This window comes from Rattus norvegicus, chromosome 4 (assembly GCF_036323735.1).
Source record: "Rattus norvegicus strain BN/NHsdMcwi chromosome 4, GRCr8, whole genome shotgun sequence".
NCBI classification, from domain to species: Eukaryota; Metazoa; Chordata; class Mammalia; order Rodentia; family Muridae; genus Rattus; species Rattus norvegicus.
The window spans coordinates 137,286,018-137,358,106 of NC_086022.1; the positions used below are offsets into that span (position 1 = coordinate 137,286,018).

The 72,089-nt window shown below is 38.4% G+C and overlaps 1 long non-coding RNA gene across 2 annotated transcripts; it reads left to right on the top strand.

The window, feature by feature from the left end:
• The first annotated feature begins 6,849 nt into the window (after positions 1–6,849).
• LOC120102178 (uncharacterized) lies at positions 6,850–36,085 on the top strand. Of its 2 annotated transcripts, XR_010066020.1 has the most exons (5): positions 6,850–6,921; positions 18,598–18,683; positions 30,679–30,866; positions 35,370–35,445; positions 35,959–36,085. It is a non-coding gene; the product is annotated as an uncharacterized LOC120102178 (long non-coding RNA). The 2 variants fall into 2 exon arrangements; XR_005503343.2 differs by lacking the exons at positions 6,850–6,921; positions 18,598–18,683; positions 30,679–30,866 and adding an exon at positions 33,955–34,103.
• The last annotated feature ends 36,004 nt before the right edge of the window (positions 36,086–72,089 follow it).

Genomic DNA, 72,089 nt, shown 5'->3' on the forward strand with positions numbered 1-72,089 from the left:
AATGATATCAAACAGGTCTATGAAAAATCCTTCAATATAAACACTGAGACTAGAAAGAAACATGAATGAACCAGAGTAGGAATTTTTATAAGAATATGAAATTGCAAAGTCAGCATCCTATTGTATGAAACAGTAAAACCCAGCAACTATTTGGCCTCCAGTAAACTCTGAGACATTGTTTAATGTTCCTTTAAATGACAATATGCCAGACCTATGCCTTTTTCAGTAATTCTCTAAGGTAAAGAAATTGTTCTCCATATACAGACACTCATAGGACTGAAGGGTGTTGACATCCAAGACTACTTTGTTTTTATTGGTTATTTTATTTATTTACATTTCAAATGCTTTTCCCCTCCCAAGTATCTTTTTCTTAAACCCCCACTCCACCCCTTCCACCCTGCTTCTATGAATGGAACACTCATCCACCCACCCACCCACTCCTGCCTCACCTCCCTAGCATTCACTTAAGCTGGAGCATCAAGCCTTCACAGGACCAGGGACTTCCCCTCCCTTTGATGCAGATAAGGCCATCCTCTGCTCCATATGCAGTTAGAGTCATTGGTCTTCCATGTGTACTCTTTGGTTGGTGGTTTAGTCCCTGGGAGTTCTGGGGCATCTGTTTGTTTGATATTGTTGTTTGCAAACTCTTTCAGCTCCTTCAGTTCTTCCCCTAACTCCACCTAGGGGTCGCCCTGCTCATTCTGATGGTTGGGTGCAAGCATCCTGAGCATCCACATCTGTATTCCTCAGAGTCTTGCAGAGACTTTCAGGGGTCAGCAATACCAAAGCTCCTGTCAGCAAGTGCTTCTTGGCATCAGCAATAGTGGCTGAGTTTTGTGTCTGCAGATAAGATGAATCCTTAGGTGGGGCACTGTTTACTATTTATGAACTATAGATTTACCATGCTCAATGTACTCAGCCTGACAAGATTGATAGCAAGATACATTTTTTATTTCTTCATGATTAACTTGAATATCATCACAGTTAATATTCCTTACAGCAATTTTAAATTTAGCGAGATTGATTATATATTTTTGTGAAGAAGACAAATGATTACTACTAACTTGCTATTGTTTTATTTACTTCATTAACTTGTTCTTTGGTAATTATTGAAACAATAGGAGAAAGTACCCATCTCTCCTGGAAACACAGGCAGTAAATCCTTGGCCATTCCTATCCAGAGCAGCTTTTTTAGATGTTGGCTTACACAACTTAGTGAAAAAAAGAAAAAAAATTACTAGATAAATTGTTGTATATGTGAAATTATGTTAGGAAATCACACTTAGAATCATAGTACATGGAAATTTAAATACATCAAAAAAGATTTTCAATTTGCATGTTTATGATGCCAGAAAGAAGTTCTCTCTCTCTCTCTCTCTCTCTCTCTCTCTCTCTATATATATATATATATATATATGTGTGTGTGTGTGTGTGTGTGTGTGTGTGTGTGTGTGTATTTTAGAATTCTCAAATTGTTTGAAAAATGTTAAAACTCTGTAAGACAGGAGGTACAAGTAGGGCTGCCTCTGTGTATTTGAATGCAGGAGTTAGAAAAAAGGTCAAATCCAGTATATAGGTATGTGTACTATATGCATGCAATGCCCAGAGATGCCAGAAGAGTGTAGTGGGTCACTTGGAACTGGAGTCACAAGGTGATGTCTGTCTCATTTGGGTTCTGGGACAGAACTCTGGTCATCTGCAAGAATAACACATGCTCTTAACACTTAAGCCATCTTTTTACTCCCTATTTCTGACACTATTTTGAAGACATAATGTGTTGCTATCTATGTATGCTGAAAACACACTTAAAACATTCATTCCATAACAGAGAAAAGCAATAAAACATGGTTTCTAGCTATAATTAAAACATATTGAGGTTCACCTGAGAAAAAACGAAGTCTGTGTCATCATTCAGAAACTTAGACATATAACATATAGTTTTCTACTTCATTCTTCATGTATAGGTGTTGACTTTTTTTTCTTCAAATCATACTGGAAAATAAATGTCACTTTTTGATTCAACACTTCTTTGTAAAACTAGGGTTTCATTCTGAATATTTTCTCGCATTGCCAAATATGGCTGCATACCATGCTATGTGGTATGTCTCCATTGTTTTCTCAGAGTCAGTATTTACAAGCTCCATAAGCATTTCCATAATGACCCCAGTTTCCTAAATTATGAATGCAATGCCCACAGAGGGAAAAGCAAAGTTGTTCAATGTGCAACTGTTGAATGTCAGACCCTCTGTTTGAAATCTAACACATCAATTCTAAACCATACATTCTCTGCTATTCAGTGGAATGAATATCCAAAGTCTATAATCCTTTTAAGTCATTTCTTAATGAAATAATTAGCTTTGCTGTTTTAGTTTTTATTCTGGCCTAACAAAAACAAATAGGAAGTACCAACTTCACAAAACAACAACAAATACAATACTTTCTCAAAAATCAAACAAGTAAGTAATAAATAATTTTCTGTAGCGTAGAGGAAGTGAAGTTTTAGTGCAGCTTACACTACAGAGTATAAGCCAGTCATGGCAAGAGTGAAGTGGCTGAGCACATGGATCTGTCTCAGAAAGCAGAGGGAGGTAGATGGTAATTGCTCCATTAAAATTTCTCTTTTCATTCAGTGCTGGACCACATTCCATGGAATTGAGCCACCTACATTCAAGATGTGTCTTCCCTTTTTATTTCTTCCTTTAAATATGAAATGCCTGCACAGTCCACTGTGAGCTTTTAATGGTGATTCTAAACATGAACAAGTCGACTAAAGATGAGCCATTACAGATTATCAAATGATCCAATAAATAAAATTATCTCTGATTGCAATTATCAGATATACTAATGAAAACTCTCACAGAAATCATCAGGTAGAATAAGAAGAAAGATTTAACAAACAAATTGTTAATTAAAGTATGAATCCAAACCCACTGTAAAGTGGCACATGTTTTCAATCCCAACATTTATGAGGTCTAAGTAGGTTAGTAGAACTTTGAGGTCATCCTCTGCTTTAGAACAAGTTTGAGGCCAGCTTGGGCTAAAAGAAACCCTGTCTCTAAACAGGCAAATAAATATCCAATAAAACAAAAAATAATTATTCTGGGATTATATTGATTGGAATATAAAATTCTTGATGTGTCAAGAAAAGCAGCTTTGAAAATAGTTTGGAAGCAGAATATGAAATACCATATGTGAAGATTTGAGTCTCTAGAGGGAGCAGAGAGCAGGTAGAAGGTAAGGAGGTACAGAAGGTTAATTAAAATGTCAAAGAAGAGGGGATTTCAAGTTGATATGACCCATTCTATTTCTTTCCTGCCACACTGGTAAGCACTTTTGCTTAAACAGATTTTTTGTGACCTTTTAAAGGCTCAAAATGAAGATGTAGAAGAAGGGAAGATTTAATAAACTTGCAGAGGACACTCTTGAGACGGTAACTGGAGTGAAGAGACTTGAAATGACATGAAGTTTGCTTAGACTTTACTGTGTGCAGGTGGAGTTTACTAGCCTCACTGTGTGAAGATATTGAAGAATTCTTCGTCAAGCCCATTTTTCATTCAGAAATGAGAATAATGACATAGCAGTGTTTCAGATATGCAAGTAACTAAACTCGCAATATTATCAGATATCATTTGTGCGTTTCAGCAAGAGAAATAATTAACTAAAAAATACAGAAATTGTTGGGATCAAAAAAATCTCAGAAAGTGGCTAGGGGTAGTTTTCACAAAGAAATTGGTACTTTGATATCGAACTTGGAAATCATTAACAGCACAATTAATGATTAGTTTAATTTCAAATGCTGAATTAGTTGAACTCAAACCTACTGCCATTAAAAATTGTACTTTAAGGTTCACAAATTCTTCATGTCCTCAGTAGACAAATAAAAAATATTGTGATAAAACCAACCAATGGAAAATTAATTTGTTTTAAATACAAATGATTTATCAATCCATAAAGAGACATAGAGGACACTGCCCATTGCTAATTGAAAGAAGCCAGTGAAAGTAGCTGTTATACGTTTCGGAAGCATACTGCTGAATAAGCTCACTCTTTCTAGTTCTTTCTGAATTCTGTTTGGGTAGTTCAACTTAGATATTCCGATTCAAAATCCTGCTCTCAGCTAATGATTCAATTGAATCAGCTTCTGACTGAATTGCTCTGCCTAATCTCATACTAACTATAGCAATATGTTCTAATATTTTGGTTTCTTCTCCATCTTCTGCTTGTTCTGTCTTTGACTGTGTCTACCTTGTTCTCTTCACGCATATACACTACCTATCATACTTTCTGCACCTTTTTTCTCATCCTGTTTTTAAGTAGCCACTCTTTCCTGTCTCTTCTGAGAGTTGGGAGTATCCTATCTCGAACTCATTCTGTAAAATCCTGCTCTGATTCATCACTTGGTCTGCCTCTCAATTACATATCACATTGAATCAGGGCTTCATCCTTCCACAAACTAAGTTTACCTTCATTGTTTGGAATTAAAGGCGTGTACTAGGGGGTGTGTCTATATTCCAGCCAGAGGCATTAAAGGAGTCCTATACAGAAACTGGCAACAAAGTCTACATGTTATATTAGTTCACCTATGTGACATTCTGTAAAAGTCAAAACTAAGTTCACAGTAAAACTCCCAAGCTTAGGGGAAGTTGGAAGAGGAGAGAGGGAAAGAGGAAGAGAAGGAGTTGGGGATGATGAGAGGGAGAAAGAAGAGGAAAGAGGGCGGAAGGGTGGTTCAGACACAGCACAAAACGTTTCCAAATGAGCTACCCTCAATAATGTTATAATAGTATTTATTCATACATTTCAGTATAAATTTGACCTAACCCACATAAATAAAAACATCAAAAAATGAACTTTGATATACACTGTGACTTGGATCGAAATGGTGTGTGAATGTAGGCTCATGAATTGTAACAGATGTATGACTGGTGTGTAAAGGTGATAAGTGGAGAAGCATCTGTTTGCATGGAGGAAAGGAACATATTTGATTCCTCTGTATCTTTTTTTACTCAATTTTGCTGTAAATAAAATCATTTCTGAAATAAAGATGATCCCAAATCAATACAAATGTCAAGTAAACAAAAGAGAAAAAATTGTTGATCTTGTCCCCTAACTGGCTGTGTGTTGGGTACTATTTTCCAAACTCAAATGAACACTTTTAACATTCCTTAAGGCTAGATGAGCCCAAATGCTCGAATTATCCTAAATGCACAGAACACATGAATTTCAAGAAGGATGACCAAATGCGGATGCTTCACTCCTTCCTTAAAAGGGGAACAAGAATACCCTTGGGAGGGGATAGGGAGGCAAAGATTAGAACAGAGACTGAAGGGTTGCCCATTCAGAGCCTGCCCCACATGTGGCCCATACATACACAGCCACCAAACTAAATTAGATGGATGAAGCAAAGAAGTGCAGGCTGACAGGAACCGGATGTAGATCTCTCCTGAGAGACACAGCCAGAATATGGCAAATATATAGGTGAATGACAGCAGCAAACCACTGAACTGAGAACAGGACTCCTGTTGAAGCAATCAGACAAAGGACTGAAAGAGCTGAAGGGACTTGAGACCCCATATGAACAACGATGCCAACCAACCAGATCTTCTAGGGACTAAGCCACTACCCAAAGTCTATACATGGACTAAGGCTGCATTCCAATTGCATAGATAGCAATGAATAGCCTAGTAAGGGCAGCAATGGAAGGTGAAGCCCTTGGCCCTGCCAAGGCTGGACCCCCAGTGAACGGGATTCTTTGGGGGATGCCAACAATGAGGGGAGGATAGGTAGGGGAACACCCATATACAAGAGGAGGGGGAGGAGTTAGGGGGATGTTGGCATGGAAACTGGGAAAGGGAATAACATTTGAAATGTAAATAAGTACCCAATTTAATAAAGATGGAAAGAAAAAAAGGATAGATGGTATGAAAATAATGATAAATATAAAAGCTAAGAGATACAATGTAAAATGAAGCCATACTGGAGACAATGACAAACGAAGTAGTGACTCCAAGGATATAGTATCTGGGTTGATAAAATTAAAAATTACATTTTGCATACATTACTTGGAAAAAATGATGCTATAAATATTTTGAAAACAAAGATGGAGATGGTATTAGATAATGAAAGGTAAAGTTTTAACTTCCGTAGAAATGTTGTCTGTCTGTGACAGTATATACGTATATGCATCAGTAGGTATAATTTTGTGAGCATGCAAATTAGAAGTCTGCAGGCAATCATGGGAAAAGTCTAAGACAAAAAACAAAATTTAAAAAAAACTTCGAAGTGCACCTGACTTCAAAAGTAGCATACTCTAGGAGGGGACGATGATGGCAGGGGAGCCATTTGTTTTCATTGTATGGTCCAATGCAATGTTAGAATTATTTATCTACACACATTTTAGAACTTTGTGAGAAATAACAATAAAGGGACCAGCATCTCAGAGATAAAAAGAGTCTCCCTGCTTTCATAGATTTCAGATGAAAAATAAATGAAACCATGACTAATTTTATCTCAAAGGTTATTCATAACAAACCAACTTTAGTGAGATGTACTGTATGTCATTTGTGTATGAATATAATCATATTTCCAGAAAGTGTTTCTGCTTCTTAAATCCAAAAAAAATTCTTGTTGGGACTGAGGTTAGTGTGGTTGTAAGGTACAATATTTTTATATTGCCTTTGTCTCTTGGTTTACTTTAAAGTGAGCAATTCAATATATTACAGATGGGCTGAGATGCTGTACAAAATGAGGCCATTTATTTTCTCCAGAATGTACAGGGTTTATATTGTGACATCATTATGGCAATAAAAGAGATAAAATATTCCAGGTACTATGTTCTAAGTGCTATCTGGATATTGTCATAAGGCAAAAATGAGGATGAAGTAGGAGAAAGAAATGGAAGAGAGACATCAGTATGAGACTGTGAGTGGATAACTGCAGTTGCTAATGGGTGTTGTCCCAGTTCTATAATAATGATAGCATGAAGATGAAAATAATATAAGATAGCCAGGGTTGATCAATGCTGCTATTTCCTTAACATTGTGTGCCTGTTTGTATTTGTGTGTGTGTGTGTGTGTGTGTGTGTGTGTGTGTTCATTTATTTGGGTATATTTATGTGTATATGCATGTTAATATCAAAGAAGGTCCTCAGATATTATTCCTCCAATACTACCATTTATCCATCCATTTATCTATCTATCTATCTATCTATCTATCTATCTATCTATCTATCATCTATCAATCTATCTATCTATCCACCTACATTCCTATAATCTCTCTCTCTCTCTCTCTCTCTCTCTCTCTCTCTCTCTCTCTGTGTGTGTGTGTGTGTGTGTGTGTGTGTGTGTGTGTGTGTCTCCCTCCCTTCCTCTCTTTCTCTCTCTATTTATTGAAGGGTACAACCTCACTAACTCACCTGCATGGCCAACAGTTTCTGTAGATCTGCCTGTATCTGCTGTATCTGAATTCTCAACACAAAAACTATAAATTATAGTACATACTTCCCGCCAGGCTTTTTCAGAGCTCTGAGCACTGAAATCAGGTATTCTGCTTACAAGCAAGCCCTTTACCAAGTTAGTTATCATCCCAGCTCCTCTTTTTCCCTCTTTAATATTGTAAAGAATAAACAAATAACTGTGTCTTTCTAATAACAGTTAGTGACTGAGAGCAAGCACTCTCAGCAAAGATACAGTAGAAAACATTGACACATTCCCAAGGAGTGTTTAGGTTTTAGCCCTGTGGGTTTTACAGTGAATGGCACATTTGATGCATAGGGGTGAGTGAGATGGTCTCTGCAGCACTAATGATGACTTAGAATTGTACATGGCAACCAATTTGCTAAACTATATACTTTTGTTCTTTGGAATAGCTTATATTTGCCACATTTGGGGAAAAATGTGCTTCATATGGTACTGATTAATGTATGTGTGCCTTGAGAAATTATAAAACATTATTAAATATTGACAGTGCAACTATATTACTTTTCTTGGTGTTTATTAATTCTAAGGGATGAATGTAACAAGTATATGGACCCACAGAAAGAGAATATTAAATATTTCAATCTGTGTTCTAAATTTTGTACAATTATTTATTAATGCTTCTTCTTATGATAATTTCTTAATGTTACAGATTAGCCATAATTTTTTTTAAAATAGATATTTTCTCATATAACATTTCCAGATTGCAGTTTGCATGCCCTCTTCCCAGGTCCTCCCAACCTACCATTTTCTTCTGGATTTAGTCCTTTTCTGTTTCTCATTAGAAAAGACGAGGCATCCAAGAGATAACAAACAAATATGAAAAAATAAGATAAAACAAAACCAAAACGATCACACTGAGGCTGAAGAAGGCAACCCCAAGAACATGCACAAGAATCAAAGACCCATTTATTCATACACTCAGGAGTCCCATAAACACACTGAGCTGAAAACTCAAACATATACACAAAGGAACTGGTGCTGACCTATATCAACCATGTGTTTGCTGCTTTCTGGAAGTTCATGTGAGCCTCGATTAATTGATTCAGAGGACTATGTTCTCCTAGTGTGCTCATTCCCTCTGTGTCTTACCTTCTTTCTCCCTTCTTTTTCTGAGGGTTATGATAGTTCCAATGGGGAAGGAAGTATCCCATTTAGAACTGTGTTTAAACTCTCCCTCCCTTCCTCCCTCCCTCCCTCCCTCCCTTCCTCCCTCCCTCCCTCCCTCCCTTCCTCCCTCCCCCCTACTCTCTCTCTGTCTCTGTCTCTCTCTATCCCTCCCTCCCCTTCCCTCCCTTCCTCCTTCTGCCCCCTCTCTCCATGATGTCTCTCTGTGGGTCTCTATGTTTGTTCCCATCTGCTGCAGGAGGAGACTTCTCTAATGGTGACCGAATAACGTACTGGTTTGTGAGTATAACAGAATGTCATTAGGAGTCGTTTTGTTGATTCTTTTAAACCAGTAGTGTTTCTAGGGTTTCCCTAAAATCTCTGGAAATCCTGATCTCTAGTTCTTGATCACTCAACAAGCAATGGTGTGGGGTCCATCTCATGGAGCCTCTGAAGGTTACTTTGGCCCATCCACAGGTTAGGACATAATCCCATTTTGGGTGCCTTCGGGATTGCCCACACACCTGCCCTCACTCTGCAGGTTGCAGGTGTTGGTGCAGCCCAATGTAGTCAAACCTTTTTATAATTTTAAAAACACTGAAAAAGTACTTAGATCTCACTGAAAAACACTGCATCCAAATTTGATGCTTAATTTAGTGTGATTTATAATTTGGCAGAAAACAGGCTTTTTGGAAAGATTTATTTTAAAAGGAAAATGCATAGATGGGCTAAAAGTAGATCATGCTAAAACTATGTTAATCTAATATTTAAAGAATAAAGACTCTCTACAGGTCTTCCTGGTTGCTGCCACTGCAGAGAGCCCGTGGGCAGCACCCCACGAGCGAACATGAGCCTCGGGACCACAGGTAAGACCAACTTTTCTGCTGCAAGAAAGCTGCCTGGTGAGCTTGGAACACACGGAAGCAGAATTCCTCTAGGACCAGGCACGTTCTGTGTTTACCGGAAGTCCCACACCCACGGATCCCGGCCCGCAGCAGCTCTCTGCTCCCAGACACCGTGAGAGAGAGACCCAACCACCTGGTCAGGTGAGCACTCCTGAGGCTGCAGAGCGGAAGAGACCACCAACACTGCTCACCCCTGCCCACATCCCTGGCTCAAGAGGAAACTGTATAAGGCCTCTGGGCTCCCGTGGGGGAGGGCCCAGGAGCGGCAGGACCCCTGCCTGAGACACGGCCGGAACCTGAAGGAAACAGACCGGATAAACAGTTCTCTGCACCCAAATCCCGTGGGAGGGAGAGCTAAACCTTCAGAGAGGCAGACAAGCCTGGGAAACCAGAAGAGACTGCTCTCTGCACACACATCTCGGACGCCAGAGGAAAAAGCCAAAGACCATCTGGAACCCTGGTGCACTGAAGCTCCCGGAAGGGGCGGCACAGGTCTTCCTGGTTGCTGCCGCTGCAGAGAGCCCGTGGGCAGCACCCCACGAGCGAACTTGAGCCTCGGGACCACAGGTAAGACCAAATTTTCTGCTGCAAGAAAGCTGCCTGGTGAACTCAAGACACAGGCCCACAGGAACAGCTGAAGACCTGTAGAGAGGAAAAACTACACGCCCGAAAGCAGAACACTCTGTCCCCATAACTGACTGAAAGAGAGGAAAACAGGTCTACAGCACTCCTGACACACAGGCTTATAGGACAGTCTAGCCACTGTCAGAAATAGCAGAACAAAGTAACACTAGAGATAATCTGATGGCGAGAGGCAAGCGCAGGAACCCAAGCAACAGAAACCAAGACTACATGGCACCATCTGAGTACAATTCTCCCATCAAAACAAACATGGAATATCCAAACACACCAGAAAAGCAAGATATAGTTTCAAAATCATTTTTGATCATGATGCTGGAGGACTTCAAGAAAGACGTGAAGAACTCCCTTAGAGAAGAAGTAGAAGCCTACAGAGAGGAATCGCAAAAATGCCTGAAAGAATTCCAGGAAAACATAAATAAACAAGTAGAAGCCCATAGAGAGGAGACACAAAAATCGCTGAAAGAATTCCAGGAAAACACAATCAAACAGTTAAAGGAATTAAAAATGGAAATAGAAGCAATCAAGAAAGAACACATGGAAACAACCCTGGATATAGAAAACCAAAAGAAGTGACAAGGAGCTGTAGATACAAGCTTCACCAACAGAATACAAGAGATGGAAGAGAGAATCTCAGGAGCAGAAGATTCCATAGAAATCATTGACTCAACTGTCAAAGATAATGTAAAGCAGAAAAAGCTACTGGTCCAAAACATACAGGAAATCCAGGACTCAATGAGAAGATCAAACCTAAGGATAATAGGTATAGAAGAGAGTGAAGACTCCCAGCTCAAAGGACCAGTAAATATCTTCAACAAAATCATAGAAGAAAACTTCCCTAACCTAAAAAAAGAGATACCCATAGACATACAAGAAGCCTACAGAACTCCAAATAGATTGGACCAGAAAAGAAACACCTCCCGTCACATAATTGTCAAAACACCAAACGCACAAAATAAAGAAAGAATATTAAAAGCAGTAAGGGAAAAAGGTCAAGTAACATATAAAGGCAGACCTATCAGAATCACACCAGACTTCTCGCCAGAAACTATGAAGGCCAGAAGATCCTGGACTAATGTCATACAGACCCTAAGAGAGCACAAATGCCAGCCCAGGTTACTGTATCCAGCAAAACTCTCAATTAACATTGATTGAGAAACCAAGATATTCCAAGACAAAACCAAATTCACACAATATCTTTCTACAAATCCAGCACTACAAAGGATAATAAATGGTAAAGCCCAACATAAGGAGGCAAGCTATACCCTAGAAGAAGCAAGAAACTAATCGTCTTGGCAACAAAACAAAGAGAATGAAAGCACACAAACATAACCTCACATCCAAATATGAATATAACGGGAAGCAATAATCACTATTCCTTAATATCTCTCAATATCAATGGCCTCAACTCCCCAATAAAAAGACATAGGTTAACAAACTGGATACGCAATGAGGACCCTGCATTCTGCTGACTACAGGAAACACACCTCAGAGACAAAGACAGACACTACCTCAGAGTGAAAGGCTGGAAAACAACTTTCCAAGCAAATGGTCAGAAGAAGCAAGCTGGAGTAGCCATTCTAATATCAAATAAAATCAATTTCCAACTAAAAGTCATCAAAAAAGATAAGGAAGGACACTTCATATTCATCAAAGGAAAAATCCACCAAGATGAACTCTCAATCCTAAATATCTATGCCCCAAATACAAGGGCAATACATACGTAAAAGAAACCTTACTAAAGCTCAAAACACACATTGCACCTCACACAATAATAGTGGGAGATTTCAACACCCCACTCTCATCAATGGACAGATCATGGAAACAGAAATTAAACAGAGACATAGACAGACTAAGAGAAGTCATGAGCCAAATGGACTTAACGGATATTTATAGAACATTCTATCCTAAAGCAAAAGGATATACCTTCTTCTCAGCTCCTCATGGTACTTTTTCCAAAATTGACCATATAATTGGTCAAAAAACGGGCCTCAACAGGTACAGAAAGATAGAAATAAGCCCATGCGTGCTATCGGACCACCACGGCCTAAAACTGGTCTTCAATAACAATAAGGGAAGAATGCCCACATATACGTGGAAATTGAACAATGCTCTACTCAATGATAACCTGGTCAAGGAAGAAATAAAGAAAGAAATTAAAAACTTTTTAGAATTTAATGAAAATGAAGGTACAACATACCCAAACTTATGGGACACAATGAAAGCTGTGCTAAGAGGAAAACTCATAGCGCTTGAGTGCTTGCAGAAAGAAACAGGAAAGAGCATATGTCAGCAGCTTGACAGCACACCTAAAAGCTCTAGAACAAAAAGAAGCAAATACACCCAGGAGGAGTAGAAGGCAGGAAATAATCAAACTCAGAGCGGAAATCAACCAAGTAGAAACAAAAAGGACCATAGAAAGAATCAACAGAACCAAAAGTTGGTTCTTTGAGAAAATCAACAAGATAGATAAACCCTTAGCCAGACTAACGAGAGGACACAGAGAGTGCGTCCAAATTAACAAAATCAGAAATGAAAAGGGAGACGTAACTACAGATTCAGAGGAAATTCAAAAAATCATCAGATCTTACTATAAAAACCTATATTCAACAAAACTTGAAAATCTTCAGGAAATGGACAATTTCCTAGACAGATACCAGATATCGAAGTTAAATCAGGAACAGATAAACTAGTTAAACAACCCCATAACTCCTAAGGAAATAGAAGCAGTCATTAAAGGTCTCCCAACCAAAAAGAGCCCAGGTCCAGACGGGTTTAGTGCAGAATTCTATCAAACCTTCATAGAAGACCTCATACCAATATTATCCAAACTATTACACAAAATTGAAACAGATGGAGCCCTATCGAATTCCTTCTACGAAGCCACAATTACTCTTATACCTAAACCACAGAAAGACACAACAAAAAAGAGAACTTCAGACCAATTTCCCTTATGAATATCGACGCAAAAATACTCAATAAAATTCTGGCAAACCGAATTCAAGAGCACATCAAAACAATCATCCACCATGATCAAGTAGGCTTCATCCCAGGCATGCAGGGATGGTTTAATATACGGAAAACCATCAACGTGATCCATCATATAAAAAAACTGAAAGAACAGAACCACATGATCATTTCATTAGATGCTGAGAAAGCATTTGACAAAATTCAACACCCCTTCATGATAAAAGTCCTGGAAAGAATAGGAATTCAAGGCCCATACCTAAACATAGTAAAAGCCATATACAGCAAACCAGTTGCTAACGTTAAACTAAATGGAGAGAAACTTGAAGCAATCCCACTAAAATCAGGGATTAGACAAGGCTGCCAACTCTCTGCCTACTTATTCAATATAGTTCTTGAAGTTCTAGCCAGAGCAATCAGACAACAAAAGGAGATCAAGGGGATACAGATCGGAAAAGAAGAGGTCAAAATATCACTATTTGCAGATGACATTATAGTATATTTAAGTGATCCCAAAAGTTCCACCAGAGAACTACTAAAGCTGATAAACAACTTCAGCAAAGTGGCTGGGTATAAAATTATCTCAAATAAATCAGTTGCCTTCCTCTATATAAAAGAGAAACAAGCCGAGAAAGAAATTAGGGAAACGACACCCTTCATAATAGACCCAAATAATATAAAGTACCTCGATGTGACTTTAACCAAGCAAGTAGAGATCTGTACAATAAGAATTTCCAGACACTGAGGAAAGAAATTGAAGAAGACCTCAGAAGATGGAAAGATCTCCCATGCTCATGGCTTGGCAGGATTAATATAGTAAAAATGGCCATTTTACCAAAAGCAATCTACAGATTCAATGCAATCCCCATCAAAATACCAATCCAATTCTTCAAAGAGTTAGACAGAACAATTTGCAAATTCATCTGGAATAACAAAAAACCCAGGATAGCTAAAGCTATCCTCAACAATAAAAGGACTTCAGGGGGAATCACTATCCCTGAACTCAAGCAGTATTACAGAGCAATAGTGATAAAAACTGCATGGTATTGGTACAGAGACAGACAGATAGACCAATGGAATAGAATTGAAGACCCAGAAATGAACCCACACACCTATGGTCACTTGATTTTTGACAAAGGAGTCAAAACCATCCAATGGAAAAAAGATAGCATTTTCAGCAAATGGTGCTGGTTCAACTGGAGGGCAACATGTAGAAGAATGCAGATCGATCCATCCTTATCACCCTGTACAAAGCTTAAGTCCAAGTGGATCAAGGACCTCCACATCAAACCAGACACACTCAAACTAATAGAAGAAAAACTAGGGAAGCATCTGGAACACATGGGCACTGGAAAAAATTTCCTGAACAAAACACCAATGGCTTATGCTCTAAGATCAAGAATCGACAAATGGGATCTCATAAAACTGCAAAGCTTCTGTAAGGCAAAGGACACTGTGGTTAGGACAAAACGGCAACCAACAGATTGGGAAAAGATCTTTACCAATCCTACAAGAGATAGAGGCCTTATATCCAAAATATACAAAGAACTCAAGAAGTTAGACCGCAGGGAAACAAATAACCCTATTAAAAAATGGGGTTCAGAGCTAATCAAAGAATTCACAGCTGAGGAATGCCGAATGGCTGAGAAACACCTAAAGAAATGGTCATCATCTTTAGTCATAAGGGAAATGCAAATCAAAACAACCCTGAGATTTCACCTCACACCAGTGAGAATGGCTAAGATCAAAAACTCAGGTGACAGCAGATGCTGGCGAGGATGTGGAGAAAGAGGAACACTCCTCCATTGTTGGTGGGATTGTAGACTGGTAAAACCATTCTGGAAATCAGTCTGGAGGTTCCTCAGAAAATTGGACATTGAACTGCCTGAGGATCCAGCTATACCTCTCTTGGGCATATACCCAAAAGTTGCCTCAACATATAAAAGAGACACGTGCTCCACTATGTTCATCGCAGCCTTATTTATAATAGCCAGAAACTGGAAAGAACCCTGATGCCCTTCAACAGAGGAATGGATACAGACAATGTGGTACATCTACACAATGGAATATTACTCAGCTATCAAAAACGAGTTTATGAAATTCATAGGCAAATGGTTGGAACTGGAAAATATCATCCTGAGTGAGCTAACCCAATCACAGAAAGACATACATGGTATGCACTCATTGATAAGTGGCTATTAGCCCAAATGCTTGAATTACCCTAGATCCCTAGAACAAACGAAACTCAAGACGGATGATCAAAATGTGAATGCTTCACTCCTTCTTTAAATGAGGAAAAAGAATACCCTTGGCACGGAAGGGAGAGGCAAAGATTAAAACAGAGACTGAAGGAACACCCATTCAGAGCCTGCCCCACATGTGGCCCATACATATACAGCCACCCAATTAGACAAGATGGATGAAGCAAAGAAGTGCAGACCTACAGGAGCCGGATGTAGATCGCTCCTGAGAGATACAGCCAGAATACAGCAAATACAGAGGTGAATGCCAGCAGCAAACCACTGAACTGAGAATAGGTCCCCCGTTGAAGGAATCAGAGAAAGAACTGGAAGAGCTTGTAGGGGCTCGAGACCCCAAAAGTACAACAATGTCAAGCAACCAGAGCTTCCAGGGACTAAGCCACTACCTAAAGACTATACATGGAGTGACCCTGGACTCTGACCCAATAGGTATCAATGAACATCCTAGTAAGAGCACCAGTGGAAGGGGAAGCCCTGGGTCCTGCTAAGACTGAACCCCCAGTGAACTAGACTATGGGGGGAGGGCGGCAATGGGGGGAGGGTTGGGAGGGGAACACCCATAAGGAAGGGGAGTGGGGAGAGGGATGTTTGCCCGGAAACCGGGAAAGGGAATAACACTCGAAATGTATATAAGAAATACTCAAGTTAATAAAAAAAAAAGAATAAAGACTCTCAAGAGGATAATTGAACAGGATATGAAATTAATCAGGATAAAACATAATTACAAAGGATGTTGGACATCGTTGCTTTTGTTTTTAAATTCCTCTAGTTATCTTTGGTTACTTCTATATACACTACATACATTCTAGTAAGTACTCCTTCCACTAAAGGTGATTGTTAAGAGCCAATCCCATTAAGTATATGAAAACCTAAAGGGATTGTTTGATGTTAATTTAGAAATAAGTCCCTAAAATATACTTACTGTCAACCAGGTGAACCAGGTTATAATGCACACATATGTATAGAGAATGTGCTTTCTTATTTATTTTTGGGAAAATATCCCACTGGTTTGTTTCATCCAGAGGCCTCTGCTTGGTTTCATTGGTACTAAATAGACCTTGTAATGACCCTCAGAATTCATGCGTAAGCAAATGCATGTATGTGACTAAAACCAACCTGGTAAGATTCATTCTTCATGGTTAAAAGAAACTGGCAATTTGGTTGAAATGATGAATAAAAATAAAAGTTTAAAGGTGCTCTGTGCCCACACTTTGAAGACAAAAACCAAACCAAAATTAGGGACAGCTTTGGTAACATTATGTAGCTACTTCCTAAAGATAGCAAGATTTTTCCAGTCTTCACTTAGTGACATTGAATTCCCTTTTCACTTTTGCCAATGCAAACAAGACATGAGTCTGAGCCTTCCTAAAGCTCACAGTTTGATAAAAGGAAGGAGGTCGAAGCATGCAGCTAAAGAGCAAGAACATACATTGTATAAAAAGCTTTGGTGTCATATTCATTTCATTTTATATAAAAATTTTTGAGGTTCAGAATTTTTTAAGGAGCAATAAGAAGTGTTGGAAATTTACGTTATTTTATGGTTTCTAGGCTATCCTTTCTGTCCCCTCAAAAAAAAAAAATCAAACAAGCAACAATATGAATGGAAAAGGGATATCCTCAGCCTAAGTCATTGGTGAAATCTAATCTTTTTTGTGGTTCTAGAAATATTAGTCAATTTCAGTCTCTTTCAATTTTCATCAATATCAAAATTCAACAGACTAAAAGAAAGATAGCCTGCTGTCTTTTGGGGTCTTGAGAAATGATGCAGGGTAGGAGAGAACTAATCACTAGAAATTAGAAACTCTGGTGTTTTGAGTTGCATTGTGATTTTCTCTACCAAGTACAATTTAAATCTTACTGGTGTTCTGAAATTGGCCTGCACAATTACCCATGTTCTGATTTCAATGTTAATTTTTAGTCGCTGTTCCATAAAAGTCAAATCATTCATTCATTCAGCATTCTTTCACTTACCAGATGTAAATGAGTATTATATTTTGCAAAACATAGGAAGGCATTTAGTTTATCGATGGTATACAGTTACTACAATGGGGTAACCATGGCAGAAGCAGAACATTAGTTATATAGGAAATCATATGAATTTAGGTTGGTAATGGCTTGATGAAAGACCGTTCAGCACCACCCTCAGCTAGACGTTTCCCATGTTCTTCTCTAGAGTAATAATGGCATAGAAATCACACTTAATTCTTTTTGGTAGATGTACTACACGTATATGGTGAATAAATGTTGGGAACTCAAAACTCAAAATGAAGAAGATATATCCACTGTTGGCCAATATAAAACAGTTTCTTACAGAATACATTTTGTGCCTCTCTCCTCAAAACAGACCCTAATATGATATGATATTTGAGGTTATGAGATTAAAGAGGTGACTTAAAATATAGCATTTAGGAAAGGAGCACAAGGAAATCAGCTGGTTGTTTCCTTGTTTATTCTTCTTCTATCCATGCTATTCTGATTATGTTTCCCCTCTTTGTCTTCTCCTTACTCCCTGTCACCAAACCCTCCTCTCCTCCAGATCCACTCATCCTCCAATTGCCTTCAGAACAGCAAGCCTCCAATGGATGTCAACCAAGCATGTCATAATAAGTTAGCATTAGACTAGGCGCATATCCTCATATGAAGGCTGGTTGAGCCAACCCAGTAAAAGGAAAAGGGTCTTAAAAGCTAACAAAGGAGTCAGAGACAGGTCCCTGCTTTAGCTAGGTCCTCTATGTTACAGTTGTGTAGCATGGTGTTATTGTGGACTACTAACTGTGGCAGTCTTTTAATAAGATGAGAAAGAGACAAGAATTAATCTGATCACTATGTAAGGGCTCAGGGGTAAATTACAAAGAAGGCTTTCATCAGGAGCCAAGTATGCAGGAACCTTGATACTAGATTCTCAGACCCCTAGAACTATGAAAAATGAAGGTTGTTTCACCCCCAAATATTGGCATTTTGTATTAGCAATGTGACAAGGAAAAATGTCATTGCAATGGAGTAAGCTTCTATATCCATGTTTCCTAGAGTCACTAATATAACCATCATTAAAATTGGATGCCTTTGACTTCTACATCCAATGATTCATTATTCTTTGTATTATTCAAATCAAAAGTACCATTACTGTTCACTGGACACTTAAGTATATCTGTTGCATTTGTTAATCAATAAATTGATCCTGTCATAGGAAGGAAGGTATGACTATATTTACAGAAATCTCTACACATCTTTTGTTTCTTACAGAAATCATCTCCTTCATTTCTACCATATTTCATGCTGGTATCCAGAACATAATGTTGATTAGAAAAGGAAATCAAAGACCTCTAATGGTAAGACTGATCCAAATATCCTCTTTGAGACAGTTTCCTTGATTCTTTAGAACCAGAAAATCCCCAACTCTACAGACTCTGTCTAGTGCTCATTTTCAGTATAAGTTTAAAACAAGCAAACAACAACTTATTTCTCCTCTCATTCAGAATAAACACACACATGCACACACACACACACACACACACACACACACACACACACAACACCACACAAATTAGGTAAAGTGCCTATTAGATTGTTTAAGATGTGTGAAAGCCTGGGATTCACTTTGCTTCCACCAGATAATGCTATTCTATTTAGACATAAAATATAGGCCATGAAAAAGCATTGTGTTAAAATACAGACATTAAAACAATTTGGGGGAAATGTGTGTCTATTCTGTATTGCATACACATCTCTTCAATATTGGCTTTGCGTGAGAACCAAGATCAATAAGGAAAAGACAGGTTTCTATGCAAAGGGACCAGGCTAATATGTATTTAAAGTATTTAGAATAATAACAGGTTCCTTGGGGCATGGATTCTGTGTACGTTTTGCTTTCTAGATCTGCATGGGGGTGGGCACATCAGTCTTTTCCCTGAAAAGGTAGGTGTATTTTCAGAAATTTCTTTATATTGAGCTGTCATTTACCTCACACAGCTTCCACCTCTGGGTCTCAGTTCAGTTGTCTGGAAGCACTCAAAATACATCGCAGCACTCATGCATGCCGTGTCTGTGCATTTGAAGACAGCTATCATTCTCAGAAGCAACTCAAGTGCCTCCTGGGGTCATCTGCAGAGAATCATTTTCAGAATGTTTAGAAAGATGGCAAACTCTTAGTTCTGTGGTGTATTTTGTTCATGTCAACAACTCAGTGCTTTCCAAATAAATGTTAGCTGAAACTTAATGAAAGAAGAATTTTTCTTAGCATTTCTTTTTGAAGGTGTTCTAAACATCTGAGTAATGTTGGCAGTTAGTATTCCTAAGGGCAAAAGGTGGGCATGAGAGTGTCACTTATGTATCTTACAACACTCAAAAGTAGATCGTATCACCTCCCGAGTTGCAGTTAAGCTATTTGGGCAAGAGACAAATAATTCGCAGTGGTTGTGCAGCAGAGAAAGGATCTGAATTTAGATCTGTGGAATCAAACTCTATAGCTCCAAGCAGTGAAACAGATCTCTTGCCTCGTGTGGACTGTAAAGCCCTCGGTTTTCCTATAGTGGTCTTAGAATCCCACTCACCATTAGCATGTACATTGCAGTGATCTGATATTAGGTAAAGAAATGGATTAGATGATGACTGGGAGTTTAGAGGCTGCACTGCTTTGTATCTGTAGCAACCAAAGGCTCTAGAAAAGGCCAGTAGCTGATGGAATTAGGCATATGGTCTTTTCCAATGGTTCTAAAACAGGATAGTAGGCACATAACTGGGTTTTCCTCTCACTGATACTGAAACCCAAGAATAAAGAAAAGTCTCTTGGAAAGATTTCTTGGTTCTTTATTTGTCTTTATGTGAAATTAAATATATTTGAGTGTTGTCTCATAAGTTTCAGTAGTTTGAATTTTTTATTATTTTGTTTTATGTATATGGGTGCTTTACCTGCATATATTTCTGTATAACATGTGTGGGTCTGATGACTGCAGAGGGAAGAAGAAGGTATTGTATCACCTAAAACTTTAGTTCTGAGCAGTCATGTGTATGCGAGGAATCAAATTCAGTTTTTCTGGAAGAGCAGTCTCAGTGATCATAGCCACTGACCTACCTTTACAGTCTTGAGTTACCATATTTTTACTTAAGTCAATGTCTGGCAATAAAAATTTCTCGTAGAGCAGAAATTTTTCAATCCAAAAACATAAAGCTATTGCTTCATATCAAAACATGTACTTTTCAATATTTCAACTGCAAAATAAATTAAAAAGTACCATGGCAGATAGTATCACAACAGATCAAAAGAAATGGTGATATATTAGCAAGTATTCACATTCATTTATTGGTTATACAAGTCTGATGGGGCTGTGGGATTTAATTTGTACTCAGAGAGAAATTTAAATGAATTGTTTTCCTGCTGTTGTTATGAAAATAGACTAATATTTTTTAAAAGATAAATCTCTGCCATGGATCAGCCTAAGCTTGGAGAGGCTTTCTGAGGAAGGAATGTTTGGGAGTGTTGAAAACAAAGAGTTGAAGTCAATGGTAGGGTACAAGCTGACAGCCCTGTGTTCCACTCAAGACAGCTGTACAGAGATCTCTAGATAACATCTCTCTCACACACTGAACAAAGCCTAATCTTCTATTTGCATATCAATTCAGCCATTTACTCCAAGTTCCCATTTTATTATCCCATGAATAAGCATTTTATGATCTTAGCCCCTTGATTTTAAGAAGACAGCCTTTGTAAGCACAGATAATATTCTAGCTGGGTACCATTCCACACTAATGCTTGGGCCTAAAATAGCTTTGTCCCAGACTAACCATGAACTCTGGAATCCACTTGCCTTTGTAAGCACAAGCAATAAATTTTGCTGGGTGGTATCTTGCCCTGAAATCATCACTCCCCAATTCTCTTTATCTCCTTCCTTAATATCTTTTTGACAAGATGACAGGTCATTGTGCAACTGCTTCTGTTCTTTTCAGTCCACGAAGTCCATCATATAATTCATACTGCATCCTTACATTTTACATAACTGAGAAATTATACATTTTACCCTCATGTTTTCAGAGTTCTTTCTCATAGCTTTAAGGGCTGTGATGAAGGTCACAGCATTTACTATTTTGTGATGACACACCCCCTGCCTCCCATACACCTATTCCTTCAAATTATCATGGATTCATTAACATTGGCAGAGTGGATATTCCCCAATAATTGTGACAGGCAGAACATCTCCCAAAGGAGGAACATAAAATAAATTATATATATATATATATATATATAATATTAGTATACAAATAAGTCTCATGCCTAGAAACCATGAGCACTCATGGAGAACAGTATCCTGCTGGTTTCACTCCACTGTCAGGAACCATGTCTTCCGGTCCTATCCATGGTCACGCAGAATTCAGCACTCTCCTTTGGGAGACTAGTAAACAAATCAGTAATTTAAATGAAATAAAAAATTAATTATGAACAGCACTAAAAGCTTCAAGTAAAATAAAGAAGTAAGAATATCTTCATGTGGAGTAAGATAGGGATAAATATCTATGTTTCCATATGATCACTCAAAGTTTGAAAATAGAATCATTAGTATATCTGAAATTAACTTAATCCTCTCTACCTAATTATTTTAAAAGCATAAAGTTAAAGGTAAAATTTCCTATCAGATTCAAATTTTAAAACTTCAGAAAACTATTTTATTATCAGTTGTAAAGATTTCTTTTGTTTCGTCATAATCTGTATTGTGACATTTAATATGGAAACACATTGAAAATTGTAACATTTCTTGTTGTTATGGTCATGGATTTGTAAACACACTTGGGGTTGCATCTTGGATCTGATACCCTTAAACTGAATGATACTAAATGTGAAGATGGTACTGATGGAGGTGATAACGATTTAGATATTGTATGTGAATTATTAGTTGCTATTTAGAAAGATAAGTATTCTAAATTCTCATCTTGTGGGTGCACAAGTACCTATAGGTCATATTGTTGAATATTTCTCTCACTAATACATGGCTGGAATTAGCACTCATCTATGTCTAACTAACATTGTAATTGTTTTTTTCAATAATCAAGCATATCACGTTAAAAACTAGAAATTCTTCTACATCCAAACTTGAATAAAACTGTAAAATAAAATAATCATAGTAGGTTTTCTTTGTCAACTGTCCTTTGGGAGCTGGAAGTTAATCTACATGCTATCTGAAGAGAATGGTGAAGTAGAAAGCTATTTTTTTAGAAGCCTATTGAATTCTAGAATTCAATGCTGGATGACTTCTGAAGTTGGAAGCAGTAATTGGAGCCTGTTGTGTCTGACAGATTTTTTTTTCTGAACTGTATGCTATAATGCAGCTAAATGTTAGATACATAAAAACAACTTGCATAGGTCACTGCTGTAAACAGTGATAGAAAGGTCACATGGGGCTTTGTGATCCCCGTATATCAAATGGTAGATGAGGTATATCAAATGGTAGATGAAGGTAGGTGCTTCTTTGCTACAGAACTCACCTGGCTCTGCATCTCTAGCTTCATTTCCTCATGATTCAGTAACTGCATCTTACTGTAAGATCTGTTAACTGAGTATATTTTTTCTTTCTTTCATCACTGTAATGAAAAATTTCTCACATGGTTAGGCAAAAATGTAACAGATCATAGATCAATTTTAATTATCAATGAATTGTATAATTTTGTATCCTATTCTCATTGCTTCCTTTGGGATTGTAATATCATTCTGTTAAAATGATTTCCAACTCTAATGCTATTACTTCTGTGGAGGTGTGTCACTTTTTTTTATAATTTATGAAAATCAAGAATGATACTTTATCAGGGATTCTAAATGTAGAAATAGGCAGTAAGGGATTTATTTTGCATTTTAGAAAGGGTACTTAAATTAATCGCAAGATGATCTGTTATGATCCATAGAGAGTTGGAAGGAGTATTATGCCTATAATTTAAACAAGAACAAAGTCAAAATAACTTTAAATCTGGGACTATTTTAAAATTCTGGAGCAGAGGGCTTGCCTGATCCAAAGTTTCATGAATGATAAGGGGCAGACAAAAATTCTGTACCCTTGCTTACTTGGGAAGACACAGTGTGTGTGTGTGTGTGTGTGTGTGTGTGTGTGTGTGTGTGTATCATACATATATAATATATATGTATATACATTTATCTGTTAATTAAAAGTCTTTGTTTTTTAAGACACGGAGAAGGGGAGAAGGAGTTAGGGATTTAGGCAATCACTCTTTAACCTATGAAATTTGCAAGGTCAGGTAAATAAAATATGTAAACAAAGTCTACAAACTCCAGTTTCGTTTCATTTTATTTATAAATGAGAGAGAATCTTAAGTTGATTTTACTTTAATGATGGATTCCCATTGTCTTCCACTAGAGAATCGTTAGGTTAGCAGGGGTTACCTTCTTAGGTCAAAGTGTCTTTCCTTTTCCTAGGAGCTACCAATTCCAATAACTCCCCACTTAAGTGTAGGATTTGGTACCCAGTTCTGCACTCCATTCTGGGATTTGGTCTGACTTGGGCTCGTGTTTTTCCTATTTGCTCTGTTACAATACAACTAGTGTGAGTATGTATTTGCAACTGTCCTGCTGCATTAAGAAGGTACTTTTTCCTTGTTGTCAACCACTTCCTCTTAGACATACTTTCTCCCTTATTTCCACTGTAATATTTGAGACATGGGAGAGAAAGATGTGCTATATATGTTCTATTTAGTGCTGAGCATTCTGTCGTTCAGTGTCTCAGATTTTCTGCATTTTGACCAGTTGTATGTCTCTGTGTTAATTTCTATCTAGTGCAAATAGCTGATGAGAATTGAAATAAACTTTAATCTATGGCTTAGTGATATGTTATTAACAGCTTGCTTAATACTATATCTTCTTGATAATATGATAGTAATAGGTTCTCTCCTATGGCCTATGATGTGTAGTTGTCTCGACACAGGTTCTAGGACTGATTATGACAGATATCTTTTCAATTTGTGGGACATGCTATAAATGTGCGTGTGCGTGTGTGTGTGTGTGTGTGTGTGCGTGTGTGTGTGTGTGTGTGTGCGTGTGTGTGTGTGTGTGCGTGTGTGTGTGTGCGTGTGTGTGTGTGTGCGTGTGTGTGTGTGCGTGTGTGTGTGTGTGCGTGCGTGTGTGTGTGTACGTGTGTGCGCGTGCGTGTGTGCGTGTGTGCGTGTGTGTGTGTGCGTGTGTGTGTGTGCGTGTGTGCGTGTGTGTGCGTGTGTGTGCGTGCGTGTGTGTGTGTGTGTGCGCGTGCGTGTGTGCGTGTGTGCGTGTGTGCGTGTGTGCGTGTGTGTGTGCGTGTGTGTGTGTGTGCGTGTGTGCGTGTGTGCGTGTGTGCGTGTGTGTGTGTGTGTGCGTGTGCGTGTGTGTGTGTGTGTGTGTGTGTGTGTGTGTGTGTGTGTGTGCGCGCTTCCATGGTATAGTAGGCTTCCATTTGACTTTATAACTGTTGTAACTGTTTTTAAAATGTCTTTGTTTCCTGGTATCCCTTCCTTTTTGGAATTGTCAGTTTGTTCTGTCTCCAACCTCTTGAAAGATTCTGTCCAAAACATTTTAAAATGAAGTTGATGGAGCAGAATTAGATCCACAATTTTATACTGAATTAGTAACTAAATATTTTTATCACTAACATACACAATTGGTATTATGTGTGAATAAATAATAATTATTGATGATCATAATGTTATCATGTGATATTTAATTGATACATAATAAAAAATTATTCCAAACTTCATGATAAAACTTATCCAGTTTTTTAAGACGGTTACTAGTGTTATCAAGATGGTTCTGTGGGTAGAGAGGTACTTACTCTCAATCCTTAAAATCTGAGTACAATGCTTGGGAGAAACATAGTAAAAGAGAGAACCAAATTTTGCAAGTTGTCCTCTGATCTCCACATGCCACATGTTAGGGCACATGTGTGTCCATACTCAGTGTAAATAAGAAAACAAACGTAATGATAAGTTTACCTAGAGACTCCATTGAGCAGACATGTATGCAAAATTTTTAAAGTATGTTTAAAACAATATTTCCCTTCAGTGTAATTTGCAAATTCCCTTTTAGTGACTCTGGGCAAAGCTTTAGGTAGTTATATATAAAGTTACAACTAAAGAAAAATGAAATTAAATAGCTAGGGAGGGTATAATGAAAGGAGAGCAAAGAATGACCTTTCTAAAGATATGAAACAGGAAATTTGATTTTTACCCCAATTATGTTGTTCAATTTGTTACTAAAATTATGAAAATATGGCCCAATATCTATATATTTTATCAATAATAGTAGACATTCTGGTGCTTAATGAGTAGGACATAATTTGATACAGAAGGTGTAAGTTTCCTTAGGGAAACAATGTATCTTATTCCTCTAAGGTGTTTCAAATTTTCATTGTAAAGGCAGAGTGAAATAAGCCATGATTCTGCATATTTCCTAGATTTTATTTATTTATTTATTTTACTTTTATAAGGCTGCCTTGAGTTTTGTAATACTTGAGTCGTTTCAGAGTATGGATTTTATTTGTCTCCATGTTAGTTGTCGGTGCTCAGTTTACCCATATTAGCAGACCTTGGCTTGGCCATAGGAACAGTGATGGGCAAACCCTGCAGTACATCCCATATCTGATTTATACAGCAATGTCATCCAAAAAATATTTATTTTTGTGTTCAATCTATTGCTAGTTATCAGGTACTTAACATCTTCCAGAAATGTAAATCAATCTTTCCATTTATATATTGGCATATGAAGTTCATTCAATTTGAAATTAAAGATTTTAGGTTGTGTATTTCCCCAACTTGTAACATGCTTGCTTACCAAAGTGGTACAATAATAGGTTTGTTACCATTAATAAGCATTTGTGGGCCTCTTACATTATATTTGACTGACACTGTAGTAACCACCATTTATTTTCTACTTTCATCTCTTTGCTGTCATTTGAAATCTTTTCTTTGGAAAATGGAAGTCATTTCGGTGGTCATTTAGATCATTAAAAAGAGAGGGGAAAAAAAAACTGAGTAGGTCATTGATCCTGGGAGCAACTTCTCAAATATTGTAATTAGCTGATATTGACTTTGGATAAAAGGCATTTACTGTGACTACCTCATTGGCTGTTTAAGTACTCAAAATTAGACTTTCATTCTTAACACTGTCAGAGATTTGTTCTAGACGATGACATTAATTAGCCACTGGAGAAAAACATATGACAAAATTTGAGTCTAATAGGGAGAAAATGAGATTGTTTGGTTAAAAAAGAATGACTCATTTAACATTAAGGAACATAGGAAATATTTATGCCTCCTCACCGTTGTCATGGACATAGTTGCTTTTATAATTATTAGAATAATGAAACATGTAATAGTTAGACAATATCCCAAAGAAAAGCTTATAGATCAGCAATTCAATTTATCCCTTCTATAATTTTAGTAAAATATTATATATTGACTAAATTAGCCTTGCAGAAAGGCAGTGAGCAAGTTCACTATAAACAACAAATGTAGACATTATGCTTTGATATACTCATTGAAAGACTGGTGCCAAAATTAATAATGATAAAAATTAGTGATCATTTTTTGATGAGAGGAACTTATGAAATTATACAAATATCCATTTTACATGCATATGCACACTCTCACACACATGCACACACACACGCATACATGCACGCATGCATGCACACACACAAACACACACACACGCATCGCACACACATTCACACACATGCACACACACACATGCACACATGCACGCATGCATACACATTTATAATGAACTCAGAACATTTCAGTCATTTTTTTTTTTAGTTTCACTTCAACAGTAAATTCTGACCTATGGTATAATTCATTACACATAATGGTAAGAACACTGTTATGTAGAAAATATGAATCTTCTGCAAGGTTCAGCCATGTTTAGTTATGTGTAGGACCATTAGCGACTATGTACTATGCTATGCTCATGGGTGACAGAAAATATACATGAATAAATAGGAAAGCTAAACTGACAGCTTTTCAGATTTCCTCAGGCCCTTGGGAACCCACTCTGTGATTCTGCTCATTCCCTGTAGGCTTCAGTTTGCCCATGGTTCCTTTTACATGTCTCCTCTATAGCTGCTGCCTTATCACAACCTTTAACCTGCATCTTCCTTCTGTCCCATGATGCTCTCTGCTTATGTGAGTCATTATAAGATGGCATCCATCCAAATTGATTCCTGACTGCATTTTCAAAAGATTTTCACATACCTTACTACTCTGTTATTACACCTCTGTTTTGATAATCTTTAAGTCTGTGGTTGAAAAGTTTTGGCCAAAAAAAAAAAAGATGTTTCACTTCATCTATAAGTTTTCCATGATACTTATAAGCACATGAATTCTGTGGAAAACAATTTTTTCATGTACTTTAAGTTTGTCTTACATTCTTGAATTTTCTCTGATTTGAATGCAATATGATAGAGGAGCAAACACATATTTCACATAGTCTCCACAATTCTTAAAGGGAACTCAAACTGAGTTCCAACATATATTTTTCTGTTCTTTTCAACCCCTTATTTTCCTCTTTGTCTTCTATGTTCCACATATTCTTATGGCTCCAATTTGACAAGCATATGGAGCATTGCAACAGCAAATGTACATTATTTAGGGCACTTCTTTGAAGCAATTTAGGAAGAAGAACTTAATGGTGTCTTCACTGGGTCCCATAGTATCTCTGGATTCAATATCCACACATAGAATTAATAACTGGCAAATACTATAAAAACTGGGTTTCTGTGAAAATGTGCAAACATTTTATGCTTGTATGTTCTCCTGGATCACATTAGATGTTATAAACAGTCTGGAGGTGAGATACATTATGCAAAATTATGTGAGCATGTTCTGAGTAAATACTACCTGGTTTTAAACAATGGAATTAGCATTCATAGTATATTTGAATAGGGCAAATCCAGATGTATAATGACCGGAGGGATAACTGCCAACAAACTTTTACTTAAAGTAAAACTGTACTTTTAATGTTTCATAAAGTAGTTGAAAAGATATAAAATTTGTGTCTGTGTTTACCTGCACTGCTACAAAGTATCAGAATCAGAGTTTCAACTTTCTGTTCTTAAATCCTGGCTGTCAGTGCACCCCCACTGTCTCTCCTCTGACCTCTCTCAAACCTTTTTCTATTTCCATTCTCTCTAAAACCCAGTGCTTTTGACACAACTTTGCCACTCAAGTCACTCAGATTCCAATAAATTTTATCTAAACTCTTTGGCAGGGCATTCAAGACAACTGAAATCTGATCTCAGTTTAATATTCAGGATTCATCTCCTGTGTTCTTGACATGGATGTACACTCAGCCACCCTGGGCCTTCCTCCAGTCTCAGCAAGAGCTGTTTGTGTCCATTTGTGTCATTGATCCAGCTGTTCACTCTGCTTGGAATATTTTTCCATTCTTTACCTTCCTGCCATAATTTTAGTCCCTTAAGACATGAGAAAATATAGATAAAGCACAGATAAAAGAGACAAAAGAAATCATGATAAGAATTTTGAATACCGTTATGTAGCAGACAGCAGAATGATGGATTAACTTATATCATATTCACATCTTAGGGCCACTCATTGTCTTTCAGTATAAATTATTAGCTCACCATGTTAGTTTCTTTTGTGAAGTCTTCTATCATGATGTTTTAGGTAAAAAATATGTAGCATTTTAAAGGCCATTTTTAGGTATATAGAATAATCAGAAACTCCATACCTCTAATTCATATGCATGCTGTTTCAGAATTAGTAATGTCTGTTATTACTGTGGTGTATTTAGTCATTAGTAGGTAGACCAGTATTGATACATTACTACTAATACCCAGTTTATATTATGATTTTGTATTCAAATGCACTGTATTTGAAGGATTCTGGCAAACTGTACCATCTGTTATCATATTTTAGGAAGGAGTTTTATCATTCTAAAATCTCTCCAATTCTATCTATTTGCTACTTATTAAAACATGCAAAGGCTTTTTAAATTCTATTTTGGTGCGATGCAGCAGATTTATGGTTATTTCCCTATTCCCTCTTCTACACCGTGTGCTTCTATGTTTTTTTTTTTTTTGATGAAGGTATGGATTCTCTCTGAAGAAATCACTTGAGTCATACAAAATTCCTTATCATTTTATACATTCTTCCCTATGGTGTTGATAATGTAGATATACATCTATATATCATCTCTTTATCTCCATACATTTTATAAATAATGCATTAATGTATTCTAATTTTTAAACTTGCACAATGCAAGTAGAATTGAAGATTTTATGTCCATTTCTTTAGTCAGTGTATCTTGCCCAGAGGGAATGATTCTTCTTCTTTTATTTGCATATGTCCAATAATTTTCCCCAAGCATTTCTATATAGGTTACATATCTATAAATTTATAATATTTATATGGTCATATTTGCTTAGCAACTTGTCTTATTCACTCAAACTCTAGGTGTTATTGTTATTTTTATATACCTTCTGTTGCTACATTATTCCATATTATGAATTATTTATATTACTTGAGCCATTTCGATGTTGAGGAAAATTTATGTTCTCTCCAAATTTTTATTTATATAGACAACCCAGAAATGAATATCCTTGCTGTGTTGCTTTGTGCACTTGAGTTGTACTGTTTGAGAATGTCTGATCCTCTTTATTTCAGTCCATGAGCTCATTGACCTTACAGCCCCTTTCTGTCTAACTTTCACAGGATTGTTTCTGTCAGTGTCTATATAATCCATACACAATGTCACATGAATACATGCTAGGTACATGAACTCATTAAAGAGCTGACATTTCATTAGGGATACTTCAACTTGGCTTGCTTGACTTCTTTGAGGTCATTTAAGATTTTCATTAATAATTTTCAGTGACCAACATTAAAACATGAATTCCAGATCTAGAAGTGAGGTGATTAGTTGCTAATTTTATCTGCCCTTTTATGTTTTTCACCATTAAGTTAGTAACATATCCTAATGCTAAGTATTCTTTACTAATGAGATGTTCTTCCATGCAATCACTATGTGTAATAAATCTTGGACTTGTTTTTAACCATCCGTAGGCTCTATATCAGAGAAGGACTAACCAACATCGTCAGTACGGTAATCTGCTTAACAGTGACCCCTATTTGAAATGTATTACATAAAATCTGCCAGAGCTCTGTTCTACTGAATTTCTAGTCTCATGCTTGAGAATCACGAGTTAGAAATAACATTGGATAGATTCCATGACCATTAGGAACAAAAATACAGATGAAGTGGCGAGTCTTGAAGTGTTTAATTGACCTAGTTTAACTGAATTGTCCTGAAAAGTTCACTGCTAATCATTGTGTCCCTTTGTGTAGGCTCACTGAAAAATTTTACTCAGCAAAATCACTGGCCTTCTGCATGAAATCAAAGAGATGTAAGCTAATGTGTTAAAGTGTTAAATCAGCGTAGCCAGTCTCTGTGGTCTGCTCATCTGAGAAAGCAGAAAGCAATGCTAACAAAGGTGGCTGCACTTCTCCTTCTCCAATTCTGCAGTTTCTGTTAGGTATATCCCTAAAGAATGTGGGCTCTTTGCTCCTCTTTTTAAGTTCTGCTTTGTTTGACATAAACTAAAACTATTCATTAATCCAATAAAACTACACATGGGGAAAACTCAGCATATGAACCTCAGCATTTCTTAAGAATATTTAGTGTTTACTTCAGTCTTCACGTCGTCTTATTTGTATTTTGATATTTATATTTTTATGTATAATAGGATCTTTGAATGCGTTGTTTTTGTTGCTGTTGTTGTTGGTGGTGGTGGTGGTGGTGATGGTGGTGGTGGTGGTGTGTGTGTGTATGTGTGTGTTTGTGTAGTGCACTCACATAAGATTGTGATGGGGTGTGTCCGTAGGGGTACAGTGGCACTGCACATAGGTTTGCTTGTGTGCGCTTGATAGCCTACCCCTGGTGTTATTCTTCAGAGTAATATACTCTGTTTTTGAGACAGACTTCTTCATTGACCTGAAACTCACTGCTAAAGCCAGTCATTTGGGTTGGAGATACAGGTAGGAGTTTGAGAACATTCCCTCCTGAGAACAATTTCTTCCAGAGGACTGAAGTTTAGTTCCCACCCATCAGGATGCATAGTTTGCAATTACTTATAACTACCTATGAAGGGGATTTGATCACTTCCGTCCTGTGTGTGCACTTGTATACATGTTTCACATATACATCTTACACATGCACAAACACATAAAAATAAATCTCAAAAATATTTTATAGCACATACTACATCATATACTATTGCATAACAAGTTTAACTCGTATTTTAAAAGTTGCAACCATTAAAACTCTGTATAGGAAAGGTGAGTTGCTATGGTGGGCCTTGTTGTAGCCCTATTTTTTGTTCCTGCTTGGTGTTCAAACCTGAGGAACTTACACTGTTTCAGCACCATGCTTCTTGATTCTGAACATGGAGTTTGCACAGGGCAATGTCAATAAACCAATATTATGGAAGTGAAAGGTTGTATGTTCTAATGAGTTCCAGGTTTGTTTTGACCTGCGTTCAATACCTCTTGAATAACCAGATTGTCTTTGAGCATTTTCAGTTTCTGCAAATATTCCCAAAGGTCTCAAATATTTCAGTCAGCATAAGCCAACAATCTCACCAGGCCATTTGATTCAATAGTCTTTAATCAGGGGACTTCATGCATTTTACTGAGTTGGCAGTTTCAGGAAATAATATTGAACATGTTTAACTATAAAAAAATCCCTTCTGGCAGGAACGCCCCTAGGATTCTACATATATGTAGGTATTTCTTTCTTTCATGACCTCTATATATAAAAGACATTTTAACATATGATACTAAATTAGTTGCTATGTATGCCAGTGACGTGCTCCTCAACAAGTGCTATGCACTGCATCTTAACTGATGACGAAGAACAGGGATCATAGATGACTTTGTTAAGTTGGTTTGGAGTGTATTGGATGGAACTCTCAAACTCAACACCATTTGAATTATTTTTACTTGGTAATTGTTCCATTGTAGGCGCTTCCCAATCTATTCTAAGCTGTTTCAAAACAAGCCTACTATCCACCTACTCAGTGAGTATCACCACTCTCTGTGACAGATACAGATGTCTCCAGATACTGCCAAACATTCTATGGGAAGAAAAAACCAACCCTAGACATGAAGCAGTTTGGGAGAGTCACCGTTATAAAGCAATATCCAATTGAAGATGAAATGTTTTACTTTAGTACTGGGTCTAACTCAATAACTGAATTCCCCAGACAGTGTCCTGCTCTAGAAATGTTTGCTTCCTGATGGCAGCAATGACTCTTTTTGTTACCTGTGTGTTCTTGCCTGGAGTTGTGCTTCAGTACATGAGTTGAGCTCCAGTGTGGAAAGTGCTGCCAATTAGATTTAAGAGGAAATGAAAAGCAGCTGCAATATATGAAGACGCTGTATGGGTTGGACAGAAGGGATGTGGACAAATTCTGTTAACAAATGTCTACATTCGTGCTCACATGGGGCTGCCCACACTGTGCCTTGGAAATCTACAACAGGCTGCTTCCCTCTGTGTTATGCATAAATCACAGAAATTACCATAAATTGAGCAAGATGTTCTCACACACAAGGAGCTTCAACCTACATTCCACTGATGACGAGCTATCTTGGATCATTACTCTAAGAAGACGAATGATGAAGCAGTTTAATCCATCTTGGTTTTCAAGTGCGCAGAAGATATTAAATACATCTGCTTTCAACATGGAAAGATGAATATAAAAATAATACGAATAAGATCATTAATGGGATTTTCATGAAACAAAAAAGAACATTAAGGACATACGCCACAGGGAGGTTTGACCTGAATGACCTCCAAGTTTCTTCCAAACTTTAGCTTATGGATTCTTAGAAAATCTGATTTTTTCACAAGGTTTATTCCTTCTATTCTTGAGAGCCTCTTAGCTTCCAGCTATGATCAAAGTGTTGTCTTTATTGTTTTGTTATTATTGTGTTAACAGTTTGTCTATAAGCTTGATATCATAACTGTATCTACTAAAATATATGTATATATAAATGAAGAAGGAGGTGACTTCCAGAGATAGCAAAATTGGATTTTCAGAGTCTCTTAGTTCTGAATATTTGGGAATGGACATTCCATATATTTGCTCTTTACAACTTAATACAACAAAGCCACAAAACTGAAGCCAGGAAATGTAGCTATAAATGTGAGTGCCACTTGTTATCTGATTATGGTGACTGGTTTAAACAAAGGCTCATTTACAGCAAAATTCTCAAAAGTCCTGACTGCAGAGCCTACACATTGTTTATCTGTATGTCTCCAGGTATTTTCTTTTCTTTCCTCAACTCTTTTCTCATTTTTCTTGCCACTTTGTCCTTAATTGAGCTCATCATTCATTTGAAAGGTGGTATAGATCAGGGTCTGAAAAGCCAGAGTGTTTGGAGAAATTTTAATGTTGATAGATAAGTGAACTAAGGACACTTCTTTAGAGTGAGCAGGCAGTAACAATAATTAGGTTGTTTCTGTGAAAGGTAAGTTTAAATATACACTAATATGTGATAGTTCCTGGAAAACAGTACATTTTATAGATGCAATAACAATTTTATTGTATTCATTCTAGGCTGACCTAAATGTAACCATGTTTGCTGTATCTAGCATTGTTCCAGGATTGGATTTGACTAGGTGGAAAGGGAATGAAGAAAAGGTAGACAAACAGAAAAACCAGGAACCAGTGAACCAGGCTCACTGACTGAGAAGTTCCGTACCCAAGAAGGTCAGCATATTTGCTATAACACAGTTGAACATGGAGGTAGAGTTATTGTATACAGCTAAACAAAGACACAGGGTATATCATATACAGTTGAATCAAAGGGACAGATATAGTTAAACTTGGCGTAAGCAATCTCTTTGGGGATCAGTCATCAGACTGTAAATATTCAGAGGAGAATGATATGGTGGATAATTTCTACATATACTCTAAAAATCAACATATAGATTAAAGGAAGGCTTTGCCATCCTTCCAGCCTTATCCAGGGAGAATGGTTTGACATTTTCCCATGTGTCTCAGGCTTCGGTTCTTAAGATGGCTGGCTTATGTCAACAATATACACATACACTCAGGGCTTCATTGACTCTCTCAATGGTTCTATGTCCAAGAAGTATAGAAGGTCAAAACATATTTCACCTATTCTCGTGTATTGTACAGTTTTCTTGAGAAGCCAAATACTACAAGCGCACGTGCATGCGCACACACAAGCATGCACACACACACACACAGACACGCACGCATGCGCGCATGCACACACACACAAGTTCTCTGAAGAACACCATTCTAAGAGAACATATAGCAAGAAATAAACTGTAGCAAAGAAAACTAGTGAGGAAATATGGTTTTGGCTTAAACTATTCCTTCCCTGTGCTCCACTTGTTAAAAGCACCAGTAGGATGCTACATGGCTCCAGCTGCATATCTAGCAGAGGATGGACTTGTTGGACACTAATGAAAGGAGAAGTCCTTGGTCCTGCGAAGGCTGGACACCCAGTGTAGGGGAATATTAGAAGGGCGGGAAGGGGGTTGGTTGGGGAAGGGAACACTCTTATAGAAGAAGGGGAGGAGGATGAGATTAGGGGCTTATGTCCGGGAAACTGGGAAAGGCAATAACATTTGAAATGTAAATAAAAATTATCCAATAAGAGGTGGGGATCTAGTGAGAGAGATTTTGGGATCTTTGGGGAACCTTCCTTGAATTAAGACTTTGCTGTTTCTAGTTCTCTTTTATTCTCCCCCCCCCATAGTTTTTTGCTATAATACACTTACTACCTTGCTACAGGCCAAAAGCAATTAGCCATTGGATTAACTAAAATCTCTAAAACTAAAAGCCAAAATAAACTTTCAATCTTTATAAACCAATTATCTCAGAAACTGGTTATAGTCATAGAGAGGTGACTAAAGCATGTTAGTAGAGTGTGGGCTTGGCAGGTAGTTATTGAGGAGAAGACAGTCATGCTTTTAAAACTGTCTACCATATTGTCTCTACAAGTTAACCACGGCTAAAGGAGACCTCTGCTATGAAGAAGTTTCATATTTCCAGAAGATTGACCACTAAATAAGAAGAGGTGAGGAAATCTATATCCTTGTCTACTTGTACTTACAGTGGTCTGGTTTTATGGCATTGCCATTTAATACTGTTCTATTCCTTAACTGAAGCTAGAAATATATCAGTGGACGCCAAGTCTTTGGCTCATTTATCCTTCTTCTCTCTCTTGGTTCTATAAGTCCTACACCACTCATTTATTCCGAATCTGTGCCTTTACGTCTCAGTGAAACAAGCAAATATACTGAAAGTAAATCCTGGGGAGTTCTTTGGTAAGACTGAGCATCTATTGCAACCTGGAATCATAAATTTATAGTGATACAAAGTTGTTTGTATGGCCCTGTGAGATTTGAATGAGAATTTATCCCATAAGCTCGACCATTTGACCATGTGGTTTCCAGTTGATGGTACCCTTTAGGTAAGATTAGGAAGTGTGGCCTTGCTGGAGAAAGGGTATCTCTGGGGGTGGGCTTTGAGATTTCAAAGGTTCGGACCATTCCCTGTTTACTCTTTGTAATTCCTACTTGCTTTCTAGGATATGAATTTTTCAGATGGCTGCTAAAAGTCACCCTCCCTGCCTGCTGTCACACATACCCACCATGATGATGATACATTTTTATCTGTCTGCCATTTTAAGCCCAAATAAATCCTTCCTTCTCTAAGCTACCTTGGTCATGGTGTTTTAATCATAGCACTAAAAAATAATTAATTTAATAAATAATTCAGAATCTATGTTATATGATGCTCGGTATTAAAAATTTAGGTTCATACATTGTTTTTGTTAGGAGTATGATAAAAATACATAGACATGCAACAAAATTTGGGAATTGGCAAGCATGTTGGTATATTGGGATGGAATCTTATCATGGTTTTGATTAATATTTCACGGAAAATTGACTACAGTTAAGCATTATTCATATATTCTATTAAGAAATCTCTATGAAGATCATTTCAAATTTTTCACTGGATGATTTTGTTTCAGATTATTGAGGAGTGTTAATTGGTAGTTATTGACCCTTTGCCATAGAAATAGTTGGTACATATTTTCTCCCATTTTACAGATTGCTTCTTCTCTTTTTTTTAATTGTGTTCTTTGCTGTGCTGAGCTTCTTAGTTGCTATGGTATCCATAATTTAGTAAGGGAAAAGAGAAAAAAAACAAGAAAAAGGGGATGATTTATCAAAAGGATAGCAGACATCAACATAGTCAAGAATTGAGGTAGAATAAATTACAAGTTCCATCGAGGCAATTAAAGACAGTGGCACCCATGTAAGATAATAATGAATGATTTGGGAGACGGGGTAGTCACCGTCCCAGGAATGTCCTAGGAAAAGCTTTTTAAGTAACTTTGCTCAGAATATTAGAGTTGGAAATGTTGAGTATTCTTTGTGTAAACATAAAGGTGCTAATCTACTAATGAAGCTTTGAACTGGGATTGAGTATTCCAGGTGGTAAATGGAGAATAGCTGAGAGGCTAAGCAAGGAAAGTTGGATGAAGGAGGGATAGGAGACCAGCCATGGAAGAAACTCTCCCTGGAGTCAGTGAAAGGCTTAATGGATATCACAGCAATTGTGGTATGAATGCTCACTATCCCCATAAACTCGTGTCTTTGACATTTAGCCCACATTTAGTAGCATTGCTTTGGATGATTGTAAAACGTTTAGGTGGAAGAGATTAGGCATGAATCTGAGGTTTATAGCCCGACTTACTGCCCTTTCTTTTCTTGCCAACATCTGCCTGTGCAGTGTGACTCATGCTTCTGTCTCCTATCACCTTGGCTTCCCTCACATAAGGGACTATCCCTTCAAACTATAACCCTAACTAAATTATTCTACTGTTATGTTACTTCCTGTCAGCTATTGGCTCACAGTAATGAGAAAAGAAGCTTGCTAACATTTCTTCTAGGCTCTGCCCCACAGTTATCTGGCAATAGCCTGATAGGTCCAGCTTTCTTTAAAAGGAGCTGTTTGTCCCCTCCTCCTCCTCGCTCTCTTACTCTTACTCTCTTATTCTTTCTGACTCCCTTCTGTCTATGACACCCTTCCCCCCTCTCTCCTTTCTCCTCCCCCTCCTCACTCCATGTGTTCCTGGCAGGGTTCTTCTCATCTCCCTCCCTCCCTCCCTCCCTCCTCCCTCCCCCCTCCCTCCCTCCCGCCCTCCCTCCCTTCCTCCCTTCCTCTTCCTTTTTCAAATCCCCTTCCCATGCCTGAAATAAGCTCTATTCCATACTAAACACATATGGCTGGTGCAGGGAAGGGCTGCCTCAGCTTGGGCCCACTGAAGCACCCCTCCCACCTTACTATACCATGCTCTGTCAAACATATTCTGGCTCTCTTCCTTTTATATAAAACATAACGAAACTAATACAACTTCCAATCCCTAAGGTCTGCCAGAGAAACATGCAGCTAGTGAGCACCACAGAGAGCTCCAAAGATGAACCTTCTAATGAGAAGTGGATTTCAGTTAAGGATGGAAGTCAGATACAATGATGGAGAAAGTGGAGTTTATAAATTTGTCTATGAATTGGTTTGGTAGTAAAATATGACTAATGTCACCTACAGATCGAATGTGAAGGCACAATTAAATACATGATTTGTAGAGCCAGGTGCAAAATAAAAGAAATATTATCTAAGTTACATTAATAACTTTAAAACATTAGCAAGAACATTGAAGTATGACACCCAATTTTGTCTGATATTCTACATAACAGTATAGAGAACAGGCACCGAATCCACACTGACTTGAATGCACATGCTCTTAACATTACATCCAGCCATTAGCTCCCCTTTTCTTCTTTGTGTCTTTCACACAGCAAATATCTTTATGTATAAGTTAGAAGATCTGGGGCAATTTTATATGTATTAATGTTTCTATGAACACAATATACATGAAACAACAGCTGTTTTTGAATTTCCATATTATTTATAATTTAATAAATGCTAGCTGGTGAAATTTCTAGTCAGCTTTAATATTTATAATTTTCGAACATTTCAGAGCATGACACTAAAGGAAAATGACCACTTCCTGCTCGATAGCTGGACATGATTAAAGCTCATTTAAAAATATTTTCTGGCGGATCCCGGCCCGCAGCAGCTCTCTGCTCCCAGACCCGGTGAGAGAGAGACCCAACCGCCTGGTCAGGTGGGCACTCCTGAGGCTGCAGAGCGGAAGAGACCACCAACACTGCTCACCCCTGCCCACATCCCTGGCCAAGAGGAAACTGTATAAGGCCTCTGGGCTCCCGTGGGGGAGGGCCCAGGAGCGGCAGGACCCCTGCCACAGACACCGCCGGACCCTGAAGGAAACAGACCGGATAAACAGTTCTCTGCACCCAAATCCCGTGGGAGGGAGAGCTAAACCTTCAGAGAGGCAGACAGGCCTGGGAAACCAGAAGAGACTGCTCCCTGCACACACATCTCGGACGCCAGAGGAAAAAGCCAAAGACCATCTGGAACCCTGGTGCACTGAAGCTCCCGGAAGGGGCGGCACAGGTCTTCCTGGTTGCTGCCACTGCAGAGAGCCCCTGGGCAGCACCCCACGAGCGAACTTGAGCCTCGGGACCACAGGTAAGACCAAATTTTCTGCTGCAAGAAAGCTGCCTGGTGAGCTTGGGACACACGGAAGCAGAATTTCTCTAGAACCGGGCACGTTCTGTGTTTACCGGAAGTCCCACACCCGCGGATCCCGGCCCGCAGCAGCTCTCTGCTCCCAGACCCGGTGAGAGAGAGACCCAACCGCCTGGTCAGGTGGGCACTCCTGAGGCTGCAGAGCGGAAGAGACCACCAACACTGCTCACCCCTGCCCACATCCCTGGCCCAAGAGGAAACTGTATAAGGCCTCTGGGCTCCCGTGGGGGAGGGCCCAGGAGCGGCAGGACCCCTGCCACAGACACCGCCGGACCCTGAAGGAAACAGACCGGATAAACAGTTCTCTGCACCCAAATCCCGTGGGAGGGAGAGCTAAACCTTCAGAGAGGCAGACAGGCCTGGGAAACCAGAAGAGACTGCTCCCTGCACACACATCTCGGACGCCAGAGGAAAAAGCCAAAGACCATCTGGAACCCTGGTGCACTGAAGCTCCCGGAAGGGGCAGCACAGGTCTTCCTGGTTGCTGCCACTGCAGAGAGCCCCTGGACAGCACCCCACGAGCAAACCTGAGCCTCGGGACCACAGGTAAGACCAAATTTTCTGCTGCAAGAAAGCTGCCTGGTGAACTCAAGACACAGGCCCACAGGAACAGCTGAAGACCTGTAGAGAGGAAAAACTACACGCCCGAAAGCAGAACACTCTGTCCCCATAACTGACTGAAAGAGAGTAAAACAGGTCTACAGCACTCCTGAAACACAGGCTTATAGGACAGTCTAGCCACTGTCAGAAATAGCAGAACAAAGTAACACTAGAGATAATCTGATGGCGAGAGGCAAGCGCAGGAACCCAAGCAACAGAAACCAAGACTACATGCCACCATTGGAGCCCAATTCTCCCACCAAAACAAACATGGAATATCCAAACACACCAGAAAAGCAAGATCTAGTTTCAAAATCATATTTGATCATGATGCTGGAGGACTTCAGGAAAGACCTGAACACACTTAGGGAAGCACAGGAAAACATTAATAAACAAGTAAAAGCCTACAGAGAGGAATCGCAAAAATCCCTGAAAGAATTCCAGGAAAACACAATCAAACAGTTGAAGGAATTAAAAATGGAAATAGAAGCAATCAAGAAAGAACACATGGAAACAACCCTGGATATAGAAAACCAAAAGAAGAGACAAGGAGCTGTAGATACAAGCTTCACCAACAGAATACAAGAGATGGAAGAGAGAATCTCAGGAGCAGAAGATTCCATAGAAATCATTGACTCAACTGTCAAAGATAATGTAAAGCGGAAAAAGCTACTGGTCCAAAACATACAGGAAATCCAGGACTCAATGAGAAGATCAAACCTAAGGATAATAGGTATAGAAGAGAGTGAAGACTCCCAGCTCAAAGGACCAGTAAATATCTTCAACAAAATCATAGAAGAAAACTTCCCTAACCTAAAAAAAGAGATACCCATAGACATACAGGAAGCCTACAGAACTCCAAATAGATTGGACCAGAAAAGAAACACCTCCTGTCACATAATTGTCAAAACACCAAACGCACAAAATAAAGAAAGAATATTAAAAGCAGTAAGGGAAAAAGGTCAAGTAACATATAAAGGGAGACCTATCAGAATCACACAAGACTTCTCGCCAGAAACTATGAAGGCCAGAAGATCCTGGACTGATGTTATACAGACCCTAAGAGAACACAAATGCCAGCCCAGATTACTGTATCCAGCAAAACTCTCAATTAACATTGATGGAGAAACCAAGATATTCCATGACAAAACCAAATTTACACAATATCTTTCTACAAATCCAGCACTACAAAGGATAATAAATGGTAAAGCCCAACATAAGGAGGCAAGCTATACCCTAGAAGAAGCAAGAAACTAATCGTCTTGGCAACAAAACAAAGAGAATGAAAGCACACAAACATAACCTCACATCAAATATGAATATAACGGGAAGCAATAATCACTATTCCTTAATATCTCTCAATATCAATGGCCTCAACTCCCCAATAAAAAGACATAGATTAACAAACTGGATACGCAACGAGGACCCTGCATTCTGCTGCCTACAGGAAACACACCTCAGAGACAAAGACAGACACTACCTCAGAGTGAAAGGCTGGAAAACAACTTTCCAAGCAAATGGTCAGAAGAAGCAAGCTGGAGTAGCCATTCTAATAACAAATAAAATCAATTTCCAACTAAAAGTCATCAAAAAAGATAAGGAAGGACACTTCATATTCATCAAAGGAAAAATCAACCAAGATGAACTCTCAATCCTAAATATCTATGCCCCAAATACAAGGGCACCTACATATGTAAAAGAAACCTTACTAAAGCTCAAAACACACATTGCACCTCACACAATAATAGTGGGAGATTTCAACACCCCACTCTCATCAATGGACAGATCATGGAAACAGAAATTAAACAGTGATGTAGACAGACTAAGAGAAGTCATGAGCCAAATGGACTTAACGGATATTTATAGAACATTCTATCCTAAAGCAAAAGGATATACCTTCTTCTCAGCTCCTCATGGTACTTTCTCCAAAATTGACCATATAACTGGTCAAAAAACGGGCCTCAACAGGTACAGAAAGATAGAAATAATCCCATGCGTGCTATCGGACCACCACGGCCTAAAACTGGTCTTCAATAACAATAAGGGAAGAATGCCCACATATACGTGGAAATTGAACAATGCTCTACTCAATGATAACCTGGTCAAGGAAGAAATAAAGAAAGAAATTAAAAACTTTTTAGAATTTAATGAAAATGAAGATACAACATACTCAAACTTATGGGACACAATGAAAGCTGTGCTAAGAGGAAAACTCATAGCGCTGAGTGCCTGCAGAAAGAAACAGGAAAGAGCATATGTCAGCAGCTTGACAGCACACCTAAAAGCTCTAGAACAAAAAGAAGCAAATACACCCAGGAGGAGTAGAAGGCAGGAAATAATCAAACTCAGAGCTGAAATCAACCAAGTAGAAACAAAAAGGACCATAGAAAGAATCAACAGAACCAAAAGTTGGTTCTTTGAGAAAATCAACAAGATAGATAAACCCTTAGCCAGACTAACGAGAGGACACAGAGAGTGTGTCCAAATTAACAAAATCAGAAATGAAAAGGGGGACATAACTACAGATTCGGAGGAAATTCAAAAAATCATCAGATCTTACTATAAAAACCTATATTCAACCAAATTTGAAAATCTTCAGGAAATGGACAATTTCCTAGACAGATACCAGGTATCGAAGTTAAATCAGGAACAGATAAACCAGTTAAACAACCCCATAACTCCTAAGGAAATAGAAGCAGTCATTAAAGGTCTCCCAACCAAAAAGAGCCCAGGTCCAGACGGGTTTAGTGCAGAATTCTATCAAACCTTCATAGAAGACCTCATACCAATATTATCCAAACTATTCCACAAAATTGAAACAGATGGAGCCCTACCGAATTCCTTCTATGAAGCCACAATTACTCTTACACCTAAACCACACAAAGACACAACAAAGAAAGAGAACTTCAGACCAATTTCCCTTATGAATATCGACGCAAAAATACTCAATAAAATTCTGGCAAACCGAATTCAAGAGCACATCAAAACAATCATCCACCATGATCAAGTAGGCTTCATCCCAGGCATGCAGGGATGGTTTAATATACGGAAAACCATCAACGCGATCCATTATATAAACAAACTGAAAGAACAGAACCACATGATCATTTCATTAGATGCTGAGAAAGCATTTGACAAAATTCAACACCCCTTCATGATAAAAGTCCTGGAAAGAATAGGAATTCAAGGCCCATACCTAAACATAGTAAAAGCCATATACAGCAAACCAGTTGCTAACATTAAACTAAATGGAGAGAAACTTGAAGCAATCCCACTAAAATCAGGGACTAGACAAGGCTGCCCACTCTCTCCCTACTTATTCAATATAGTTCTTGAAGTTCTAGCCAGAGCAATCAGACAACAAAAGGAGATCAAAGGGATACAGATCGGAAAAGAAGAGGTCAAAATATCACTATTTGCAGATGACATGATAGTATATTTAAGTGATCCCAAAAGTTCCACCAGAGAACTACTAAAGCTGATAAACAACTTCAGCAAAGTGGCTGGGTATAAAATTAACTCAAATAAATCAGTTGCCTTCCTCTATACAAAAGAGAAACAAGCCGAGAAAGAAATTAGGGAAACGACACCCTTCATAATAGACCCAAATAATATAAAGTACCTCGGTGTGACTTTAACCAAGCAAGTAAAAGATCTGTACAATAAGAACTTCAAGACACTGAGGAAAGAAATTGAAGAAGACCTCAGAAGATGGAAAGATCTCCCATGCTCATGGATTGGCAGGATTAATATGGTAAAAATGTCCATTTTACCAAAAGCAATCTACAGATTCAATGCAATCCCCATCAAAATACCAATCCAATTCTTCAAAGAGTTAGACAGAACAATTTGCAAATTCATCTGGAATAACAAAAAACCCAGGATAGCTAAAGCTATCCTCAACAATAAAAGGACTTCAGGGGGAATCACTATCCCTGAACTCAAGCAGTATTACAGAGCAATAGTGATAAAAACTGCATGGTATTGGTACAGAGACAGACAGATAGACCAATGGAATAGAATTGAAGACCCAGAAATGAACCCACACACCTATGGTCACTTGATTTTTGACAAAGGAGCCAAAACCATCCAATGGAAAAAAGATAGTATTTTCAGCAAATGGTGCTGGTTCAACTGGAGGGCAACATGTAGAAGAATGCAGATCGATCCATCCTTATCACCCTGTACAAAGCTTAAGTCCAAGTGGATCAAGGACCTCCACATCAAACCAGACACACTCAAACTAATAGAAGAAAAACTAGGGAAGCATCTGGAACACATGGGCACTGGAAAAAATTTCCTGAACAAAACACCAATGGCTTATGCTCTAAGATCAAGAATCGACAAATGGGATCTCATAAAACTGCAAAGCTTCTGTAAGGCAAAGGACACTGTGGTTAGGACAAAACGGCAACCAACAGATTGGGAAAAGATCTTTACCAATCCTACAACAGATAGAGGCCTTATTTCCAAAATATACAAAGAACTCAAGAAGTTAGACCGCAGGGAAACAAATAACCCTATTAAAAAATGGGGTTCAGAGCTAAACAAAGAATTCACAGCTGAGGAATGCCGAATGGCTGAGAAACACCTAAAGAAATGTTCAACATCTTTAGTCATAAGGGAAATGCAAATCAAAACAACCCTGAGATTTCACCTCACACCAGTGCGATTGGCTAAGATCAAAAACTCAGGTGACAGCAGATGCTGGCGAGGATGTGGAGAAAGAGGAACACTCCTCCATTGTTGGTGGGATTGCAGACTGGTAAAACCATTCTGGAAATCAGTCTGGAGGTTCCTCAGAAAATTGGACATTGAACTGCCTGATGATCCAGCTATACCTCTCTTGGGCATATACCCAAAAGATGCCTCAACATATAAAAGAGACACGTGCTCCACTATGTTCATCGCAGCCTTATTTATAATAGCCAGAAGCTGGAAAGAACCCAGATGCCCTTCAACAGAGGAATGGATACAGAAAATGTGGTACATCTACACAATGGAATATTACTCAGCTATCAAAAACAACGAGTTTATGAAATTCGTAGGCAAATGGTTGGAACTGGAAAATATCATCCTGAGTGAGCTAACCCAATCACAGAAAGACATACATGGTATGCACTCATTGATAAGTGGCTATTAGCCCAAATGCTTGAATTACCCTAGATCCCTAGAACAAACGAAACTCAAGACGGATGATCAAAATGTGAATGCTTCACTCCTTCTTTAAATGAGGAAAAAGAATACCCTTGGCAGGGAAGGGAGAGGCAAAGATTAAAACAGAGACTGAAGGAACACCCATTCAGAGCCTGCCCCACATGTGGCCCATACATATACAGCCACCCAATTAGACAAGATGGATGAAGCAAAGAAGTGCAGACCAACAGGAGCCGGATGTAGATCGCTCCTGAGAGACACAGCCAGAATACAGCAAATATAGAGGCGAATGCCAGCAGCAAACCACTGAACTGAGAATAGGTCCCCTATTGAAGGAATCAGAGAAAGAACTGGAAGAGCTTGAAGGGGCTCGAGACCCCAAAAGTACAACAATGCCAAGCAACCAGAGCTTCCAGGGACTAAGCCACTACCTAAAGACTATACATGGACTGACCCTGGACTCTGACCCCATAGGTAGCAATGAATATCCTAGTAAGAGCACCAGTGGAAGGGGAAGCCCTGGGTCCTGCTAAGACTGAACCCACAGTGAACTAGTCTATGGGGGGAGGGCGGCAATGGGGGGAGGGTTGGGAGGGGAACACCCATAAGGAAGGGGAGGGGGGAGGGGGATGTTTGCCCGGAAACCGGGAAAGGGAATAACACTCGAAATGTATATAAGAAATACTCAAGTTAATAAAAAAAAAAAATAAAAATATTTTCTATTTGTGCCATTTCTGCACATTCATGGTCCATGAGTGAAGAAAGTTGCCGTATTCAATCTGTTCTCAGTGAAAAGTTCAAGTGTGACTTAGTTTGTTTGGAATCTTTTATTTGTGAGAATAAACTCGGATTTTCTGCTTAACAAAAGTGAAACTTTTGACACTATGGGACAATTTTGCTATTGTCAGACAGCTGATAGCAGAAGGTGTCTTAACGTTCAGCAAATTGGTATTCTGTGCTGACCCTGAAGACAGCCCACTAATCTAAAAAACAGTGAACCATAGAGTAATCTTTCCCTCTGCCCAGATCTGCCCTAAGCCTACACAGACTTCTCTGTTTCCCTTCTGTAAAACTCCTTATCAAGTCAAGGCATAACACTGATTCAGAATTTTAACTGTGAATGGAGAGTTTTGTGTGGTTCTAATTGGAAGAGGAACTTGTCAAAAATAATATATTCACAAATCTTCTGAGCCATCATGGGCCTAGGAACACTCTGTAAATTGTCACACAGCTGGTGGCAGGTGATTTTTTTTCCGCAGCAATACTAAAGATGCTAGGAATGTCTTTCAAAAATCTACTTCCTTCGAGATATCTAGTTTAGGTAAAAGAAGTGAGGAAGGGAGGTGGGGGCCAAGGTAGAGACAGGAAGAGAACCAAAATCCTGGGTACCTGCTGTGAAACATTTGAACTATGACAGTTGATCTTCCTTTCATTTGAGGTAGAAACCAATCTGCTTTGAATTAGGAATTCTTGAGAAAGTTTGAATATTTCCTCACTAGCTTTGGACTGTAGAACTTGGAGGAAATTAATAGGAAGAGTAGCAAGATAAGGTAAGTAATGATGGAATAAAGAATTGAAGAAAGCCCTTTCCGTCTTTATGAAGAGAGCTTGCCTGTATACATAGGATAGGGGCACTTCCTCCTCCGCCACTTTATTTAAAGTCAGTGTTCCATTTGTATCACTTCCTGGCAGCATTCTGTGTGACCACAGTCTGTTCGACTGGTCCCAGTTTTCCAGACTCATACAAGTACTTTCAAATGATTCAGAGACAAAGAATGAATGAATACCAGCAACATTTTCAATGACCTCTCCTCCTTTTCCTTACTTTCAGAATTTCTTCAAAATGTGTTTTGCATCATGGGCTTCTTTGGCAATCTAGAGAAACTTACGGGTCTCTTCTCAGCATAGAATTTGTAAATACGTAAAATAAACCACCTGTGCCTGCAAGAGAAATCAATTATATTGAAATACAATGCTGTTCCCCATGCCCAGTATAAGAACCTCTGCCCTAGTTCTTGGGCCTTATTATGCAGATCATGGTAAACAGGGGAGGAGAATTGGAATGGGGAATTTAAATTATGTCAAGAGTAACTCCTATCAAGCAAGAAAGAAAAGGGAACACAGCAAAAGAATGAGGAAAGGAAGGACCCCTTGGGATGAAGTGTATTTTGATGTTGTGTAGAGGAGACATGAAGGGAAGCCTCAGGGGAAACAGAAGGGGGTACAAAAAAAAAAAAACCAAAATGAAAGCAATGGCAGAAGTATGATTCAAATTGCCTATCCTTTGATGTTCTTTTAGATACACAATTAAAAATCAGAATTACTCTCTTACTGTTAGTGGAGTCTGCTTCCTTGAAGATTGGACCACAGAAAGTTCAGAAATGTGCTGAGAATATACAAACTTCTTTTTTAAACAAGTTACTCTTTTATGGATGGCCCTAAACATGTGGTACAAACACCTCAACTAAAGTCATATTTATCTTTCATGATTAGTTTGCACGTGCGACTCCTCTTTGATAATTTCCCTGTACACTATCCAATCTGACCACTAATGGTTTCTCAGTTACACCACCTTGCTCTCATAGTTGTCATTTTTGTTAATTTCCTTCTCTTTGAGTGGCCCCACTGTGCTCAAGATATCAGATGGCATTCTTTAAAATTTAAAGAAATACAATAACTCATGTAGAATATTAATTAAAAGTTTTGTAAAGATTCTGAGAAGCGTATTACATCCCAATGCACAAGAGAGTGAAGATACTAAATTAATGAGAGATACTGGACACATAAACTCTGCCAACATTTCTGTTGGGTGTACTTCTAAATACAGAAGATGAATATATTTCTTTTGCATATATCCAAGACATGATCATGGGCAGAGTGGAGCGACCAAGCTAGACTGCTCCATGGGAAGAAGGAAACGTTATTGGACCTTAAACTGCCAAGGCTTTCTCTAGGGTTAGGGTTGCTTTGAATCTAACAATAGATACAGACCAATGAATAGCAAAGTACAAACCAAATGATACAGAAAGTTCCAAAGACTTATTAGCTATTTGGTAAACAATGTAGACATTTTGCTAATTTTTCATTAATAATGTAAAAGCAAGATTCAAACAGAGGGACTGTTAACAGTTGGAGATTTGAATTTCAATTTGCAGCTGACACTCTATATTCCTTTGGCATGTGCAGATTAAATCAGTTGGTTATCTAAATGTTGACAGACCTTTGTGATGGCGAGATTTGTGCTGAGCATGTACAGATCTTTGCCTTGTCCATACTGACTAAGATTCATGCTACATACAGCAAGTTTTTACATAGTATACACAGTGACTTGAATGGTATATCTATACAATAGTCATTAGATTAGGTATTAGAGGTGAGCTAGTGCAATTATAAATCTCAAGTGGACAAGTTCTGTAATTAGCTGAAAGATACCTATGAAAGATTATCTTGATTAGTTTAATTGAGGTGGGGTATTTCTATTGTGGATCACTATAGAAAAATGCTAAAGAGAGGTTCAGAGAGTTGAAGTAAAATTCCTAAAATAGCAGAGCTAGATTAGGAATTTGAATCAGTGAATTGCTCAACTGTGATAACATAAGGGTTTTAGTTTTTGGATATGATAAGCCATTTGAGCATTTAAAAAGTAACTAACAACTCGAGCGACAGGTCCCCTGCGGTCCAGAAACCACCTGGACCTGAAGGGCCTGGTCAATAGTACTCTGCACCCAAATCCCGTGGGAGGGAGAGCTAAAGCTCTAGACAGGGAAGACACGCCTGGAAAGCCAGAAGAGACTACACTCTGCCCACATTTCTGACTCCAGAGGAAAACACCTAATGCCATCTGGGACCCCGGTGAACGGGGCCCCCAGGAAAAGGCAGCGCTGGCCCTCCTGGTTGCCGCCCTCACAGAGGGCTCAAAAGCAGACCTCCATAAGCAACTTGAGCCACAGGACCACAGGTAAGACTTTTCTGATCCAAGCGACCTGCCTGGTGGACTCAGGACACACAGAGGCAAAATTCCTCTGGGATCAGACACTTCCGGTTTTTAGCTGGAGCCCCAACCTCACTGATCCTGGCCCACAGCTCATTGCTCCCAAACCTCTTGGGAGAGAGAGCTCACAGCCCGGACAGGTGGGCACTCCAGAGACTGCAGAGCAGAACAGACTATCAATACTGCCCACCCCTGCCCACATCCCTGGCCCAAGAGGAAACTGTATAGGGCCTCTGGGAACTGGAAGATAGGGAGACTTGAGCAGCAGGTCCCCTGTGGTCCAGACACCACCTGGACCTGAAGGGACCCAGTCAACAGTTCTCTGCACCTAAATCCCGTGGGAGGGAGAGCTAAACCTCTAGAGGGGCAGACACTCCTGGGAAGCCAGAAGAGACTACACTCTGCCCACATTTCTGACTCCAGAGGAAAACACCTAACACCATCTGGGACACCCATGCACAGGGACTACAGGAAAAAGCAACGCAGGCCCTCCTGGTTGCCACCCTCACATAGAGCTCAAAAGGAGCCTCCCACTATCAACTTGAGCCGCAGAACCACAGGTAAGACTAACTTTTCTGCTCCAAGGGACCTGCCTGGTGGACTCAGGACACAGGCCCACAGGAACAGCTGAAGACCTGTAGACAGGAAAAACTACACGCCCGAAAGCAGAACACTCTGTCCCCATAACTGGCTGAAAGAAAACAGGAAAACAGGTCTACAGCACTCCTGACACACAGGCCTATAGGATGATCTAGACACTGCCAGAAATAGCAGAACAAAGTAACACCAGAGAAAACCTGATGGCGAGAGGCAAGCTCAGGAACCCAAGAAAGAGAAACCAAGACTACATGGCATTATAAGAGCCCAGTTCTCCCACCAAAGCAAACAATGAATATCCAAACAGACCAGAACACACCACATTTGATCATGATGATGGAGGACTTCAAGAAAGACATAAAGAACTCCCTTAGAGAAATGGAGGAAAACATAAATAAACAAGTAGAAGCCTATAGAGAGGAATCACAAAAATCCCTGAAAGAATTCCAGGAAAACACAATCAAACAGGTGAAGGAATTAAAAATGGGAATAGAAGCAATAAAGAAAGCACAAAGGAAACAACCCTGGATATAGAAAACCAAAGGAAGAGAGAAGGAGCTGTAGATAGAAGCATCACCAACAGAATACAAGAGATAGAAGAGAGAATCTCAGGAGCAGAAGATTCCATAGAAATCATTAACACAACTGTCAAAGATAATGTAAAGCGGAAAAAGCAACTGGTGTAAAACATACAGGAAATCCAGGACTCAATGAGAAGATCAAACCTAAGGATAATGGGTATAGAAGAGAGTGAAGACTCCAAAATCAAAACACCAGTAAATATCTTCAATGAAGATTCCCTAACCTAAAGAAAGAGATGCCCATGAACATACAAGAAGCCTACAGAACTCCAAATAGATTGGACCAGAAAAGAAACTCCTCCTGTCACATAATAGTCAAAACACCAAATGCACAAAACAAAGAAAGAATATTAAAAGCAGTAAGGGAAAAAGGTCAAGTAACATATAAAGGCAGACCTATCAGAATCACACCAGACTTCTCACCAGAGACTATGAAGCCAGAAGATCCTGGACAGATGTCATACAGACACTAAGAGAACACAAATGCCAGCCCAGGTTACTGTATCCTGCAAAACTCTCAATTAACATAGATGGAGAAACCAAGATATTCCATGACAATACCAAATTTACACAATATCTTTCTACAAATTCAGCACCACAAAGGATAATAAAAGGTAAAGCCCAAAATAAGGAGGCAAGCCACACCCTAGAAAAAGCAAGAAACTCATCGGCTTGGCAATAAAACAAAGAGAAGAAAAGCACACAAACATAATCTCACATCCAAATATGAATATAACAAGTAATAATCACTATTCCTTAATATCTGTCAACATCAATGGTCTCAACTCCCCGATAAAAAGACATAGATTAACAAACAGGATAGGCAATGAGGACCTTGCATTCTGCTACCTAAAGAAAACACACCTCAGAGAAAAAGACAGACACTACTTCAGAGTGAAAGGCTGGAAAACAACTTTCCAAGCAAATGGTCGGAAGAAGCAAGCTGGAGTAGTCATTCTAATATTGAATAAAATCGATATTCAACTAAAAGTCATCAAAAAAGATAAGGAAGGACACTTCATAATCATCAAAGGAAAAATCCACGAAGATGAACTCAAAATCCAAAATATCTATGCTCCAGATACAATGGCACCTACATACATAAAATTAACCTTACTAAAGCTCAAAGCACACATTGCACCTCACACAACAATAGTAGGATATTTCAACACCCCACTCTCATCAATAAACAGATCATGGAAACAGAAATTTAACAGAGACATAGACAGACAAAGAGAAGTCATGAACCAAATGGACTTTACAGATATTTATAGAACATTCTATCCTAAAACAAAAAGATATACTTTCTTCTCACCTCCTCAGGGTACTTTCTCCAAAATTGGCCATATAATTGGTCATAACACAAGCCTCAACAGATACAGAAAGATAGAAATAATCCCATGTATCCTAACAGACCGCCATGGGCTAAAGCTGGTATTCAATTACAATATACATGGAAGTTGAACAATGCCCTACTCAATGATAACCTTGTCTAGGAAGAAATAAAGAAAGAAATTAAAGACTTCCTAGAATTTAATGAAAATGAAGGTACAACATACCCAAACTTATAGGACACAATGAAAGCTGTAAGAGGAAAACTCATAGCTCTGAATGCCTGCAGAAAGGAATAGGAAAGAGCATATATCAGCAGCTTGACAGCACACCTAAAAGCTCTAGAACAAAAAAGAAGCAAATACACCCAGGAGGAGTGGAAGGCAGGAAATAATGAAACTCAGAGCTGAAATCAAACAAGTAGAAACAAAAAGACCATAGAAAGATTCAACAGAACCAAAAGTTGGTTCTTTGAGAAAATCAACAAGATAGATAAACCCTTAGCCAGACTAACGAGAGGACACAGACAGTGTGTCAAAATTAAGAAGATGATAAATGAAAAGGGCGATATAACTACAGAATCAGAGGGAATTCAAAAAATCATCAGATCCTACTGCAAAAGCCTATATTCAACAAAACTTGAAAATCTGCAGGAAATGGACAATTTCCTAGACAGATACCAGGTACTGAAGTTAAATCAGGAACAGACAAACCATTTAAACAACCCCGTAACTCCTAAAGAAATAGAAGCAGTTACTAAAGGTCTCCCAACCAAAAAGAGCCCAGGTCCAGACAGGTTCAGTGTAGAATTCTATCAGACCTTCAAAGAATACCTCATACCAATACTATCCAAACTATTCCACAAAATTGAAACTGGTGGACCACTACCGAATTTATTTTATGAAGCCACAATTACTCCTATACCTAAACCACAAAAAGACCCAATGAAAAAAGAGAACTTCAGAACAATTTCCCTTATGAATATCGACACAAAAATACTCAATAAAATTCTGGCAAACGGAATATAAGAGCACATCAAAACAATCATCCACCATGATCAAGTAGGCTTCATCCCTGCCATACAGGGAAGGTTAATATACAGAAAACTATCAATGTAATCCATTATATAAACAAACCGACAGAACAAAACCACATGATCATTTCATTAGATTTGAGAAAGCATTTGACAAAATTCAACACCCTTTCATGATAAAAGTACTAGAAAGAATAGGAATTCAATGCCCATACCTAAACATATTAAATGCCATATACAGCAATCCAGGAGCTAACATTAAACTAAATGGAGAGAAACTTGAAGCATCCTACTAAAATCAGGGACTAGACAAGGCTGCCTACTCTCTCCCTACTTATTCAATATAGTTCTTGAAGTTCTAGCCAGAGCAATCAGACAACAAAAGGAGATCAAAGGGATACAGATTGGAAAAGAAGAAGTCAAAATATCACTATTTGCAGATGATATGATAGTATATTTAAATGATCCCAAAAGTTCCACCAGAAAACTAATAAACCTGATAAACAACTTCAGCAAAGTGGCTGGGTATAAAATTAACTCAAATAATTCAGTAGCCTTCCTCTACACAAAAGGGAAACAAGCCGAGAAAGAAATTAATGAAACGACACCCTTCATAATAGTCCCAAATAATATAAAATACCTCGGTGTGACTTTAACCAAGCAAGTAATAGATATGTATGATAAGAACTTCAAGCCTCTGAAGAAAGAAATTGAAGAAGACCACAGAAGATGTAAAGATCTCCCATGCTCATGGATTGGTAGGATTAATATAGTAAAAATGGCCATTTTACCAAAAGCAATCTACAAATTCAATGCAATCCCTATCCAAATACCAATCCATTTCTTCAGAGAGTTAGACAGAACAATTTGCAAATTCATCTGGAATAACAAAAAACCCAGGATAACTAAAACTATCCTCAACAATAAAAGGACTTCTGGTAGAATCACTATCCCTGGACTCAAGCAGTATTACAGAGAATAATGATAAAAACTGCATGGTATTGGTACAGAGACAGACAGATAGACCAGTAGAATAGAATTGAAGACACAGAAATGAACCCACAGACATGTGGTTACTTGTTTTTGACAAAAGAGTGAAACCATCCAATGGAAAAGATATAGCATTTTCAGCAAATGGTGCTGGTTCAACTGGAGGTCAGCATGTAGAAGAATGCAGATCAATCCATGCTTATCACCCTGTACAAAGCTTAAGTCCAAGTGGATCAAGGATCTCCACATCAAACCAAAAACACTCAAACTAATAGAAGAAACATGGGGAAGCATCTCGAACACATGGGCACTGGAGAAAATTTACTGAACAAAACACCAATGGCTTATGCTCTAAGATCAAGAATCGACAAATGGATTCTCATAAAACTGCAATGCTTCTATAAGGCAAAGGACACTTTTGTTAGTACAAAAAGACAACCAACAGATTGGGCAAAGATCTTTACCAATCCTACAACTGGTAGAGGGCTTATATCCAAAATATACAAAGAACTCAAGAAGTTAGACCACAGGGAGACAAATAATCCTATCACAAAAAGATGTTCAGAGCTAAACAAAGAATTCACCACTGAGGAATGCCGAATGGCTGAGAAACACCTAAAGAAATGTTCAACATCTTTAGTCATCAGGGAAATGCAAATCAAAACAACCCTGAAATTTCACCTTACATCAGTGAGAATGGCTAAGATCAAAAACTCAGGTGACATCAAAATACCAATCCAATTCTTCAAAGAGTTAGACAGAACAATTTGCAAATTCATCTGGAATAACAAAAAACCCAGGATAGCTAAAGCTATCCTCAACAATAAAAGGACTTCAGGGGGAATCACTCTCCCTGAACTCAAGCAGTATTACAGAGCAATAGTGATAAAAACTGCATGGTATTGGTACAGAGACAGACAGATAGACCAATGGAATAGAATTGAAGACCCAGAAATGAACCCACACACCTATGGTCACTTGATTTTTGACAAAGGAGCCAAAACCATCCAATGGAAAAAAGATAGCATTTTCAGCAAATGGTGCTGGTTCAACTGGAGGGCAACATGTAGAAGAATGCAGATCGATCCATCCTTATCACCCTGTACAAAGCTTAAGTCCAAGTGGATCAAGGACCTCCACATCAAACCAGACACACTCAAACTAATAGAAGAAAAACTAGGGAAGCATCTGGAACACATGGGCACTGGAAAAAATTTCCTGAACAAAACACCAATGGCTTATGCTCTAAGATCAAGAATCGACAAATGGGATCTCATAAAACTGCAAAGCTTCTGTAAGGCAAAGGACACTGTGGTTAGGACAAAACGGCAACCAACAGATTGGGAAAAGATCTTTACCAATCCTACAACAGATAGAGGCCTTATTTCCAAAATATACAAAGAACTCAAGAAGTTAGACCGCAGGGAAACAAATAACCCTATTAAAAAATGGGGTTCAGAGCTAAACAAAGAATTCACAGCTGAGGAATGCCGAATGGCTGAGAAACACCTAAAGAAATGTTCAACATCTTTAGTCATAAGGGAAATGCAAATCAAAACAACCCTGAGATTTCACCTCACACCAGTGCGATTGGCTAAGATCAAAAACTCAGGTGACAGCAGATGCTGGCGAGGATGTGGAGAAAGTGGAACACTCCTCCATTGTTGGTGGGATTGCAGACTGATAAAACCATTCTGGAAATCAGTCTGGAGATTCCTCAGAAAATTGGACATTGAACTGCCTGAGGATCCAGCTATACCTCTCTTGGGCATATACCCAAAAGATGCCTCAACATATAAAAGAGACACGTGCTCCACTATGTTCATCGCAGCCTTATTTATAATAGCCAGAAAATGGAAAGAACCCAGATGCCCTTCAACAGAGGAATGGATACAGAAAATGTGGTACATCTACACAATGGAATATTACTCAGCTATCAAAAACAACGAGTTTATGAAATTCGTAGGCAAATGGTTGGAACTGGAAAATATCATCCTGAGTGAGCTAACCCAATCACAGAAAGACATACATGGTATGCACTCATTGATAAGTGGCTATTAGCCCAAATGCTTGAATTACCCTAGATCCCTAGAACAAACGAAACTCAAGACGGATGATCAAAATGTGAATGCTTCACTCCTTCTTTAAATGAGGAAAAAGAATACCCTTGGCAGGGAAGGGAGAGGCAAAGATTAAAACAGAGACTGAAGGAACACCCATTCAGAGCCTGCCCCACATGTGGCCCATACATATACAGCCACCCAATTAGACAAGATGGATGAAGCAAAGAAGTGCAGACCGACAGGAGCCGGATGTAGATCGCTCCTGAGAGACACAGCCAGAATACAGCAAATATAGAGGCGAATGCCAGCAGCAAACCACTGAACTGAGAATAGGTCCCCTATTGAAGGAATCAGAGAAAGAACTGGAAGAGCTTGAAGGGGCTCGAGACCCCAAAAGTACAACAATGCCAAGCAACCAGAGCTTCCAGGGACTAAGCCACTACCTAAAGACTATACATGGACTGACCCTGGACTCTGACCCCATAGGTAGCAATGAATATCCTAGTAAGAGCACCAGTGGAAGGGGAAGCCCTGGGTCCTGCTAAGACTGAACCCCCAGTGAACTAGTCTATGGGGGGAGGGCGGCAATGGGGGGAGGGTTGGGAGGGGAACACCCATAAGGGAGGGGAGGGGGGAGGGGGATGTTTGCCCGGAAACCGGGAAAGGGAATAACACTCGAAATGTATATAAGAAATACTCAAGTAAATAAAAAAAAAAAAAAAAAAAAAACTCAGGTGACAGCAAATGCTGGTGAGGATGTGGAGAAAGAGGAACACTCCCCTATTGTTGGTGGGATTGCAGACTGTTAAAACCATTCTGGAAATCAGTCTGGAGGTTCCTCAGAAAATTGGACATTGAACTACCTGAGGACCCAGCTATACCTCTCTTGGGCATATACCCAAAAATGCCCCAACATAAACCAAAGACACATTCTCCACTATGTTCATAGCAGCCTTATTTATAAGAGCCAGAAGCTGGAAAGAACCAGATGCCCTTCAACAGAGAAATGGATACAGAAAATGTGGTACATCTTCATAATGGAATATTACTCAGCTATCAAAAACAATGCCTTTATGAAATTCGTAGGCAAATGGTTGGAACTGGAAAATATCATCCTGAGTCCTCACTGGTGAGGATGTGCACAATAATAAGTAACCCAATCACAGAAAAAGACACATGGTATGCACTCATTGATAAGTGGCTATTAGCCCAAATGCTTGAATTACCCTAGATGCACAGAACACATGAAACTCAAGACGGATGACCAAAATGCGAATGCTTCACTCCTTCTTTAAAAGGGGAACAAGAATACCCTTGGCAGGGAATAGAGAGGAAAAGATTAAAACAGACACAGAAGGAACACCCATTCAGAGCCTGCCCCACATGTGGCCCATACATATACAGCCACCCAATTAGACAAGATGGATGAAGCAAAGAAGTGCAGGGCGACAGGAACCGGATGTAGATCTCTGCTTAGAGACACAGCCAGAATACAGCAAATACATAGGCTAATGCCAGCAGCAAACCACTGAACTGAGATCGGGACCCCTGGTGCAGGAATCAGAGAAAGGACTGGAAGAGCTTGAAGGGGCTCGAGACCCCATATGAACAACAATGCCAACCAATCAGAGCTTCCAGGGACTAAGCCACTACCCAAAGACTATACATGGACTGACCCTGGGCTCCAACCTCATAGGTAGCAATGACTAGCCTAGTAAGAGCATCATTGGAAGGGGAAGCCCTTGGTCCTGCCTAGACTGAACCCCCAGTGAACGTGATTGTTGGGGGGAGGGTGGTAATGGTAATCTAGACTGTTCATCAATACTGTTGTTATTTATCATTACAGTACAGCATAATTAAAGCTCATATTTAATCTGATGATTTTATTTTTGCTTAACATTTTTTCTTGGTTTTGTAAGATTTCTTTCATTGAAAAATAGTTAGAAAGCTACTTTGCATTCACCTCTGAATAGGGATTTTTTTCTTTTCTTTTCCTTTTTTTTTTGAAAAAAAAAAAAAACCCTCCTCTAATGTTTTCAGAGATCAGTTTGCATGGTAGTATGCATACGTAATCCCAGCTACTTAGGAAGCTGAAACAGGAGATCCAAGTTCAAAGTCTTCCTAGAGATTTGAGTGTTCAAAACCAGCCTAGAAATCTTAGGAAGATTTTAATTATATTAGATAGGCATTATAATTTGATATCTAGCTGAGAATATAATTTAGAGGTTGAGTTCTTTTTTTTTTTTTCCAGAGCTGGGGACTGAACCCAGGGCCTTGTGCTTGCTAGGCAAGCGCTCTACCGCTGAGCTAAATCCCCAACCAGAGGTTGCGATCTTATCTAACATATGTGAGGCCCTGAGTAAATATCATCACCATCATCATTGTCATTGTTGTCATAATAATAAGTGAGCAAATACAAAAAAAAAACAAAACAAAACTGAATTAACTGTGCCACAGAGTACCAGAGTGAGCATGAGATCACATCAACTTTCATTTGACAGGCAAGAGTCATAGAACTCTTGAAAGGTAGAAGTTTTAAGGTTGCCTCCCCCACTTAGACAAAGGTTCAGAGTAGAAGAATAAAACCAGTTAGGCCCTGGAATTGTATGTTCCAGGAAGCTTCTCCTAGGACCATAGAATGGGTAATTACATCAGTCCGTTGGACAACTCTCTCCCAGGAACTAGCTGACAATAAAGTTAGATTAAAATCTTAGAGAATAATGAGAAGCAGGAAGCTTCTCCCAGGAAGTGACTGACCATAAAGTTAAACAATCTTGAGAAACAGGAAGCTCCTCCTTGTGATTTTTCACTGGTATTCTCGACATTTTCCAATGATGCCCTCCCTACCCCCTTGGGTTGCGGTTTCTTCCTTTAAATTCTCCTTGTCTTAGCTACTGGGGGTGAACTCCACTGCCCCTGCGTGGGATACGAGTCTCGACCCCAGTGCACTGGTTCCTATCGATAAACCTCATGTGATTACAGCAAGGATGGTCTTGTGTGAGTTCTTGGGGAGTCTCATTATCCCAAGACTTGAGTGAGGGTCTCCCCGCTCCGGGGGTCTTTCACTCTCACCCATGAGCTATCTGGGATCTCAGCTCTATTGTCAGACCTGTTGAATGACAAACCTCAAAGAGTTAACTTTATTATTCTAATATTAAAAACAGCTACCACCAGCATCTGAGGAAAATGAAAAAAGAGACCATTATAGCAAATCGATGTTATTGAAATAGAAATAAACTCCCTAAGCCTGATGAAGAAAAACAGACAAACAAACAAGCAAACAAAAGGCTTTTAACAAATGCTCAGTAGCACAGTGTTTCGAATCAATGTTTGAGACTGAAGACAAACGGAAATGAACTGTTCATGAACACTAGAAATGACTGAAAATTTGTCCCTACTGAAAACAAATGTGAGAAATCACAAAATATGTGTATATAATGGGGTCTGCCAAACAAAGGTACAGAAAGTGGTTAAGAGTTTATCTTCTTGGCTTGGAAGAATGGATAGGAAATAAAACAACCTTAAAGGTAAGTTCTTAAATACAATGTCGTATTAGAATCAAACTGTTTTTGTAGGATTACAATTGACAGTTGTTATGTGAATAGCTATAGGTTCACAGAGACAGATATAAATGTGAAGATATATATGGGTCAGCATAAACATACTTCTGTCTCTGTCTATCATAGATGCAGGGGCACTTTGAATATTCAACCTAACGCAGATAAACCCCGCCTTACAATATTCAGTAACCTGCAGAGGACACCAACCCCACAGTAACTGTGCAGATAGACAGACTAGTACATATAAGACAAATTTCCCTCTTCTGTAGTGCATAAAAGATAGGCTTCTCTCTTAGAAACAGTACCAGAATTTAAGGAGCAACACCTCTAACAAGCAACCCCAAAGGCCACGAATTGTGGAATACTAGTTTGTATCTCGCTTTTAATAAAATACCAAGCAGAAGAAAACAAATGTTCACCTTTAACCCCTTCATAGTGTAGCATTTCCAGCATACCTGCCTAGAGTTTCCGGATGCCAATAACCTCACTGACAGGGGTAGTCTTCCCTTTCTTCCATAATGAAGATTTCCCCTTCCCCTCTCCATCATGGATCTCAGACAAAATACAAGGGGCTCTCGGGGTTCCAAGAACTGAATAGCCTCCTCTTTTGCTCATCTGTTGTTTGTTATTTACCAGCACCTCAGTGACACCCCATCCACTCACAGACTTGATCCTGCCTTCCAGATATAATCTTCTAATAAAAAGGACCTGGGCTCTTTGCAGGAATGACTCATTCTAAGCCTGAAGTGGGGAGCACAAACACAGGATGAGTTCTGGGGTTTCTTACAGGGCCTCAAAATAAGGAAGTTCTGCAGGAGAAGTAAAGAGGAAGAGAGAGAAAAAGGGGAGAGAGAGAGGGAGAAAGATAAATGAAGGAACTCTCAGCTTAACAGCTTTCTGCTATGTAAAAACGGGGGAAAACAGTATATCAGTTAGAAAATAATGATAGGGGCTGGAGAGATGGCTCAGCCGTTAAAGGCTAGGCTCACAACAAAAAATATAAGAAAATAATGATAGGAAATACAGCCTGTAAAATAGAAGGGATATTTACTGAGCCTTCTTATAGAAATCAATATTAGGACAAATAAATAGACATGAAACAAGAGATGACTTTTCATAGATGAATTCTAATTAGTAAAAATAGGAGAAATGTAATAAATACAATGCTACATCAGATGACAGGAGTAATAGCAGTGGTTTGCAATGTGTTCAGATGAATGTCACAAAGCAATCAGTGTGCATGATCCTCAAAGCCTGGAATTGCCACCTTCAGTATGTCTGGGTAGTACTGCGGCACACAGATATTTTTAATTCTTCTCTCTAAAAGATTTAACTTAATTCTGGACCCATATATTCATTCTAATTAAGTATGGGCTGACCTTAATGATTAATTTCAAAATAAAATAAAATAATATAAAATACAAATGATATAAATAATTAGAGAGATCGTGTGCCTTGCTCCTCTAATAGAGAAACTGGGCTTGGTTCCCAGCGCTCACACTAAGGCTCACGCGTGAGTGGAACTGCATTTCTAGTGTCTGTTGTTATCCTTTGGCTTCTGCCAGCACTAGATACACAAGTGATGCACTTACATATATGCAGGGAAGACATTATTATACATAAAATTAAAATAAACAAATCTTTGGAAGCTACAATATGGAAGAATTAAAATTATTTCTGAATGAGAATGCTTGAAACCATAAAAGAACCCACTTTAAAACATCTTTACATATAGCATTAGTAGTGAGTATGGGTGCTGTGTGACCACAAATAGAGGACTATAAGAAAGACTCATCACGGAGCACACTCTAAGATTTTGTAATCTCAATCTTAATCTTAAAAACATATCAGACAAGCTAAAGTTAAAAAATACTTTACACAATATCTAACTGCCAATATCATTGTAAGTTAGTTTGAAGATGAGAAACAAAACACTCTCATAGATTGGAGGAATATTAATAAAGGTATTCCAATGTCTGTAGTTAGCTTCTGGAACAGAAGGGAAAAGGTGAAGACATTTGGGTTGGGCGTGTAGCTCAGTGTCACAGTGCTTTGAAACATTCGTGAAGTCTTAGCTTCATTCTCTAGAGCTACAAAATAAGATTCCAGTAGATAGACAGAAAAATCCAAGTTAGTAGAACTGAAGCAAGATTAATATCATTTTAGTACCATACAATGTTATTATTGAGAAATAATCAACTTGGAAAGTTGAAAGGTTAGTATGACTCATTGTTTGAGAGCTTCTACTCCATAGTCAGTAGTTCTGTTGTTTTTGGCCCCTGGTAAGACATCACACCATTAGAAAATCTGTTTTTCAAGGAAACCTCTCACCTCCTTACAAAAGGAAGCAAAAGGAGAGGAAGAAGAGGGGAAACGTGCTCCAATAATTTCATCAAGGCAGCGCTCCATGGCTGGGGCGAAAGGTCCTGTTTCCAGTTGCTTCTCCAATACATACACACACACACACACACACACACACACACACACACACACACACACACGTATACATTAAGAATATATGTGTAAAGGATTATTCAAATTCTACAGTGTCATTACAACAGTTCTATAATAAAAAATAATTGTAACTAGTTTTTTTCCATATCCAAATGTAGAAAGCACTATAAGTGAACAAGAACAGATGAGTTATGCTCTAACCCTAAGAAACAGTTCCTTGGACTTCACTAAATAGATCATTCTAGAAGAGTAAAATTCTAACTCCTTTTGAATGGAGCTCTGATATTTTGTATTTTAAGTAAAATCATTATCACGCTCACATGATTTCTAAATAAAATGTATGAAAAAGAATTGTCAACAATATTCTTTAAATAATTGTGATTTTTGTCATGCTCTGCACAGCTTAAACTTGGTAACTTACTGGGGCAACATGGTACTGAAGAAATGACAGACATTGAAAAAAGAAGACATTTACAGAAAGTTGTGACCAGGTGGGATGATGGTTTTCTCTAATGAAGGGTACCTATTATGCTACCGAGAAACTCAACGTATTTATTAAGTGTAGCAGAAGGGGGAGAAATAAGGCAGCCTGAGTGGGAAAGTAGCAGTCATCTACAATGAGGAAAGTGTTGTGGTTGCTTGTTTTTGCAAATACAGGTCAGTTGTTCATCACACTCTCACGTAGACAAGAAGGAAGCTTTGCCATGCTTCTAAGCTTCAACTACCTGAGGCTTTGCCATTCCCACGAGTCTGAGGCTTTGAGGTCTTTGATGTGTCTGTGCCCATATAATAACATACATTGAGTCACAACTTCATCTGCCTCACACAATCTTTAAAGTCATTAAAATTGTAAAGAAAAATGATAAGAAAGTGTAAAGAGTTTGTGGTATTTCAAAACTGATAACTTCTTTTTGGCATATGTAAAGATACAGTCATATCTTATACCATATGCTTAAATTTTTTTCTGTACTATTTTACAATAAACACGATTTCATTGTACTTCAATTGTATGATTCTAATAACTAGGATTCCAGCTATTCTCAGGCTGTGCTCCTTCAGTGGTATACATTTCTTGTAAAATTATCTCTCCATCACTCCTGTCCAGAACAGGCATTTCCCCCTCTCCCCTCTTGCTGGAACCATCAATGATTATTATGACTTGTGTATCTCTTTCTTTCTGTCCTCACGTTGATGCCTCAGGGATAAGACATTGTTTTTCCCCCAAAGAACCTAGCACAGTACTGACCCTACATAGCTACCTCATGAAAAATTGATTGTTAAATTAAACTACATATGTATAATATGTAGAGAGCAAGGGTAATTCATTTGCTTATCCTCCGAGACAACATAGAAACTAATCTGGCTATTAGAGGCTGACCATATGGCTAGACATTTATTCCACACAAAACATTAGATCTTCATGTACAAATCACATGATAGATTAATGTCTTTCACAATATGGCTTGTCAGAAGTTATTTTAGCCAGTTGCAGTATGGTGAATCTAAATTAAGTTCTTCTTCTTCAAATCAGATCAGAAAGGATGCTCTGTAGACAGTAGTCTTTCCTTCTTACAGTCAGACATCATAGCTAGTTCCTATTAAGAAATGAATGTATATAAAACCTCACATGCTGAAAGGTCATTAAGTTCAGAGCCTTCAAAAAATACACTGCTGTCTTATCTACAGGAAATCTCTCAAGCCAATGTATTTCCAGAGAAAATTATATTCAATATGTGTTACATTGAATCCACATTTTATGTTCAAACACACACACATATGACTTAAAGGTTAAAATCAGCAGATTTTGTAAAAGACTAATACAAGTTTAAAACAAACATTCAGACAGAATAGAGAAGACAAGGCAAAGAAAAAGAAACAAATACTAGTATATTAACAGTCTTTCTTTGACGGAAAACCTTATACTCTTGATAAACACTTATCAAAACTGGCTTCTTCGAATGTATAGAAAATATTCTAAAATGTTGTATTTAAGACAAATGGCATGTTTGGGAAACTTAGCAATTCCATTATTAATAACTTGAAGTATCAACATGTTTTCTTTTCGGTTGAATTATTCAGAGCTCAATAAGGTCAAATTTCCACTTCAGATGAAAACATTGCTGGAGGACACAAGCCCTTGCTTTAACATTAGTCACTAACTGACATGGAAATATTACAAGATAAATAAAACCTCTTAGTTATTAGCATGCGGCGAAACAGACCTATGTGACACACGCATTCTTCCCTTTCTGTTCTACTTGATATCATCCATATTGCTCTCACACATAATTACAACCTTAGAGACCCTGTAAATAAATACTGTCTCTTGCCAAATAGCTGTTTTTCTCCTAGGCAGATAAATACTTCAAAACTGTGTGAAATAAGTATGAAAAACAAAGTTGTTTAATAATTCTTGTGAGATATTAGCTCAGGTATAATTTTTTGAAATATATTTATAATCCAACATCCTCAGACTGTGTTAGTCTGTAATGGAATTAATTTAGCTATTACTACTGCAAGCTCTCACCAATAGGTATGCAAGAGAAAATAAAAATTTAAAGACTAGAGAGAAAGTAACCATTTCCCAGAACTTACACGTATATTTGCAGAACGATATAATATCAAGCAGTTTTTTTTGCTGTATCTTTATACAATTCCAAGTTTAAAACCAATTTTATCTTATATTAGAAGCTACAAAACTTTCCCTGGGAATGAATTTATTTTTTTCTTCTTTCTAAAGTTGAATATGAATAAAATTATCAAACGGAAAGGACCTCTCTTCTCTCCCTCATGCTCTCTCTCTCTCTCTCTCTCTCTCTCTCTCTCCCTTCCTCCTTCCCTCCCTCTCCCCCTACCTTCCTCTCTCCCCCCTCTCTCTTACACACACACCAAATTATTAGGGAAACATTTTGAATTTTTAAAATTAAAATGTAATGATATAATTTTCCCCTTCCCTTTCGTTCTTCCAACTCCTCCAGTCCAGTAAATCCTTACTCCCTTTCCTAAATTCATGGCTTTTATTTCCTTAATTGTTATTGTTAAATATATGGACAGGAATCTGATTAGTGTTGATTATATGTATATGATTTCAAGGCTGCTGTTACTTGATAACTATTTAAACAGCTCATTCCTGGGGAAGACTACATCTCTAGCTGTTTGCTACTCTAGTGTCCAGTAGCTCTGTGTCTACGGTTGAAGTCCTTTAAGATTTTCCCCTTACATGTTAGCATGTAGCTATTGGTGGTATTCTTTTTTTCCTGTTTTTAGAATTTTCTTTTTTATTGGACATTTTATGTATTTACATTTCAAATGTTATCCCCTTTTACAGGTCCTCCCTCTCCCATCCCCCTCCTCTTGGTTCTATGAGGATGCTCCCCCTCCTACACACCCACTCCCACCTCAACACCCAGGCATTCTCCTATCATGGGGAAATGAGACTTCACAGGACCAAAGGCTTCTCCTCCTATGACAATGGCATCTTCTGCTACATACATGTATATGGTGCCTCCATGTATATATATTCTTTGGTTGGTGATTTAGTCTCTGGGAGCTCTGCAGTATTTGGTTGGTTGATATTGTTGTTCTTTTTATGGGTTTGCAAACCAACCCCTTAAGCTCATTCAGTTCTTTCTGTAAAGTCTCCATTGGGGTCTGTGTGCTCAGTCTGATGGTTGGTTATGAGCATCCTCATCTCTATTGGTCAGGCTCTGCTCAGGCCTCTCAGGAAACAGTTATATCAGGCTCCTGTCAATAAGCGTTTCTTGGAATCAGCAACAGTGCCTAGGATTGGTGGCTGCATATGGGATGGATTCCCAGATGGGGCAGTCTCTGGATGGCCTTTCCTTCAGTCTCTGTTTCACTTTGTCCCTGTACTTCCTCCCACCCCCATGAGTATTTTGTTCCCCCTTTTAAGAAGGACTGAAGCATCCACATTTTGGTCTTCCTTCTTGAGATTCATATGGTCTGTGAATTGTATCTTGGGTATCCCAAGATTTTGGGCTAATATATACTTACCAGTGACTGAATACCATGTGTGTTCTTTGTGACTGGGATAACTCACTCAGGATGATATTTTCTAGTTCCATTCATTTGCCTATGAATTTCATGAAGTCATTGTTTTTAATAGCTGAGTTGTACTCGATTGTATAAACATTTTATGTTTCTATTCCTCTGTTGAAGGACATCTGGGTCCTTTCCAGCTTCTGGCTATTATAAATAAGGCTGCTATGAACATTGTATAAACATTTTATGTTTCTATTCCTCTGTTGAAGGACATCTGGGTCCTTTCCAGCTTCTGGCTATTATAAATAAGGCTGCTATGAACATAGTGGAGCATGTGTACTTGTTATATGTTGGGCATATTTTGGGTATATGCCCAGGAATGGTATAGCTGTGTACCTATGTAGTACTATGTCCAATTTTCTGAGGAACTGCCAGACTGATTTCCAGAGTGGTTGTAACAGCTTGCAATCCCAATTTACAATGGAGGAGTGTTCCTCTTTCTCCACATCCCAACCAGCAACTGCTGTCACCTAAGTTTTTGATCTTAGCCAGTCTGACTGGTGTGAGGTGGAATCTCAGGACTGTTTTGATTTGTATTTCCCTGATGGCTAAAGATGTTGAGCATTTCTACAGGTGCTTCTCAGCTGTTCAATATTCCTCAGTTAAGAATTCTTTGTTTAGCACCATACCCCACTTTTAATTGGATTATTCAGTTCTCTGGAGTCTAACTTCTTGAGTTCTTTGCATATATTAGACATTAGCCCTCTATTGGATGTAAGATAGAGATCTTTTCCCAATCTGTTGGTTGTCATTTTGTCCTATTGACAGTGTCCTATGCCTTACAGAAGCTTCGCAATTTTATAAGGTCCCATTTGTTGATTCTTGATCTTAGAGCATAAATCATTGATGTTCTGTTGAGGAAATTTCCCCCTGAGCCTATGTGTTTGGGGCTCTTTCCCACTTTCTCTTCTATTAGTTTCAAGGTATCTGGTTTTATGTGGAGGACCTTGATACCAGTGTTGTTCTTGTTCAGGAATTGCTTAGACAACTGTATTATTGAAATACCATGTGTAAACTCTCTCTGTCATTTTTGGGACACACAATTTCACAGCAGATTTCCTAGTCCCTTGGCTTTTGCAATCTTTCTCTTTTCCCTCCTGCAACCCTCCCTGAGTCTTAGGTACAAGAGTTGTGTTGTATATGTAGCCATTGGACTTAGTAGCACATAATCATTCATTCTATGCATTTTGATCACGTGGTTTTCTGTGCTGTTCACTCTTTGCTGCAAAAATATGCTTCCTTAATGAGATGTATACTTATTTGTGGGTATATGAGTAAGTATTTAAAATGCAGTAAGAAACTAACATGATTTAATAAAGAGGCAGTAGTAGTCTTTTTTAAGAACCATGACCTCACTCTCCTCAGGCAGTTGGCTATGTTTCCAATACCATGCAAGATGTCCTGCCTGATGAGTGGGCCTTGAATCCAATTACACAGATTTTGGTCATTGTTAAGGTATCAGTGCCACTACTGTACCCATAGTGTTTTGCCATGCTGGCCATTGCTATGGTTCATGGGCATCAAAGCTAGGTAGTATTATTAGCTGCCTCCCTCATAAAATGAAGTCCATAACTTCATTTTATATATATGTATATATAATATATATTTATGTGTGTGTGGTATGTTTGTGTTTGTATGTGTATGTGTGGTGTGTGTGTGTTTAAATATATTTATTTAAATATACTAAATATATACTGGTATACATATACTTTAGTGAAAACATTTCATAGAAATGTACAAAAAATTTAAGTGTTTTTGTAGCAAATTTTAAAGTAGCATATTTTCAATATCGTAAATCATGGATTCAATTCCAAAGGCAGGGATATCTGGTCTATTTTGCAAAATTGGAGGAGTTTATTACAGATCATTTATTTATTCTTTTACTCTTTTCACGAACACACACACACACACACACACACACACACACATACACACACATACTTTAAAACAAACATGAACTGTTATGACAGCCACATAATGAAACAAACAAGAGCAAAAGAAAAAGTTCATGGACCTAAGGTTTGAGAAGAGAAATGAATACTATTCAATCTATCAGGAAAATGAAGGTTTCTTTACAATTAGTTAAGGACAATGACTAGAGTGCTATGGTACTGCTTAAGTTTTATTTAGGCCAAAAAGTCTTCTCAACGATATCTGTATTTTAATAGGTCAAGCGAAGTAAATCAACTTTGAATGGGAAGTAGTTAAACACCAGAGAGAGTGGTTTCTTGCATTTGGTCACAACAAAGGTAAAGCTGTGTTGGCTGCAAGTGCTGACCCAGGGGCCCAGGGCACAGCTGCAGTGAAGTACATGAAACAAACCTAAAATAAAAGGGATGCCATCTTGTAGTGACTGATAGGTTGGTAGACTCTTTCGTGGAATTCGCAAGGGAGGTACAAAGGAAATCAGTGACTGACTGCAGAAAAAAAGACTATGCAGTGAACTGTGTCCTTTGTCTTCATCTGGAGTGATAAGCAGTGATTAAAAGAGTATAAGCATGTGATGGTGACGGTGGCTTCGGCAAATGTGCTACGGCACACAAGCACCATGGTTTGCTTCTGTGTCCCTGAGTACCTACTTGAGAAAGGTAATTTTAATGCTCTTCCCAGATTCATTTTTCTTTGAAGAATATATTATCTTTATAGTTTGAACAAGCACCACAATTTTCACTTACAGTATTTGATCCTCAAGATCATATGGCCAGGTTGCCTTTACATCAAGCCCCACACAGATCACTTGGAGAAACTGAAGAATTGTACTGAGTGGAGTAAGGTGATGATCTAAACTTTCTGTTTGTGCACAGAAGCTTTTCCTATGATAAAATGCCTGTCCCTTTAAACTACCTTCCTTTCCTCTTCCTGCAAAAAAAATCAATTAAAATCTCCTTTCTCTCTGGTTTAGACTGGTTTATGTTCATCCATTCCACTTTTTTTTAAATAGGCTCTCCCATTTCCATTCATTTGCGTTTATGTTTTATCGTGACACATTGGTGGCAGCATTATTTGGATGTCAAAGAGGGCTATGATGATGTATATTGGTTTACAGAGGAAATAATTAAGAAGTTATGCACGTGCTCTACTAGACGGTTGTCTGTCTCTGGTAGTTTTTACCAAATAGAACTTTTATTTTGTAAAAATCCAGCTAGCTACATGCACACATCAAACCATCTGTATTATTCCATGACCGGTATTATTTCTATTGTGCCTTTAAAAATAGTTTATTCTTCCTTAGACAGCTGTGTAGATGGTGTGGCAGATTCTTTTGTGGGAGAATCAATCACATTATGTTGTCCTTTTTTTTTCTGAATGTAACAGACTTCTATAATATAAAAGCAAGTCCACCAACATTATTTTTATAACACTACTATAGAGTTCTGTCAGCCATTTACTTGATAAATGTAGAAATAGATTTACAGGTGTAGTGACAACCAATTATCCTTGTGGGAATAAAGTTTTAGAATGTAACTTTTAACTAAAGCAGCTGAGATTTTTGTTCAGGCAGTAGGACAAAATGGGGCTCTGTGAAGTTATTCATTATCAACGTGACAGTGACTAGCATCACCTGGGAGAACCTGGGCAAAGGCCAATGGAGGACTATCTTGATAATCTTAATGAGTGTGGGAAGACCTATCTGTGATTATTTAAATTAGAATGACCCCTCCATAGACCCAGATATTTGAATACTTGGTTTCAAGTAAGTGGCACTGTCTGGGATGCTTGGCCTTGATGGAGGAACTACATCACTGGGGCTGGCTGTGAAGTTTTAAAGATACGCACCGTTCAGAGTTCCACTTCTCCGCTACAAGCTTGCGACTAAAGATATGAGCTTCCAGCTTGCGGCTCCAGTTTCCAAGCCTGTAGTCTTACCTACCACTTCCCTGTTATGAAGTTGGACTCTTAGACATCTGAAAATATAAGTCCCACTAAATTATCCCTTTTATATGTTACCCTGTGATGAAGTTTTCACTCAGAAGAGAAAAGTTATCCTACACCTTATTTGTGTCTGTACCATTTCCTGGATAAGGATCCTATCCTGTACAAGAGAGAGGACTGAGCAGTCGTACGTGTGCATTATCGCCCTATTCTTCTGATGGCACATGAAGTGTGACTTGGTATTTAAGCTCTAGTTGCCTTGACTGCCACACCACATGGAAGTGTAACTTGGCCTGTGAAGTAAAATGAAACCTTTGAAAAATTAAAAGTCAACGCCACAGGAAAAGAAACTAACACAAGCTCTAAAATCAGGACAGAAGAATCAGAATAAGCCAGTGCAAAGCATATACATAAAGATTCAGTGAGCTGTCATTGAGTTTTCACTAGTTGCCTACCTGACATTGACCAAGGTTCTTATTCTGTACCCCGGTTTATCTGAGCTTTGAGATGGGTGCAGTAACAGCGTTTCCCCTGCAGCTCTCTTGTGGGGGATTCACTGAGATAAAGAAGCATGTGTTACATGCAACAAAAGCTTAAACAACAAACAATCGTAGGCACAATATATACGTTGAGTAAACTATGATTGAAAGGGGGAAAAAGTCTGGATCTGAGACTAGACCTTGCAGAAACATTTGTGCCTTCTCTATGGCTTGCCTGTAATTATTCAAGTGATGTATTGAAGGAAGCAAGAAGATGGAAGGAAAACATGATTTATGAAATTCAAATAAGTGGCATTTGAAACCACTGTTTAGTTCTTCATCGCTAAGAAACTGTTTACTGTTCCATATTTAAATGATGAAAAGAAAATGCATACAGATTAATTCTACATTAGGCTTTTTAATGATGATAGAAATTTTCAAGTGTATTCCAGTGGTATGAAAATGAAGAATTCACACTCAAGTGAACATTTTAGTGTTGCAGGCAAGTATAAATTAACTAGAGCAATTTATGGCATACTCAAAATTATTCAAAGTTTGAAAATAAAGTTGAGCTATACATATGCATGTATGTATATATCACAAATAAAGAGAATTTGATTTAATGTATTAGCTGATTTTGTTGCACTTAGTCATTATGCATTATTCTACACTAGAATTTTCTTTGAAATTGTAGCTCATAAGCTATAATAAGACTGTCCAAGAACTCCCCCATCCATAAAGCCTTCCTAGAATCCTTTAGAGCTAATCATAATAATCACAATGCTACAATAACTCTCTTTGTGATGGTATTTGTTTGTTTAGACAGAGCGTTGCTACTCAGCCTAGCTCCCTGGAATCTGTAATCTTCCTTCCCTAGCTCCCTTAATGCAAGAATCATTGTCCTATATCATTAGGCTAGACTTTTGATATTCCTAAGAATTATGTTGTTTCTTTCACCTGTTAGCATCAGTGTCACCACCATCACCTTTACCTTCCTCATTTATTGATTACTGACTATTAATTAGGCTCTATTCTAATGACTTTATGCCTTTTATTTATTTTGGTTATATCAATAGCATACTATTATTTGTTTACGTGAGGACATATATCTGTTTTTCCTAATTTATATATGTATTTGAAGATGGATAGTTGATTGACAGAAAGATAGTATTACTGTATTGTCCAGATTCAACTCAAAATCAATATAGATCAGTTACCTGAAACTCTCAATCTCCCTGCCTAAATGTCCTGAATTGGCAAGTTTTTTTATAACTTAGTAAGCTTTGACTACTAAACTGAACTTGTGTTTTATATCCTTTTTCTTTGTTCTTACAGTAGAAACTACAGTCTTTCCCCAATATCTTGCTCCCTTGTCTTTAATAGAATTACAGACTTTAAACTTGATGGAATCATGAGAACATCTTAACAAAGGAATCTGTAGCCTCTTTTTCATTTATGTCTATATTTAAGCAGTGAAACATCAATGGAATGCAGTCATCCTTTGGTCTTTTCTTTACTCTCTCATCCTGACTGGTGCTGGACCAGCCTTCTAGGACTTGAAGTTGAAGACAGGTAAGGACAGATGGGAAGAAATGCATAGAATTTGATTCCTTTACAGAGTATCATCATGGTTGATTCTAAAGTGTCTGTATTCAGAGAGAGAGAGAGAGAGAGAGAGAGAGAGAGAGAGAGAGAGAGAGAGAGAGAGAGAGAGAATCCAGTTGGGTGTGTAGCTAGGTGTGAAGTTGGAGGTTAGACTTTTAAATTCAACTTGCTTCTGCCTAATACACCTTTTGAGCTCAGAGACATTTCTATAATTCAGAAAAAATAATTTCAACACTTTAAAAGTATCAGATCAGATTTCGGCTACTATATATTTTGATGTATATCCAAGGGTGTCATAAAAAAAGTCATGGTGTAATGTGCAAATATCTGGAGCTCTGGTTTGTCTCAAACCTTTACAACTTGATCATGTTTTCCACCAGAGTTTACAGCTATTTCAGACATTTCTGCCAAGTCTAAATGGAAAGACTGGATATTACACCATACAACATGGCTCACAAGCTGACAAAAGAGGAAAAACACACTTGTAAATGCAAGATTCTCTCACTAAATATGTTACCTCTTTTTATTATGATCTTAGCCTACATCACTAGATAGCCTTCTCATAACTACCATTCATATACTATATGAGTTATTCATACTCTGTTAATTAGGCTTACTGTGAGACAGTATTACCAGAGGAATGTTTTGCAAATGAGTACAAA